General features: G+C 37.7%; 1 protein-coding gene across 1 annotated transcript; it reads right to left on the bottom strand.

The window, feature by feature from the left end:
* Nucleotides 1-32,175: 32,175 nt before the first annotated feature.
* Lrrc63 (leucine rich repeat containing 63) lies at nt 32,176-71,433 on the bottom strand. The gene is made up of 9 exons (XM_076872218.1): nt 71,319-71,433; nt 67,008-67,577; nt 63,322-63,476; nt 61,670-61,768; nt 57,176-57,312; nt 39,831-39,914; nt 36,744-36,983; nt 32,334-32,494; nt 32,176-32,216 (listed from the first exon to the last, which is right to left on the bottom strand). The coding sequence occupies exons 1-9, from the start codon at nt 71,431-71,433 to the stop codon at nt 32,176-32,178; spliced, it is 1,602 nt and encodes a 533-aa protein (XP_076728333.1).
* Between the last annotated feature and the right edge of the window lie 656 nt (nt 71,434-72,089).

Below are 72,089 nucleotides of genomic sequence, written 5' to 3'. Positions count from 1 at the left end.
CAGAGCACAGCACACATATTTTTTTTACAGCCTATAGCCCAGTTTTAGAGCCACCGCTGCCCTCTGCTCATATCTAATAGCAGAAAACATTGGCTCTTAGAGAGAAAGATGCAATACATTTAAAATGGAAAGATGAAGCCCTTAGCTGCTGGGCACAACAGAAGCCTGGCTGGGGCACAAAGCCTGGAAACTAGACTGGCTGGTCTGTTCCAGAGGAAGCTGGCATCTCATTCACTTAGAGTTGCTTTTCTTTCTCAAACTGCTTTGTTTCAGTGGTTTCATTTTCACTTTATTTCAGCCATGTTTGTGTACCCATGAAATAACTGTGATATTAAAAAAGTGAATTACTATTGATACTCAGCATATGAATAAACTTCTAACTACAATCTCAATGAAAATTCTATACTAGGGAATAGCCTTCCAGCAGTCCCAAGCCGTAATTAATGCCTATGCATCCAGTATGCTCACATGGGCTAGGAGTGTCGCTCAGGAGTAGGGCACTTGCCTAGCACACATAAGGCCCTGGATTTAGTCCAGCACAAAAAAAAATCAAAAAAAATAAAGAACAACAATATTTACATTTATTTGTAATCACAAATACATTTTTTGGTGGATAAGTTTTCCTGTCATGTCTTCATATTTTTTAATCTATGGCTTTATCTTTAGAATCTCAGTTCTTTTTTTTATTAATTTGTTTTTAAAAAAATAAATGACAGTGGAATGCATAACAATTCTTATTACATGTATACAGTACAATTTTTCATATCTCTAGTTGTATATAAAGTAGGTTGACACCACTTCGTGTCTTCATACATGTACTTTGGATGATGATGTCTATCACATTCCACCATTCTTGCTAACCCCCTGCCCCCTGCCTTTCCCTCCTACCCCTCTGCCCTATCTAGAATCTCAGTTCTTTAAAATTCTCTTGGTTCCCCTGCCCCAGTATTTCTAGTTTATCTATAACTATAACAACAGTGTTTATAATCTAGGCCTGGCTCCAGTAAAGTTAATGAACCACAATTTCCTACGAAGATGATGGTGATCCAAGCTGTGTCATTGGCAAGTTGTCATCTGTTGAATTCAAGAGGTTCTGGACAAACAGTAGATATTTGAGTCCTTTCAAAATCATTAGCCAGCTTGTTCTGGTGCAGCACTTACTGTGGACCTGCCAAGGTAGGCCCTACAGGGAAATATCAGAATACCCATCATGGTTTTTATTCTTGGGGAGCTTAGACTATATACTTGGGGAGACAAAACTGAAAATTGTAAAGTAGCAGCAAGTGCCAAACAATGTGTAGTTCAATGTGAAATGAGGGGATTTGGGCCCTTTTACTGTAGTGTTTCACAGGAGAGGTGTCTGTGCTGATGAATTTTATAAGCCAAGGAGTTGAAGCTTAGGCTGTGATTTTTAAATGGATGTACTTAGATAGTTAAAAGATGAGGGAAAGGCATTCCAGCATTGCATTCCAAAAAACACGACTACAAACATACCTAAAAGAATGAGCATGGTTTGTCTTCCTAATAAGAGAAAGACTTGTACCACAGCTTGGGTCACCACAAATACAGTGATGACCTGGGAGCAGTTGCCACAGGAGCAGTGAGTACATCCAGCTAAGCACAAAGCCCCAAGGGCAAATCCAAGCTCAACACCAACCATCCCAAGGAGGTAGCTGAGCTCATGCTAGAGCAGAGGTGGGGGTGAGTTCTGGGTCTGAGCACTAGAAACAAAGGCTGGGAGATTCAAGAAAATTGGGTATCACTTAGCTTCAGCACAGAATTGCTGACACAGGGCATTTATAAAAGCAGAGGAAGGTCCCCTTCCAGGCAACCCTGGCCTGTCCTCAGTGCATCCTTTAGCCTGTTGTAAGAGGAACCCGACCAAAGCAAAGGTCTCTTTTGGCAGTAGCTCAATAAGGAGCCTCAGGCAGAGGAGAAAACAGACTGTGTGAAAGCCCAGTGAGGTCTTCACGTTCCCTAAGACTGGGAGTTGCTGAAGCTCATTGCATAGGAAAGGTTTGATGCTGAGGCTGTATTAGGAAGGTGGACTTAAGAGAGGTGGATAGTGGAGGAAAGACCCCCCAGTGAAGTAGGGCAACTGTGAAGCTGAGGTAATGACTGAGTGTGAGCTGATGGAGACTGGCTGAGTGTGGGTCACGGAGGCAGATGTTATGGACATTTCTAGTTTGGGTGTTTGGCAAATAACAGAATATGGAAGGAATCGGGAAAGCTGGAGAGGAAACAGGGCTCAGGCATTTTGAATACACTGAGTTTGAGATAATAGTGGATAGTCTAATGACAGAGTTCAGCTGGTAATTGAAATAAGGAACTAGAGCTGCAAGCAAGTGAGAGAGTTGTGAAGATCCTTACCACAGAGAAAATGATCAGATGCCAAGGAGAAGAGAGAGTAGGCAAAATGCTCAGCACTAGAGAAAATATGCTGTTTTTAGAAATACATAGAGCCTGGTATGTTCTCAGTCGCATTCTTCATAAGAATCCATGTTTATGCTGTTAGGAAACACTGTTAAACTTAGTAGCCTCTTAGAGATGTAATTATGACTGGTAAATATCTGATTTTTAGAATGCTCACTGTAAAGAAGTCTCTTTAATTTTGTTTAACCCAATAGGCCCTGAATTTATTTTGACTTAAAAAATACTTCTGAAAGTTGCCAGTTCCTAGTCCTGTTTTCTTTGCATCTGTTCACCATGGACTCTGTTTAGTAGGAGATCTCTTAGAACAAGACATTTGTGCTGATTGTCATCCTGACTCATGATGCAGCCAGGTTGTGTGTCATTTATGACTTCAGAGAATAAATATGGAATTTGAGGGCTAGGCTACTAGTTAAAATAATGAGTTTCTCCAATAGTTAATATGTTGTAATTCCAGATTTATTATGAAGTCAATAGGTATGTAAAGTGATGTTTATCAGGAGCATTGGAAGTGACAAAAATTCAGCTCACAGTAATTTAAGTTACAAAAGGGAGTACAGTGGCTCACAGAACCAAGAAGTCCCAGGGCCTAAGGCACAGACCAAACCAAGGGCTGAACACATGTCATGATACCTATTCTCTTTCCTCTCTGCTCTGCTTTTTTTCTGGGGTGGCTTCCTGCTCACAATAAAATTCTCCATCAAATGACATAGTGTCTCTGGCAGCTATGGGCAGTACATAGTGCTTACAACTGGCAATCCCAACAGAAGGGCTTGTCTCTCCCTGTAAGTTCAGTAGAGTGCTCTAGTAGGTTGGCCAGGTTGCATGCCTACCTCTGAGCCAATCACCGTGGCTTAATTTCCCTTTTTATAGCCCAAAATTATTTATAAGTTTAAAAACAAGTTTTATATCTCTACACCTCTGGCTTTATGGTGGAAATAAGGCTCAGATTGCTCTCTAGGTAAAACGGGAACCTGCCTCATGATTCTGAACATAGCTTTCTACTCACCCAGGCCCAGCTCAAGGATGGATGGATGGAGAGAATATAAAAATGTTTATATATGTGTAAATGTATTCATGAACATTTTTGAAGAGTCTAGGCCAGTTGTTGTCTAAAACATCCTTCAATTTGGGATCAGATGATGTTTGCTCACTTTAGATTCAGTTTATGCATCTTTGGCAAGAATATCACAGAAGCGCTGTGTTCTTCTCAGTGTGTTCTACTAAGTGACACATTATGTCAATTTGTCCCATTATTGGCAGTGTTAACTTTGAAAATTTGGTTGTTTTCTACTCTGTATTTCTCCACTGTAAAATTATTATTATTTCCCTTTATAACTTATGCATGTATTACAAAACTATATAAATATCTTGTTTCATTTTATCCATTAGTTTTATTATTCATTGATGATTCTTGCTTGAATCACTTATTACTACTATGGTTGCCACTGATGATTTCTCTGTTCCCAACACTCGCCTTCTGTATCTGTTTATTTTTGGCATTCTAAGGTAAGGAATCTCCCTTCCTTCTTATTTTTATTAATATCACCTCATGTGTTTCTGTATCATTTAATAGGCTCTTGTATATGGCCAAACTTATTTGTTTTGATGCTCCAATTATTTAAGATTTAGCCAATGGGAGTCTTTTTAGGCCAATTCCCTTGTCTTTTTGACAGACCTCCAACATTTCTAAATATTTTCTTGATTTGTGGCACAAAAAGAAAATTCAATTACTTTCATCCTAATATTCTGTAGTGCTATCTATACCATTTCTTTGGGGCAGTTTAGCATTGACTATTACCTAGGACAACCTGGTAATACAAAAGAAGCATTCTAACTCCCATTTATCCAACTCACTAAGTGGGTGGACTAAGTTAGTCCACCTACATGAATGGATGTGTACAGCCCTGACCATGCATATGCCACTCATCAGCTTCTCTCTACTGTGTCTTCACACTTGCACTCCCATCAGTGGGGTTATGAGCCTATCAAGGGGTAGAGGACATCTTGGAAGAAGATGCAGGTTAGCCATCCCCTGGGAGAACTCTTATCCCTACATACTCTAGAGGCACACAGAGTCCGTGAATGCCCTATTGTTCAAACTCATATATATTGAAAAAAAACATAAAGATCTAAGATAATATAGCTACCACTTGAGTATTTTTCTACACTTAACACATAGTTGTATTATGAAAGAAGCCTAAGGAAAGCATCCATTATAATCTAGTAGTCTCATTAAAGATTTGGTCAGAGAGAGACAAATATTTTTCTATAAGCATTGGCCGTGGATTAAAATAATATAATGACTTTTATTATGTTATTTGGCACTTATTTATCCCATTATATTTAAGTATTAAATTGCTGCAGTCTTTTCGTGTTCATTTGACTGGAGTTGTTATTTCTGCTAACCACAGGAGGGTGTCATTGAGTTTAGAACAGAAATAGTCTGACAAATCAGTCTGAGAACTTAAACAGCTACTGACAAATTCTTGTCATTTTACTGTATTTAGAAGTTATAATTAAAAATACAGTCAGTAGGCTGGCCAGAAGTCATGGGTCAATGTTCTTTCTATTAGAAGACATTTTCATGATCAAAAGAAAGGTTTTTATGAACAGAATTCAGAATTTTCAGTGAGGTAGCAGAGCCCAGAGAAATCTCCCCAGGCCAATAATTAAAAGAACCACATTCCAGTCCTGGTACCACCACTCATATATGTCTTTGAGCTGTCACTTCAGCTCTTTGGGTCTTCATTTCTTTTTCTGTGATACAAAGTAGATGATAAACTGATCCTCAGGCCCTTCCACGGAAAGTAACAATGAAGACCAGGTAAGAATATTAAAAATACACCAGGAAGAACTTCTCCATCCTAGGAGCCTGTTTCTTTTATCGACTGCTTAGTAGGCATTAGCTGCTTCTCATATGATCATTAAGGCCACCACTTCAGGTATATGTATTACTGTTCCCATTCTGAGGTTAGAATTAAGTCATGTACCCAAGGCTGATCTGTCTTTCTAGGTCTCTCAGAGGCTCATGTTTGTGTTCCTTTTCATCAGATGGCTTCTCTAGGACCAAAAGACTAGTTTTACTGTAGGTTGTACCTTAGAGAAGAATACAGATAATTCTCTGCCTGGTAAAGCTCAGACCAAATACTCACCAGTGTGTGTAGACAATTAAATGGGGGACCCATTCCAGGAGGGTCTCAGATGAACAAGAGGTTGGGCCTCACCCAGGAGCAGACTCCACTGACCCAGTTTAGCCTTAGCCTCTAATTTTCAACAGAGGACTGAAATCTTATGAATATGAAATTTTGACAGCAATAGTGGAATTTTCCAGGCTGGGGGGATGGCAAAGTACTCTAGAATCCACAGATCTCTTTCCTTTGCCCAGGGTGGGAGCAGAATCAAGAAATGAAGCCCCACTCTCTTCTAAACTTTTTCAAAATTGTTCTGTTGCTGAATTTGCATCCTTGCTTTGCAAACTCTCATAGGTTTTCCTAAACATGGTAAATATTTAAAACAGAAACTGGCAAATACTGCCACCTGTTTTTGTAGGTTCCACAAACCATTAAAAACATTTTTTTCAAACCTCCAACAGTTGAAAATAATAAAAAAAGAACTGTATTAAGAGACACATGAAAATGATATGAAATTCAATGTTAATGAATGAAGTTTTTTGAAAGACAGTCACACTCCTAATATTTTCTCTGGTTGCTTCTGCATGACAGTGGTGATGCTGAGTTCATTTCAACAAAGATCCATATGGCCCACAAAGTCTAAATAAAATATTTACTATCTGGTCCTGTACAGAAAAAGTTTGCTAACTCTGGTTTAGAATACGAAACCCAAAAAGATGAGCAGGCCACCTCTGCTTTCTACCTAATATAATTTTTAAAATAGAGTCTGCTGAAGTCGAAGGGAAGTAAAAGTAGGAAATAAAGGAAGAGTAAGAAACATAAATATTTCAAATTATTTTGCAGGTATAAGGGATGAAAATTATGTTTCTCTCCCCAGATTATATCAAATACACGTATTTATATACTGCTCAAGTCACCATAATCAGCAACAGAACTGTATTAACTACTGGAGAAAAAAAAATCTAATTTGGCTCAGAGTGTTTTTATTTCTTCTGCATTTTATGAGCAAGAAAGCAAAATTCTATGGTTCTAAGAATGACACAGCCCTTAAGCGTGAACTCTTGGGCCTAGCACACCTTCACTCACAGCACGTTGTCCTCTGTGGGACAGCCTGCACCCAGTCTGTGTCTCCTCCTACACTGCTGAGGGCTGGTGTCTCTCTAGGTCCTTTGAGGCTCCGGCCTGTCCCAGCAGAGCAACTCCCTCCCTGCTTGGCATCTCTGATCACACTGTGATCTCTCATTTTGATGCATGCCAGAAGGGCAGGCTTCCCAAGAGCAGAATTAATGTCCTCCTGTGTTTTGTACCCCAGCCACTGACTGATGCCCAGTTGGTTGGTGCTCAATGAAGTCTTAGTGCATCTGTGAATCAATAAATGAATGCATGATTAATTTGGTTCCCTAAAGCTTTTCAGAGGTCCCACAGAGAGATGGTAAAAGCTGGGACATTCTTTGGTGTTTTCTAGAAGGCTGAATCTTTTTGTTTCTATAAATAGCTTATTACTCTAACTATTGCCTCACTTAGCAAAGAACCCAGAGATTAATCTGGCTTACCCTCTTTATTTTTCTACACTGGTTAGTTTGTGGCTATGGAATGAACAGGTGTGAACCAGTGTTCAGAACTGAGTTTGGTTCATAGTTCTGTCTTGTGGCCTCAGTGAATGGTTTAACCCCTGAGAAGCTCCATTTCCCCATTTTAAAATGAAAGTAACCATAGCACAACCCCTCAGGATAGTTATGAAGCAAATGAGATAACACATGTTTAAGTGTTTCATGAATTATAAAGTAGTAAGTACATCAATGTGTGGTTTTATTTATGAAAATAAATCTGTGCAAAAAGTGGGAGATAGATTATAGAGTATAGGAAACTAATCTTAAAATGCATAAAAGTGCCATTGATCTAAATTTTAAAATTTAGGAACTTGTTAAGTATGTGTAATAATCCTCCTGGGGTAAACTAATATTTTATTCATAACTTGCGTAGATTAGAATGAATATCAGGACTCAGATGAAGACTTAATTAGGACTTAGATTCCTTCCTCTCCCAGCTAATTTTTATAATGGAATGAATGACACTTGTTGTGATGATAATTTTCATTTGTCTCTAATGTGTGAGCTCCCACCAGTGGTAAGATGTTATCCTTCTGAGATATGGAAACAAATGTGGGCATAAGACTTTTGGTATATTTTCTTCCAGTTCTAAAATTCTGTGGTTTAGGTCTGGGGATTTTGTGTTTTATTTAGAGACAGGGTCTCACTGAGTTGCTTAGCACCTTGCTTTTGCTGAGGCTGGCTTTGAACTTGCAATCCTCCTGCCTCAATCTCAGGAGCCTTTGGGATTACAGGTGTGCACCACTGTGCCCAGCTTCTATATCTTCTTTTAGAGCACTCTTAGAAAACACAGCATGTGCTCTGTAAGATTGTCATCTGACCTCCTGCCATCTATATCCCTGAGCCTGTGTTCAAATTCAAATCAGCCTCAGTAGAAATCTGTCTCCATTCCAGGAGCTCTTCAGGGAAGAGATGTGAGAGGTCAATCTTAGTTCCAAGTGCTAGTGTTGTTGGAAAAATCCACAAGAAAAAGAGCTCTTTCTAAATTTAGCCTCTTCCTTGCTTTGATTTGAAAACAGAAATTCATTACAGTTGGACCTGATCAAGTGTCAGCTATAAGTATCAACAGGAGAGAGGAGAGGAGAAGAAAGAGAAAAAGAAAAAGAAGAAAAAGTGTTTGAATATTTGTGAAGAGCAAATGACAGAGACATGGCTTCATGGAGCTAAATGAGGGCTGTCTCCAGATTTCCCCCCCACACACACACACACTGCCACAAAAAGCTAGGATACAATTGTAGGCCAAAGGGTAGAGTTTATCTGGACAACATGACTCTTACATACATCATTCAAGTTATATGCCTGAAGTAAGCAAGTCACTTAACCTCCCTGTGCTTTCATTTCCTCACCTATAAGTCAAATAAACCAAATTAGTGAATCCAGAAGTAAGTTCTCTGGTGAGCTACTCCCTAAAGAGAAGAGTTCTATGGTCAGAGCAGGGTTTTCCAACCAGAGGCTGGTGTTAGCATGTATGGGTAGAGGCTGGGGGTGCTGGGGGTGCATGCTCAATGCTCAGGACAGTCCCCGCAACAGAGAATTGTCTGGCTCACAGTGTTGCAGTGCTGAGAACTAAGGTCTAGTGAAAAAACTTTACCTACCTAATGAGTTTGGGTTAAACAGGACTGTTAAAACTTCAAAGAAATAGCATTTAACAGACTTTATTTGAACAAAGAGCAAGTCATGAGTCAGGTAGCAGTCAGAACCAAAAGAGGTTTAGAGAACTGCATAAGGCAGCATAGCAGCAAGCTTTTTATAGGCTAAACATAAAAACAAAGTACAGAAGTCCCTGATTGGTTTCAGCTCCATGTTTGCCTTATTTAGTTGTTGATTGCCTGTGATTGACCTAAACTCCTTAGGTTTTGGGTTGTACCTTAGGGTGCAGATTGTTATGTAGGAACTCAAGGCATGAAGACAGCCTCAGGCCAATGGCCTCTCGAATATTTGTATTCTTCATCTCTTTCTCAATTCATACTAGCATTATGAAGACATGGAGAAGTGTCACAGTGAATTTTCTTTAACCCAGTGTTTCTCTAATTTATTTGGTCATGGAGTTCCTTCCCTGCCCTCCACCAACACATACTTCTTAATCTTGGTATCACCATGTAGACCTGCCTCTGATAGCTATTGGGAAGCAATGGTGAGATAATCTCCAAAGTTGTTTCCATTTTAACAATTTTTTTTAAATGTGTTTTTTCCAATGAGGCAAATACTGCCCAGGACTGACAGAATTCCAAATCTCATGACTGAGTTCGGTCTCTTTCTGGGATCCATTAACTGTGTGTCTCCACAGTCAGCCTCTGATTCCTCAGTGACCTCAGTTATAAAGTGTAATAACATCACCACCTATCACATATTGATATTGTTTAGATTAAATGAGCTAATACGTGTGACTTCTGTAGATCAGCAGTGGACCCTTAACCCTCAGTGAAATTAGTATGTAAGGGTGGTTGTGATTGTAATTTCAAGGTGCTGGGGTTGCTGCAGGTGTCAGATCTTCCCACCAGGGGGCACTGGTGACATAGCTTTGCCTCAGAACATTTCCAAAGGTATTTGAAGGAACAGGCAGCTTTGCCTGTATCTGTCCCTAGTCTGATTTCTCACAAGTTCCTGAAATACCATGATTTTGAGAGTTGGAAGAGCCCCGGAAAATGATCAAATCCAACTACTACTGACCCCAGAATAAACAATCCTTAACACTGGCCGGCGAACTGTGGCTCATCTCCTAGGGAGAAAGATGAGCCAACCTATGCCTCTTCTCTGAGACCTCAGTGACCAAAAGACCAAAAGTGACCAGTGAATAATAGGAGTACAGACCAAAATATCTTGAAGCATAGAGGGGCTGGGGCAGGCCAGGGGTGGGGACTGGGGGATTCACACATGGACCAGTACAGAAGGCAGCAGGACTTATGGTCAATAAAGGTATAAACTGCCCAAGAAGCAGGAGGTCCATAAGACAGGACCAGAATGCATACCCAGTGGAAGAGCTAAAGCAGTAGTATCACTCATCCCCCTTCCTTGAAGCAACTGAAGGGTGGGGACAGTCATGTAGACTTTTTTTTTTTTTTTTTAATATGAAAGCACTAGAAACTCACTCTTTCCTCTGGAGACTAAAATACTCAAGATGAGCCAGTGTGTATATTTGTGAGTAAGTTACAGCAATGAAACTTCCAAATATTTTGGTGGGAATTTCTGAAAAACAAAGACGTTCTTTATAAATCAGAGTTCAGTGATCAAAATCAACAAAATAACACGGATACAATGGTATAATCTTTAGGAAAAAAATCTATAGACCGTATACAAAATTTGTCATTCATGTTCTAATTCAGAATCAAACACTTCATTCATCATGTCCCATTAGACTCCTTTAACCCAGGTCAATCCCTCAGTTTTCCTTTCTTTCATGACCTTGACAGATTAGTTACACGACAGCAGGACCCTCCATCTGGGTGTTCCTGGTGTTTCCTCCCAATGGCAGGACTTCCTGGGAGAATTGACTTGAAATATATTTTGAAGAATAAGGAGAATTATTGAGATGAAGACTGACAGGAAGGAATGCTGGATGGAAGAAAGCTCACTTGCTTGGAGGGGAGAAAGTGTTCTGTGGAATCCACTAGCCACCCTGAGTGGCCTTTGCTGCTGCCTGGACACATCAGGCTCTCTCACCCTCTCAGCTCTGCTCTCTCTGTGCTCCCTCTGCCTAGTACACTGACTCCACTTCCTCCCTTCTCTCCTTCCTGAATAATTTCCACTTAGCCTCCAGAACCCAATGGAAGTGTTTCCCTGCTCTGGTTGCCAGAGTTCAGTAAAGAGCACATGTTTAGAGTCCAATAGGTCCAAGTTCAAATCTTGGCCTTGCCACTTCAGCAAATGAACCATCTTAGGCAAATTCTTCAACTTCTCTGAGACCCACTTCCTTTCTTGTTCAAATAAGAGGTTATATCAGATGCCCTCCACTCTCCACAATCCATATGATTTTAGTAGATGGAGCCACTGGGATGTGATTATGTGATTAATAATCATTAATTGTTAGTTCATCTGTTATTCACTAATGTTATACTCGTAAAGTGCATGTCATGCTTAAAGAACAACAATTACCTTCCCTCATGGACCTGGCTTTTGAAAATGCTCCCAAAGACCTGCCTTGCTCCTTTTCTTCCTCCACATATAAACAGAGCTATAGGGTGCCATGTATGAATTAGGAAACATGTCCTCATCAGACTCCAAATCTATGGGTACCTTGATCTTGGACTTCCCAGCATCCAGAACCATGAGAAATGAAGGTTATTTATAAGCTACCCTGTCTACAATATTTTCTTATAGCAGCCTGAATGGATACCCTAACTGTCCGTCATGGGCATAGTTTGGACAGATACCTTTTGTAAGACCCATGATCCCTCAGGTGGTCCTCATGAGTCCTAAGAGTTTCCAGCCAACTTCTCCTGCTTTCTCTTCTAGGTTTCCATACTTATGTGTGTCAATAAAATAAAGGCAGAAGTCTCATATCTTTCACCATTTTCAAAAGAGGAATTCAAACACACTCATTGTTTTTGAGTTTAGGGAACCCACTGTGGGTTTGAGGGCCTGCCCCTGACCTGGTGTTCTGCCCACCTGGGGTCAGTCCAATGGTCTCTTTGTACAGTGCTGCCTCTCAAGGCCCACGTGTGCTGCCACCAGGCTTCATCCATCCCCATGCCCACCTTCCCATGCGCTGAGTCAGCCATTAGAGCTGGATGAGAGGGTGGCATTTGTGGAGAGTAGTGTGAAGGGGCTCTGGGGTCATCGAAGTGGCTTCTGTGCAAGCAGTTTGTCCTCCCAGACCTGAGTCCATGTGGACGACCAACCCCAGCCTGCCTTCTGTCTCTCATCCCCTTTGTCTCTGGCCTTTTGTTCCCCTCCCATACCCTATCTACACACTTCTGAAATCACACATGTGACACTGTCGCCACCAATAATTGCACCTCCTGTTAGATCTCATCTCAGGCATCCAGGTGTCTGAGCACTGCCCCATGACCTCCACCTCACTCTCCTCTCCTCACCCCAGCAATTCTCTCATGCTATCGAGCACCAATGCTTTCTCATCATCAGTCACCCTCCATGTTCCTGCCCCCTGTCCTCACTGTTCTCTGTCCTGCCACTGACCACTGTGCTCGAGCCACACTGGTGTCTCTTACATCCTGGAGAACATGTAGCTTTTCCCACTTTAAGGCCTTTGTCCTCAATGTCTCCTCTGCTGGGAATGTTCTCCCAGTTTGTTTTATCCTTGGTAAAAACAATTTTGAATTATGAATCACTAATTAATCAGTAATCGACTAACGAATTAATAATCATGAATTGTTAGTTCATCTGTTATTCACTAATGTTATACTCGTACAGTGCATGTCATGCTTAAAGAACAACAATCACCTTCCCTCATGGACCTGGCTGTTGTTTCAGTCATTGACCATGACCTGCATGAATTCCTTGCTCATCCCAGCCTCTCTACTTCCCCATCTGAGATAACAAGTGGCCAAAAAAGCCCAAGAGAAAGAGTCCCAGGTGTCCCTAACTTTCATTTTAGGTGACCAGCTCTATAAGCAACAGGACATTTTGTCTGGAGCTCATTTCAACATATCCTTCCCTCACGTTTCCTGTCAAATTTCACAATTCTTGATATTGCAATCTCAGCGGAAGATAGAACCACCTTTTATTCAACGAAGTTTTAAAGACCAAAAAGGAAAAAAAAAGTTACTTCTCTTGTGAAGTAGAATTAATCTTAATCTTTTTGTGTGATACTTTTTTCTAAAATATGGTTCTATGTTACCCCTATATTAAAAAAATTGCACAAGGCAAAAATCCTGTTCAAATGTTAAGAAAGGATGGTGTGAACTGCATTAAACATGGCAGATCAGCTATAGGTTCTTTCCCCCTCTCTTCTAGGACTCTGTTAAAATTACTGCAAAGGAGGTTTTAAAAAAATGTCTACATCTAAATTGAATAGGCGAGAACATCAAGTGAGAAAGATTTTCACACTATTTTGGTTGATGGAGGGTCTGTCGCTCCTATTGGTGTCACAGAGGAAAGCTCAACAGAGGAGGAGTTCCATGGGAACCAGCGAATCCTTCTCACACCGCAGGCAGGCTGAGTCAGGTGTGCTATGCCCTGGGCAAAGGGTGCAAATGGGACATCTCTGACCACTGTGCTCCAGCCACATTGGTGTCTGGATGTCCATGTATGGAGTGGCCAGGCATTCCCCTCTGTCCTCATGAAGTTAAGCAACTACCCTCCTACCTCTCTGAGACCAGAGGTTTATTCTCAGAATCACAGGGAACAGGAGTGAGAAGGGTGGATATAAGTTGAAATCAAGGGAATCCAGTGAAAATCTGCACATCAGAGCCTCCCAGTCCTCTTTCTTAACACTCTGCTTTAGGAGGCAGGTTGCCAGCCAGGCTTACTATCCTCCCCACTCTGCAGAAGGTGGTTCTCTTGAGGAGAGCCCACAGTTGAGAAATATAATAGAATGTGAATAAAAAATGTCTCTATTCTCTAAGAAGTAACAAAAGTCCTAGAAGATGAAACTCAAATGATGCAAAAGGGGAAATCAACCTGGATTCTGTGTGTGGTATTCCCTGTGATCAGAAATGAAGACGACAGATATTATGAAGTCAATGACAGTAGCATTATTAACTCCTGAATGAAGAGATTCTGAGGTGAAGCAGATCTTGGTGGAGCAAGAGGTTAACATCTGAGATTGTGTGGGGGTTCTCAACTGTTATTCTTGCATGAGAAAATTTCAGGCAAGACATAGGACCAAGTAAAAGTATAACAAAGTTTATTAGAAGGGAAAAGAGAAGGGAGGAAAGATGCTCTCAAGGGAGAGCGTGGATTCTCTCAGAGAGGAGAGTGCCAATGGGCTCTTTGTTTCATTTTTTTTTTGGGGGGGGAGGTGTTTTGGAGAAGTTTCTCAAGATTCCTGCCTGGGTATTGCTTCTCAACTTTTGACTGACAGTAGGATCACATCATATTTTTTAAGTACCTACTGTGCATGGTCTTACTCAGGGTATCCAAGTGAAACCCATGGGGGAAAAGTTATTATTGTAATTGCTTAATATAAATGCAACCCTCAGTCACGTTGGCCAGTGCTGACAACTTCTAATTGGAAAACGCTTTTTTACAGATTTTATGGCTTTGAGAAAAGTTATAAAAGTTTCCTTTCCAAAAACAAAACAAAACAGAAAAGTCCCATTTCATGGTAACTTGTGTTCTTATCAGCAGGGAGGAGTCTTAAATTCCTCTGTCCTTGCAAACATAATCCAAAAGATAATGGGTTGTTTGTAAAGAACTGTAATATCCTATTAACTTAAGCCAGAGCAGGCCTAACTGGCCTTAGGTAAATAGCTTTTTAAAAGAAAACACATGGATTAGCCAAATTATATTGTTATATCCTGTACATGTAGGAATATATAACAATAATCCAACCATTATGTACAACTATAATGTACCAATTTAAAAAAATAAATAAATAAAAAAGCATATGGATGGGAGGGGGACCGCACAGTTGACCAAGTCTACAGAATTGTCTCCTTGTTATGGAAAGTTTGGTCCTTGTCCCTGATGCCAATCCAAATGATGACATGGTTTGAGAAAAAGGCAAAAAGAAGTTTTATTGCTTTTCTAGCAAAGGAGAAACACAGGGGACTCCTATCCTGGATGCTGTAATTCTGCCTATCAATTGGATTTTTAAAAAGATGATCCAAAGGAATCCTCTACCACCACCCTCTGCTGAGATGAGAAGATTAGAGAGGAGAGATCAGGAAAGAGAGATAAGGGAGGAGAGAAAAAAAATAGATGTCTGTTTAGAACAGTAAGGGCTGTATTCAAAGCATAAAGTGAACCACTGCTACCTCCTTACTTTCATGTTCCTGTTACAGTGGTCCACTTCATGATCTGAACATAGCCCTTAGAATTGAATGGGTTGACTGGATGATACCAACTCTGGAGGGAAACTTCCTGAGATAATAACTTTTGAAGCCTCAGAGTTGAATCTGAATTTTAATTTAAGACAATAAAAATGCAGAAAAAGCCAATACTACTTTGAAAAATTGTGTCCACTGGCTTGAGGAAGATGTGAAGAAAGTTACCATATGTGTGGGCACATGGGAGAAAAATCACTCATGAAAAATAAAAACCTTGCTGATGATGTCTAAGTGTGTCCTGTTTGCACAGACTGGGAGACTTTAACCAAGAAATGAAGATATACACTGAGCAGAGCCATTGAAACCACTGGAGTTTTTACCAAAATAGTGAAAGGTTTTCATAACCTAATGCTTATGGGATTCATGGGGGCAGTGGAGGTAGAAGATGATACCCACCCAAAATAATTTCAATAAAAATTTTTTAGCCAAAAGAGGAAATCATTCCCCAAGAAAGAGACTCAGCAAATACCACAAATAGAAGAATAGCATGTTGAGAATTAGAAAACCAGGATAATCTGAAAGAAACTATAAAATAAACACAGTTATAGTGACTTGTGCATTTTCATAGGATTGTAAATCATAGAATAGATTCTATGAAAAAGAATTGAAAAGAATCAAATAGAATTTCTAGAAATAAAGTCATTTCAAACAAAATCAGCATGTGAATTAAACAGCATATTAGAAACAACTGAAAAAATATAAGATTAATATGGAAAAATCATCTTGAACATAGAACACCAGAATAAAACAGGTGAAAAGGTAAAAGAAACAGAGAACTAAAAAGGAGTTCACAAATCACAGCTATAAATGCTTAGAGAAAATGGAGAAGAGCCATTGGCTATGAATTTTTTTAAAAAAGAAACAGTACGTGGGCTGGGCTAGTGGCTTAGTGGTAGAATGCTTACCTAGCACGTGTGAAGCACTGGGTTTAGTCCCCAGTACCACATAAAAATGAACAAATAAAGGTATTGTGTCCACTTATGACTAAAAGTTTTTAAAAAAAAGAAAAAAAGAAAACAAATAGTATGTAGCCTCGTTTGAGAATGCATACTAAATTCTCAAGTACAATGAAACCGAATCCACACAAAACACATCATGGTGAAACTTCAGAACATCAAAGACAAAAATGAAATAATAAATGCAGTGAGAAGATACACAGGTTATAAAGGAATGCTAATCACATAGAGAACAGACCCATGTTAACACAGCGGATCCAGAATAGTAATGTTAAAGTGCTGAATTGAACATAGATATCAGCCTAGGAGCCAGGCATGGTGGCACACATCTGTAATTCCACCAACTTGAGGGCTGAGGCAGGAGGATTGCAAGTTCAAGACCAACTCAGCAACTTAGTAATACCTTATTTCAAAATAAAAAATAAAAATGGCTGGAGACTTAGTTTGATGGTAAAGTATCCCTGGGTTCAATCCCCAGTACCAAAATAAATAAATAAAGTTGCTAATCAGCTGACCTTGAGATAGTGACTCTATCATTGACCTTAACACAGTGACACGCATTTCAGACTTCAGACCTCCTGAAGCTGCACAATGATAGTTGCATTATTTTAAGTCACTGATTTGTAGTACTTTGTTAGCAGTCAAAGGCAACAATATTTGAACATTATTATTGCTTCCCTAGAATGGTGCTCCGTCCTGTTGGAAGATACAGCTTTTTAAGGACACATCTTCTCATGATATTCTTGCTGCCTTAACACATGCTGGCCAAAGCAAAAAGTCTGCTTCTTTCTGAGGTGTAGTTTCTCTCCTGCTGTATCTATTCTTTTCAGCTGTTTTGGATACAGCCAGATCTGAGATAGGAATTAGGAGGTACAGAAAAAGAAAGAGAAACAGTCTCAAAAGAGAAGCATCAGTCTGGGGTTGTGGCTCAGTAGAGCACTTGCCTAGCATGTGTGAACCACTTGGTTCAATTCTTAGTGCTGCATATAAATAAACAAATAGAGCCATCAACAACTAATAAATTTTTTTTTTTAAAGAGAGAAACACCCATGTGCCCTTAGAATGCAGCTTTGAAATGGGACACTAGCCTAGGGAGCAACCCAGTCTATGTCCTTATTCCACATCCTGGATCCATGCCCTTGTCTGCAAACAGTAACAGGAGGGCAGTGGGTGAGTTCTAGAGAAACTGGCAAGAAATTGTGTAACATCATCCAACTCCTCCTTTAGTCCAGCCCCTAGCTACTCTCCCTCTATAAATATCAACTCCCCAAACCAACCAGTTGCTGTCTCTCCCTCTGGAAATGGACCTCATTCTCCTTTGAATATATATTCTTTGCTTTACCCCCGAAGCTTCTCATTCAAGGGAGAATGCCCTGCATTCTCCCTTGAATGTGTATTTGCTTTCCTAAATAAATCTATGGCTCTGGCACATGCTGAAATTCTCTTCAGACAGTTAGGCCAGGGACCCCAGCTTGATTCAAGCTCCCTGTCTCTGGGAACTCCTCCAGTAATGAGACCAAAACGATGGTTTGCATTTGGTGCCATCGCACATGGGAATTTAAATATTCTCTAAAATAGCTGGTAATCTGATTTTTTTCCTTTTGCTTGATTGCCAGTTTTAGTTAAGCTGTATTCTTTTCAGAGAGCATAGCCCTTCTGCACTGTGCCAGGAAAGGGTTGAGGGGGGAATGACAATGAGGTGCCCTGGTACCTGGAGGTAGAGGCTGACGGTTTGTGGTCTCTGCTCTTTGCCACTCCCACCATCCGGTCTGATGCAACTCTGATGCGGTGTGAAAGGAGACCTGCTTCTTCATTCTGGGTTTGGGGATTGGAACCTAGATGTTTCTTAAGCACATATACTCTAAGTACATAAAAGGCTCAGCGTGCGGTGACAATGCCATGGCAATCACAGGCCATGAGTTTGTGGTAAGAGGAGATAAAGCACAATGAGGCTGAAACCAATTCTGACACTTGTGCTTCCTGTCTCGGCTTCTCTGGATGACACTCTTGAGACTGAAGCTTGGGCTGAAAAGAAGAGGAAGGAACCGGCCAAACTTTTTTCAGGTTCCTCCAAGTAAAGAAGCTGTTCCTTTTTCTGGAACAAGCCATGAAAGTGTGGGAAAGCTGATACTTTTAGCTTTCCCTTTTTGAATGAGTTTCTTTCCTTCCTCCCTCGTCCCTCCCTCCCTTCCCCCCCCCTTTATCTCTCTCTCTCTTTCTCTCTCTGCCTCTCTTTCTCTCTCTTTTTCTTTTTGTTCATTTTTAAAAGTAAAACAGCCCAAGGCCAGTTTCAGGTAAAATAGTAAAGCACTTATTCTATTTATTTAGAATGTATGCCACATTTGCTCCCTTCAAAATTCAAGAGGATTAAAAAATTAAACCATCAAAAAAATAAGTAATTCAAAATTAAGAATTAAAATTACCACAGTAAGACAATCTTTCCATATCTCAAGTGAGTAAATGTTGTGAAAGATGATCTTCAACGTTTTTGTGAGGGTGGGGCAGGAAGAATGATGATGTCACTTGTTATTGGGAACACCAAGTTTTCTCAGAATTTTCTTTTTTTGGGGATACTGGGGATTGAACCCAGAGGGGCTTAACCACTGAGTCAAATCCCCATCCCCTTTTTTATTTTTATTTTGAAACAGGGTCTTTCTAATTTGCTTGGGATCTCAGTTGCTTAGGGCCTTGCTTAGTTGCTGAAGCTGGCCTGGAACATGCCAAACTCCTGCAGGAACTATTTCATAGAGTGATGTGAGAAATAGGTGATGGACAGCTGGCATACTATGTGTTTGCTCTACAATTGTTAGGAACAATTTTGAGGAAAAAATCAAAACTTTTCCAGACAAACTTATTACAGTAATGTGGCATAGAAATTTAGTGCCGTGGTAACTCTCTGTGCGGAACCTAATACCTAGTTGGGGAAAGAAGTGAACCAAAAACCCATTTTGGGAATTGAGCTTTGACCATGTTTGAGACTTCCACCTACTCACTTCCCATTCAGTTCTTGAACAGACCTCGTAGGATGTCTGAAAGTTATGTAAATTGGAGGTGATGATTTATTTCAGAGATAATGTCATAAAAAAATTTAGAACTTCTTTGACGTAAGAGAAACACATTATTTTTATGGATTGCTTTTGGGATACAATTAGTGTGTATGTGTGGAATATTCTCAGGAACATTCAGTTACCTGGAATTTTGAGTGAAGTGTGGGATTATCAGCCTTCTGGTGGGTACTATCGTGGAACTAAGATCTGGATCTCTAAAGAATTTGAAGGGCTTTGAAGGTGGAACCTTGCTGAGGTGTGTGTGTGTTGTGCATGTGTTGTTGTTGCTGTTTGTACCAGGGATTATTGAATTCAGAGGCACTCAACCACATCCCCAGCCCATATATATATATATATATATATATATATATATATAAATTTATATATACACATATATATATAAATTTTGAGATAGGGTCTTGCTAAGTGACTCAAGACCTCAGGTTGCTGAGGCTGGGTTTGAACTTGCAAGCCTCCCAGCCTCAACCTCCCAAGCCACAGGGATTAAGCATATACCACCATGCCTATTGACCTCACCAGTTCTTGAGGGGAGAGGATCCAGATGGCTGCTGGCTGGGCAATGATTGGACTGTGGTTTAGATGAGCTAGTGCTGCTGTGAGTGGAGAGAATACAGCTCTTGGGGAAGGTTGTAAAGAGGGTGTGCAATAGGGGCCTATGGAGAATAGAGAAGAAGGAAACCCAGTTACCTGGGATGTGACAGGAAAGAAACTGTCAGAATTGGAAGGGAGGCTGTCAGTACAGACGGGGATCTGAACTGGGAGGAAACTGACAGTTAATTTATGCAGGTTCCTTTTTCTGTGCCCAGAAGCTTCCTTGAATGGCCTGTCCATTTCTGACCACCCAGCATTCACACATGTGGGAATCTGTCTCCCTTCCTTCTGCAAGCTCTAGACACGACCCACCTGGGCTCCACCTGACCCTGTGCTTCACCATCTGTGTGACCAGCTGGGGCAACCCCTTGCAGTACCAGGATGCTTGCTTCTGTACAGGTACCCTATATGAATAACTTGTCAGAACTCTCCAGGATACCTATAAATCTCAAAGTGGGTGCATATTCTGGGGGAGCCTTAGCATTCTTGGAGGAACTCCTGGTGCTGTGCCTGGGACAAGGGTCTTGACAAATTGAGCAAAATCTAGACCCTTGGAGAGACATGCTTAACAGCATCCCATTATGTTTAAGTCATATTCTTTCCCTGCTTCTTTTACATGTATTTGTCTTTAACTCAGTGTCCACTGAGAACTACAAATATCTGTAATTCCATTTGCTCTGTATTAAGTGGGAGGCAAGGATTTAGAGCTAATGGTGATGACAACAGGCACCTCTGTCATGATAATGGAATGAATTCAGGTGGAATCTAAATACAGGGACACTTTGAAATTTAACAGAAGAAATACCGTTTATCATTTTGGGTCTTTTTCTTGGTGCATTGCCAAACAGAAAAGGAAAATTAAAGTGGAAAGTCCCAATTAGGCAATTCTTTCTATGATGCTTGATGTTACAGAGAAATGCCCTTGTCTGAAGCTATTTCAAGGACTATCTATTTTTGCACTTTCTGGGTGAAGAGAATGTTCAGTTGAGGTCAGTTGGAGATCTGGTGCCCTGGCAGAGATTTCCAATTAGATAATGACTTTTTGCAACTCTCTCTGTATCTGGTCTAGGCCTTATGGAGACTATCGATCGGCTTCTTGAGCCAAATTTTACATTACTATAAATTACTTGGGTACTACTTGCATTTTAGTACCTCACTCAAATTAAAAGTGTATGACAAAAGCAAGAGTGACCTAGGGATCACAAAGAACAGTTAGTGTGCATTTCTTTTTAGTAGAAAAAAATTTATATCCCCATAAGCTATATGAAATTGAGCTACACAAAAGTAAAAGAAGGAAATAAAACTATTATCTATTATTTTTATAGTTTTGCATAAACCTGTGGTTCTTATTAAACCTTTTGCAATTATGGTAAGTGGTTTGTCTGAGTCCTGAGGAATATGCCAGTTGGCTCCATAAAGTTTCAACTTAAGGGAAATGTCATCACAATAGTATTCTGGAGGCACCTCTAGCTTCTGCAGAATGTTCTACTATCAGCTTTTTTGTTTGAAACACAGTAAAAATTTAACAGGCTTAGGTTTTTCCAGTGATCAGAAAAAGTCAGTGAGTTGCTTCCCAAATGGCATTGGGGGGAGGGGGAAACATTTCAAAGTTGATGTGGCATAATGAGTAGATCCTGATTCTTCTTGTGCTGCAGGTGTGAGGAAACATCCTTTTCAATTTTCATGTATAAATGGGAGGAATTCTCTCAAGAGGGCCAGGTGATTCCAGTGCCCTGGGCTTGCATATTGTCTATAGGTCAGAAGAGGTCCACGGGTGAGGGGATTTGTGGCTGCTTCTTTTGAGCAAGAAGGACCAGGAGGGGAGGGAGCCATGGAGAGCATGAAATAATGTGGTTCTTTCTCTGCTGGCCTTCAATACTGCTTTCAATATTTTGTGATCTGGCATTGTGCCATTTGGGCTAGGCTGATGTTCTGGGCAATTTTGTGGGTTTCTTGGAAAGTTTCCCACTCCACAAACAATCTTCTACTGCAGCTTCCATGATCATGTAATGCTTTCCTGCATTCAGTGGAATCTCTGATAGATCTTTTGGGGCTCAGAGAACAATACCCCTCAAATATGCTATTTTGTTGTTTTTCTTGCTGTTGTTCTTATTTGCATGCTGAATAATTCGATGGGTAGGGAAAGGCTCCCTAGGATTTTCTTACCTGCATTATAACCAGACTGTAAAAATGGAAAACAACTGTCTCCTCTCTCTTTGTTTGGCCATCTTAAGCCAATAGCCTGTCTCTTCCATTATCGTTTCTCTGAAAGTGTCCAGCATCAGTGCTTTGTTCTGGACCCTTCTCAGCACATAGTTTTCTTCCTCTGCTTCTCCTTTCCCTCCCTATAAAAGTCCTTTGTGCCCCCCAAGTTCCCCAAGATGGAGCTTTGAGAGGAATAACCCTTCCATCTTCTCAGAGCCAGCCCTTGAATAAGACTGACTTCCTTCCCACCAACTCTTGTCTACTGAGGATTGGCTTTCAAGCAGCGAGCAGCCTGGACCTGGGTTTAGCAACAGCTGTGATCAGCTATACCTATCATTCCCCACTTTTTTACTCCTGGTTCTTCTTTACTCATCCAATGACTGGATGCAGTTCCTAAGCCTTTCAGAGTGATGCCCCAGAGGCAAAGGAGATTAGAGATAACTGGCACAGCCTTGTGTCACTGGCACTGTCATGATCTGGCATTATGCCACTGGGGCTTAATAGATGCTCTAGGCAATTTTGTGGGTTTCTTGGAGAGTCATATTACCCACTAGGAATATGCCACTTCAGTTCCCACCATCTGGGTGATGCTTACTTTAATTGCTACTTTCTACCCCCTCTCTTAAGCCCTGCTCCCTCAGCAGTAGATCCTATAGCAGTCATTTGACCCCACTCCCAAGTACGGAGTAGAGCTCACCAAATAGAACCCTTTCACCAGACCCCCAGTCCCAATCCTCCCTTTGTCCACCTGCCTCAAAGGAAAACTCACACATCTTTTCCCCTGTCCATGGTCCTGTAATGAGCACCTAAACTGTTCTGCCTCCTTTCTCTACCTTTGATCGATAGCCAGTCTCTTCCCTTCCAGTTTTGAGAATCCCGTTTCAGTATTTTGCTACAGATGCTAGCCAGTACCAATAAATAGCATTGTAATCTGAAAAGAGGTGATATCAAATACATTTGTAAGGTGCTAATATGTAAATGTTATATTGACCAAGATTCATAGGCAGGTCAGGGTCTAGAAGGCAAGAGTGTTAGGACTGATTTAGTAATGTCTGCAGTGAGCTGAGCAATATGCTCATGTGAGGCTAGAAATCTGACATCCTGGTGGATGTTGGAAGTATCAGTAACAAGCTGGATTTAACATGGTGTTCCCAGGCTTTCCTGGCTTGCTGATTTAGGATTTTTTCTTTTTTTTAATTTTAGTGTATACAGAGGTACAAAAAAGGAAGCTAATCTGACTAGAAGCCACTGATTTTCCTGCCAGTATGTCATATAAAGCAGTGTTGGTGAGGTCAGAGGACCTGGCTGCCTGTCCCCCTCACGGTATGAATCATAGGCAAATCAGTTTGCTTAGCCTTTTTCCCAGTGCTGTGTACAAGCCTGACCGAATTTAAAAAGTAATTAAGAAAATATTCTGTATTAGAGGGAATCTGACTCTTCCCTGGTGTAGCTGATTAACATCTACATCAAACTATGTTTATTAGAAGATTTGAATGGATATAATTTTAAAAAACCAAAAGTGGCTAAGGCAAGCTCAGAATTTGATTTATTTCTCACGTAGAAGGTAGGCAGTTCCAGGTCCTGTTGTGGTTTCATGGTGTCATTGGGACCCAGGCTCCTACTTTCTCTTTTCAAGATGAGCACATGACCCCAAAAGACTGCTGAAACTCTGGTCACCCTGTCTACATACTAGGCTGAAAGAAAGATCAAAGATCACAAAGGTCTTCTCTCAAATCAGTCATCCCTTCAACAGCCTTCCTGGAGTCTGACCTAACACTTTCATTCATATCTTACTGACCAGATCTGCAGCTTCAATGGAGCTTGGGAAAAGTAGGAACTCATACAAGGGGGGAAATTGTGCCTCCAAGTATTAACAAAATCAGGATTCTTCTCTTAAGGAGGAAAGAGAGAAAGAAAATGCTGTGGGTAAGAGCTCTGTGCCACACAGGTAATTTTAGACAAGCAATGACTTTAAAAGTCCTCCTTTCCGTTGGTAGAAGAAAGTGCTTTGCAAAATTATAAAATAGGTAGGCAATGTAACCTGGATGATATTGATATGTTGAACTGATGCAGCAATATACTATTTGATGACAGATTAAGTGAACAGAAGAAAAAATATTCAAATCCTCATGTCTTTTCCTTCTAATAAAAACTTAAACATTGTGATCATGTATCTGAATGTATTTCACAAAATGAGAATAAATAGTCTGGCATCTCATCGGAGTCTGACTAGATCAGAATATTTGAAATTGGGAAGTCATTCATGCAATATATTATTGGAGTCATTTTCTGTTGTTTTTGAGAATTTATTCAATCAAATATACAAAAGGTGCTTGCTACATGCAAACCCTGCAGTAGAACATACCATATACATTAGAAGGATGGAAAATACCATAACCTATCGTTAAAAAAGGACCATCCATTAAAATGGAAATTCCATGAAGATAGGATTTTTTGTTGATTTAGTTTACTGCAGTTACTAAAGCATATAAGACAGTCTAGCATAGAATAGGAACTCAGTAAATATTTACTAACTGAATAAATTAATGAATTCTAGAAAATACTGACCTTCCTCTAGAATTTTTTTGGGGAAAAATAAATCAATTTGAAAGATGTATATGTCTTATTTTAGAAAATAGATACGTTTCTATTGGGCAGTATATTAATTCATATCCGACAACTTGAAGATGTCATATGAAGGTTTATTTTGTAAAACAGAACCCTTTTTTATAAAGAAAATATCTTATTTTCTCTTTTTGTTTGTTTGGCAAATTTTGATTTTTTTAATATATCACATTTGCATAAAGTAGCCTCAACCCCACCTCAGTACCCATTTGAGAATGGAATATGAATTAAAACCAACATACAGTTTTGCAGTAGGAGTCCTATGAACTACCTTTTATTATGGCAATGTTATAGGCTTTGTGAACTGATGCACCAAACTTTTTTCATATTTCTTTCTCACATAAAATTCCCATCAGGGGAATTATTCTAGAGGACCCCCTTCCCTCATGCTCAGCACCCAATCTGCCAATTTTATATTCCAATAATTTCTCCTTACCACTATCATTGTGCCTTGTTAGAAACTTTAGCATCCTCTCTAAATTTCTTCTGGACATATCAGATTCAACTATTTAGAGTATATGTTTTAGTCAGCTTTTTTGCTGTTTGACCAAAAGACTTGAAAAGAACAATTAGAGGAGGAAAAGTTTATATGGGGCCTTATGATTTCAGAGGTCTCAGTTCATAAGAAGTCAGCTCCATTTAATGGGGCTCTAGGTGTGGCAGAACATCATGGCAGAGAGTGGGGCTGAGGGAAGCAGCTGCAGACATGGCACCAGGAAGGGGCGGGAGGGGGAGAGAGAGAGAGAGACAGAGAGAGAGAGAGAGAGAGAGAGAGAGAGAGAGAGAGAGAGAGAGAACACCAGCACTCCTCCCCACTACAAAAAATATACCCCTAAGACAGGCCCCCATGACCCACCTCTTCCAGCTACAACCTACCTGCCTACAGTTACCACTCAGTTAATCCCTATCAAGGGATTAATTCACTGATTAGGTTAAAGCTTTACTAACCTAATCAATTTATCTCTAAACCTTGTATGATCTCACACAGGAGCTTTTTAACAACATGTCCATCATATTATTCTTCTCTTAATAACCTTTTTCTGACTCCTTAACAGCTGATGAACTCCTCATCATGTTGTATGAGAATCTTATGTCCCTGGCCATAGTTGTGTCCCTCTTTCTGTAGTTTTATCTTCTGTTAATTCTCTGCTGTACATTTACAACAGAAACACTTTTATCTGGTGGGAATAATATACTCTAGGAAGACTTCCTTGAGTGCCCAGAATTGGCTCTGTGTTGTGTATATGTGTGTTTATGGCATGATGGGCACACTTCTGTCATAGGACATTCCCCATTGTAACTTTTCCAAAGGACCTAGCATGGTGCCAGGCATCTAGTAGATGTTCAGTGATCACTGGTGAACTGAACTAAGCCAACAAAATGTGATCTCTGGGGAACGCTAGTTGGAAAGTTTTATTCAATATAGTTATTTTTATGTTCTTTCTTCCACTACAAATTAACTAATCTCCAGGTTTCTCCAGAGGTATGTCGCAAAAGGTCATTCTGAATGAACCCTTTGGATACTGGTCTTGGAGACCAAGAACGGTCCTCAGTGCCCTTTTGTGGAAGATTGAACACCTGAGAAATGCCAACACAGCTGTAAAAACAAGTTTTATTTAAGAAAGGGACAAAGACAGACTTCTCCAGAGAGAAGTGGGCCCAGAACTAGGTGCCTGTGAGGAAGAGAGTATCTTGCTATTTTCTAGGCTCCCAGACTCCTACACCTTCTTTTTCTTCTCTGGATGTCTGGGGACCGAAAGGAGCAGCACAGCGGGTAATTGCCTGTACTGGGAAGTACAGGAGGTTGAGCTGGGAAGTGTGAACCAGAGCTTAGCCCTTAGCAACCCATTGTCTTTTCTTTGACAACCAGCCCTCATCTTCTCAACCCCTCATCATTCATTACCTTCTGCCTGCTGCCTCAGTTTGTTGTGGAATGTGACATTTCCTCTCCAGCTCAGGCCAGGCGGGGCGGCAGCAGGTTGCTTTTTGGCAAAGAAAGCATGTGGAGAGTCAGTACAGTGGACTCGTTATGTAGAATTATTCTCTTAACCTTGTGTTCCCACCATCCTCATCTATTTGTCTCCTTACACTTTGATCCCACTACCCATATGTCACCAGCAACCATCTTCTGATCAGACGCATAGCATTTATTATTAGTGGAAAATAGAACTTGCTAATATGTTAGAAAAGAGTGGTGAGGTAGTCAAGATGAGTTGGCACTCTTGTGGATATATGAATTTCTGAGATTAATAGCATTCACAACATTTGCATTGCTCAGTAGCCAAAGTAATCCTATTGAAAATTTTGAAGTGCTTAACTAAGCACAACTCAGAGAGAATAGAAAGAAGAATCAATTCTGTCAATGCTCACTACATCCTTCCCCTTCCCCTCAAATGAAATGAAAACAATAAATGAAAAAGTCAGAGATCCTCAAAGACATTCAGTCATTTGGAAAGGTCATTGTGTTTATAATTTAAATAGAAAAAAATGGAGGAGTTTATATCTAAAAATCTATTTAAAGAAACAAACCATAATGCCCTGAAAGGCAACCATCACAGTGTAGGAAAAGGGAAAATTGGGATGGTACTGAGCAGACTCCAGTCCTGATATTTAAAAAAAGAGAAACCATTCTGAGTCCCTGCTCTGTGACAAGTCTTGTACCAGGTGCTTTATCAGTCCTATAATGCTCTGAGGTACTTTGTGCAAATCATCTGGCCATTCTTTTTCTTTATTGAACGTGAGGACCTTGATTCTGGGTTCTGGGAGGAGAAAGAATCAATTCCTATCCCCTTTCCTCTGTACCCTGTGGCAACTGCCCCGGTTGAATTGTCCAGTTGCTCAAAGAACTCCATGTGTATAAACGTGACCTTGGTTGAGGCTTTCCAACAGGGGGTCAACCCACAATACTGAGAAGTTTGGGAGAGATGGGGTACTAGTGGAGAAGAGGCAGGGGCCTAGAAAGATCATAGTCAGTACTACAGAATGGGCAATTCCTGTGGACCCTTCTCCAGAGGCATCTCTTCTCTTGTGACAACACCACCCTGCCCCTCCATGCCTACCCACTGCTTGCCACCACAGTCAGCTGAGAATGCAGATTCCACAGAGAACCTGATGCTGACTGGGAGAACAAATCAGGGAGACGGCAGAGTTGGCACCCAGTCTTCCAGAGCAAGTTCCATGGAGCTGTATGGAGCAAAACTTTGATCTTGAAATTATACTTTTTGAGAGAGTGCCAAAGCAATTATATCCATAATTATAACTCCCAAATAAGATGCAGACCATTGTTTTCACTGTAAACAGTCTGGATCCTACAGAAGTGAATCCCCTGATGGCTGGATTATCATTATCTTTTTAATTACACAAATGACACTACACAGAGTGTTCCTGAATGGGGAGACTCTATATTGTGTGAATGTCAACTCTCTTCAAACTAATGTAGTTCTGACCAAAATCTAAAGCAGTGTGCTTGTGGGGGAAAGAGAAAATAATTTCAAAAAGTATAATAATTATTATAGGAAGAGAAAGGCATAAGAATAGAAAAAATTTTTGCCCAAAAAAGTGATGAATTTGAACTGATAATCCAGATATTTTGAGATGTAGTTTTTTAAAAAAACAGTGCAGTATTGGCATTAAATAGACAAGTTAATGGAACAGAATAGAAGGTAGAAAAAAAAAAGACCTAACCATGCAAGAATTTAATGTATTATAAATGTAGATATCTCAAGTTGATGGTGTAAAGATTGAGTAGATAATGACTGAGGGCACAACTTCCCAGAATGCTAGAAAGACTAAAATGCATCACTATACTAAAAATTCAATGTTTAAATTGCAAAGTAAGTGAAATCCAGGTAAATATTTATGTAATCTAGGGAGTAAAGATGGAATTACTAAGTTTAGTAATAAAAACAAAAAACATAAAAAACAACAATACATTTTATAGTTTAAAGTTTAAAATCTTTACATAAAAAAAAAATCCCACATCATGGTGGCACATGCCTGTGATCCCAGCAACTCAGGAAGCTGAGACGAGAGGACTGCAAGTTCAAGACCAGACTCAGCAACTAAGAAATAAAAAAATAAAAAGGACTGGGGATGTAGCCCAGTGGTAAAGTGCCACTGGATTAAATCCCCAGAATCAAAAAAGTAAAGTTAATATTCCATTAGTTGTAAGCTGTAGAAATAAATTGCATATGTTGCTTAATGGGATAATATGTAACTATAAAAATATAAGTAAAACTGGGTGCAGTGATGCATGCCTGTAATCCCAGCAGCTTGGGAGCCTGAGACAGGAGGATCTTGAGTTCAAAGCCAGCCACAACAATGAGGAGGCACTAGACAACACAGTGAGACCCTGTCTCTAAATAAAAATACAATAGAGGGCTGGGGATGTGGCTCAGTGGTTGAGTGCCCCTGAGTTCAACCCTCAGTACCCATCCCCCACAAAATATAAGCTAATAATGTACTGATAAGGAACTACTTCAATGACATAATGTTGAATGGAAAGGTGCAGAGAGAAATATATGTTAGGATAACATTATATAAAGAGTAAATAAATACATTTATATATTAGCTTATAAGTGCATAAGCTATCCTGAAAGAATACAAAAGAATTGATCTCAGTGGTTACCTCTGAGAGAGAAATAAAGGAAGACTTTGGGTTAAAGAAAGAATTTTTATGTTATACTCTTTGACACATTTTGAATTATGTGATTATATTACCTAGTACATAATTTTCAATACATTTGATAGACATCTTTTCATGTCAGGAAAAACAGCTATTTCTTTAGATGACTGAAAGATATTGCTGTATGTGGATTTATCATATTTAACCAATTTTCTATTGATGAATTGTTTTCAATTTTTCACCACATAAATAATCTTATGGTGAATATCCTTGCCTATAATGTTCAAGTATTTTTGAGAAGAAAATTCTTAGAATTGTTGTGATAAAAATACATTTAATTTTAGTTCCTAAAGCTATTCAAGTATCTAATCTTTAAAGAGATCCTTTTCATTATTTGTAACAGCTTAGTGCATATTACGAAGGTTAGAAGTTTTTGGCAATTCTGGATTTTAGGAGCCCCAAACACTTTTCCTTTCCCCAATTTTCAGTTTCAGGAATCTTCTATCTAATGAAGTATCTATTTCTTTTGTTTTGGGAGGGGCTAATTCTGCCTTTCCCAGTTCCTGAGATATGCTTGTGACTCATGCCCAGCCAATCAGAGGGCTCGGTCTATGAAGCTATAAGGTTTTGTTTATATGTGGTTATGTGTCCCATACTGAAGCAATAAAAATTATCCCTAATATATTTTATGGTGACAGGTGGAATCGATGATGTGCTTTTCTCTGAGGTTCCTGAGATGCTAAGTACATGAACCTGGGATTATCAGCAGCAATCCTTTTAACCTGGTTATGAGGCAAACTTGGAAATGTTATAGGCTGATAGATGGATGAATGGAGCTAGATGATAGAAAAATAGATCATGCCTTGATTACGCAGTTTGAGCTCCTGAATCAGCTGTACCTGCAGACACATGCACAAATGAATATATATATATATATATATTTTTTTTAATTTCAACTGTTCAAATGGGTTTCAGTAATTTACAACCAAGATTCCTTGGTTAATAGCCTACCTCTTTTTGGTCATATACATTATAGTTATATTCCCCAGTGTGTGGCTTGTAATTTTATTTATGGTGGTTTTGGCCATATACTTAATTTTATTTTTTATTTTTATTTTTTAGATAGTAAATCTTATCATTGCAGTTTCAATTCCTGGTTAGAAAGATGCTTTTCATTCTGATTTTTTGAAGTCCCTATTTATTTCTTTATATTTTCAATATGGACCTTTAGGTCTAAAATTGGAAATTAATTTTTGATGTGGTATAAAGCAAGGCAATGTTTCTCTCACTCTGTCCCTCCTCCTCTCCCCCTGCCTCCCTCTCCTCCCCTCTTCCCCACCTTCTCTTTCTCTCTCTGGTACTGGGAATTGAACCCAGGGGAACTCTATCACTAAGCCACATTCCCAGCTCTTTCTATTTTTAATTCTGAGACAGGATCTTGCTAAGATGCCAAAGCTAGCCTCAAACCTCAAACCTGTGATCTCCTGCTCAGCCTTCTGATTTGCTGGGATTACAGGTTTAGGCTACCAGGTTTGGCTAGGCAATCTCATTTTAAAACAGTAATGCATGATATAAATTTGAGAACACATACCAACACATGTCAAAATTACTCTCTCTAACTTTCACTTGGTGGTGGCATTACAAGGGGGAATCTATATTGAAATACACACTAGAAGTACTTCTGCAGAGGACTCTGGGGATTGAACCCAGTGGCACTTTACCACTTAGCTACATCCTCAGCCTTCTTTATTTTCAATCTTGAGACAGGGTCTTGGTAAGTTTCTTAGGCCGTTTCTTAAGACAGGGCCTCACTAAGCTGATGAGGCTGGCCTGGAAATTGTAATCCTCCTGCCTCAGCCTCCTGAGTATCTAAGAATACAGGCATACACTAACATGCCTGGTTGTATATTATGATTTAATGAATTAATTTGTTATCAAGCTAATATTTCCTTCTGGATTACATATGTGATATGGTATATATTTCTATTATAAGTAATATATATTGCTGGAGAATGCAGTTTGTACTTCTCAGGCAAAGTTTGCCTATTTCTACTTAAAATCAACTGAATTTCAAGGAATAGTGTATAGGTATTTTGATTTATTTAGTTCAATTGCCAAAAAAATATTTTGCCTCATTATATTGCCTTTAATTTAAATATTATTCAATGATACACATAAACCTAACATACTGTGGATTTTCTGACATTCTCTAATGATAAGATAGCTGTATAAATTTAGATCATTTTATGTCATAAAATTCAATGAACCATATTTTGTATTTAAGTTAACTGCACATAAAACACACGGTATAATGAAACAATTCAATGCTATATAAAATTGTTATATCAAAACACTTTCTGAACTTTCTCTTACCAAAAATTAATTCTTAAAGCTTCAAGCTCTACCCTAGGTTTATGTTACTTTGCAATACAATTTTGTGAGTTCTATTCTTTTTTTCTTGTCAGATTATCACTTAAGACCTTGGTAAATGTAGCGCTGACCTAGGGAATTGGGCTAATCAGTATCTCAGCTTTCTGCAGTGAAGTTCAAGGTAACCACTGGAGATTGTACCCATTTTCTAAGAGCTTAGGAAATGAATTCAAACAACTAAAAACCAGTCTAGAATTCATCTTTTATTCCAAAAAGCAAACCACAATTGAGATGATCAGCACTGGACTGATTTCCAAAGAAATGCACACAAACATTGAGAATTTGGGTTACACAACATTGAAGCCATCTGTAGCATAATCTTTAGTGATGCCTTCGAAATGCTACCTTTTCATTTACTGAGGATGCATGAAAAGACCAAATGCACCAAATATTTTTGCAAAGCATAGGAGCATTTTTCTTTTTATGGTAAACAGGCTATGGAAAGAGATTTTCTAAATCTCTGTTGAAATTCAGAGGCCTTTACTAATCTTTTTTGAGTAAAATTATTCTGCAACGAGTTCCTACCAATCACAAACTTTCACAAGAAGTTAGATTACACAGAGAATTCATCTGAGAAGACACTTCTGTCAGAACCTGTACGCAAAGAGAGGAATGACTAAACATAAACTTTACCCTCCTTTATAGAGGGAATGATAAATCACTGTATTATCTTTCTTGCTCAATTTTAATATGTATTGTCATAAAGATCACCTTCACAAGCAAAACCGCTCTCCTTTATTTTCCTATAGCAGGAAAGAGAACACACATGAAACATGACAGGAAGCTCTGTTGCTCCAAAGATATTGTAGGATTGGATGATACGAAAACCTTCACCAAACTTGGGACCAAGACACCATTCACACCTGGATGTGCTGAAATGGAGAAACATCAAGTGAACATGTAATAAATTTCTACCAAAGTAAAAACACTGTCGCTTGGCAAGATCCAAAGTACTATAACATACAACCTTTCTCTTCATTGAGCTTATCCTCTAGAAGTGGCACTTACAATCAAGTGAAAAATTATATGCTCAGGGTGCTGTGGCCCATGCCTGTAGTCCCAGTAGCTTTGGAAACTGAGGCAGGAGGATCACACATTTGAAGCCAGCCTCAGCAACTTAGTGAGACCTTAGGGAATTTAGCAAAACCCTGTCTCAAAATTAAATAAATAAATAGGAGTGGGGATGTGGCTCAATGGTTAAGCACCTCTGGTAAGGACAAAAAACTTAAATGTTAAAAGTGCCAAATAATGAAGTATACACATGTGTAACACAATATTACTTTTCTTAAACAAAAGTATTATGTATAGTTTCTTAGACAACTCTCCATATTGATATATTTTGTTTTACTTCATTCTTACTAATAGCACATTTGATAATTTGGGTAGACCACAGTTTATTTTACCACTCTCTTTCTGATGCACATTTAAGCTGCAGTTACTATCCTTGTAACAGACTTGTGTTCACAGGTAACTACTTCCATAAGGCCGAATCCTAAGATTTTTAAACTGCTGTTTTAAGGGGTAAGTAACAAACTGTCAAATTGCTGTCCATGAAGCTTCCAGCTGTTTACAGTTACCACCAACAGTAGCCAATAGTTCTGTCTTCAGGCAGGGAAAGTCAACACTGTATCAATCTTTTAAAAGTTGATAAGACAGGTAAGTAAAAAAAAAAATCCATTGTTGCTATTTCACATTTTGGTTCCTTGATTACTGTGAGGTTAACATTCCTCTTAGTTATCTGCTATCTGTATCATTCATGAATTAACTGCATATTCCTATTACTTACTTTTCTCTGGGTTATATATCTTTACTAATTGATCTGTGGAAAATATACATGTTTCAACTTTTTATAAGCATTGACATATTTTATTTCAGTCAATGACTTGTTTTTTTAATTTCATTGATGGTATTTTATATTTGTGAAAATCTCTCTCTTGGATCCAATTCATAAACTTTGCTTTACTGTTTGCATTTCTGTGGTTTATTCAAGGTGTCTTTTCCTGTATGCCATGAAGATAAGTCTCCTGTACTTGCTTCTAAAAGCTTCAAGGTTTTGGTTTTCATACTTAAATTTTTAACACTATTGGAAATGATCTTCATAAATGATCTTTGTGAATGGTGGTGACATATGCCTAGCAGAAATCTAATTTTAAATATTTTTTTCTCTGAAAATGAGCAAATGTCTCAGCAACATTTATTGAAAAGCCTTTCCCTCTGGATCCACAGTGCCATTTTGTCAAATATTGAGTTTTCACATATGCATGAAAACAAAATGACTGGGCTATGTTTTCTTCTTCCATTACTTCCATCCTTCCCTCTACCTAATACCAACCTGTTTTACTTTCTTTAACTTTTAATATAAAGTCTTGCAAGCCCCGTATGTTAGACTTCTTTTCCAGGTTTGCTCTGGCTATTTTGGAGCCTTTGCTTTTCCATGTACATTTTAGAATCAGATCGTCAAGTTCCTGAAAAAATTCTATTAGGATTTTGACCAAAAATGTATTGGATTTATAACTGTATTTGGGAATATCTGCAGTATTTTTAGTATTGAATATGTATCCCTCCCCTTATATTCAGACTTCTTTACTTTTTCATTGTTTAAATTGTTTGTCATAAATATCTTGCACATATTTCATTTGATATATTCCTAGATACATTGTTTTTACTATCATAAAAATATCTTTTAAAGATTTTCTTTCTATTTAATGTCTGCTTTTAGCCATATCTCCTTTTAAACCTATGCTACAGACATTGCTATTATTATCATTTCAGAGAGATTATGTTTGCTTACTTGTTTTTAAATTTCTGTTTTCACTATTCCTTCTTACATTTTGGACTTTGTTTTTGTAGTTGTTTTCCTTCTTTCTGATGCATATCCTTAAGGAAAATCTATTGAGAGTAAATTCTCTGTTTTGTTTTCCTCCAAAAACACCATTCTTTGTCTTTCTTTTTTGAAAGGTAGTTTTGCCAGGCAGAATATAATATTTTTTCAGACACTGTTGTGCTGTTGCTGACAGTTCCTCAACTGTTACTTGTGGTTTTCTTCCAGCTGATTTTGGTTTCTTGTCTTTGTCTTTAGTGTTCTTCATTTTCACTATGAGGTACCTTTCTGAGCCAGTGCAGAGCTGTCTGTGAATTCACACCTTTCATTACTTCTGAGACTTTGCAGCCATCATCTCATCCAGTGAGGACTCTGCTATTCTGTTCTCACTTTCTGGCTCTCAAAGTCTATGTTAACTCTTTTCCTTCTTTACTTCCTGTCTCTGTCTTAACTGTGATTTTTCTGCCTCTTTCTTCATGTAGATATGACCTATTGTTTAACTCATGCACCAAGTTGATTTGAAGTATTACATTTTTAGTTTCTAGAATTTAGTTTCGTTTAAAGTTTCTTTTCTGTATTTTCCTGGCCACATTTGATAACCTCTTACTTATTAACTATGTTTAAAATTATATTTTATTTCTTGAAACATTTACATATTCTATAAATAATACTAATATCTTAGATTCTTGAAGATTGGTACATGTTAGTTGCTTCTTCTGGTTTTTATTTTTGATGGTTTGTAAATTTCTTTAAATTATGAGATAATATTCATTGAACTTAAATTCTTGGAATCTTTGCTGTATAAATCGAGAATGTCCAATACATTGGTGGTTTTTTGCTCTGGAACCATGTAGGACTTCTTTGGGTCTAGCTTTAATTCAGGAATCTCAGGTTCATGTTCCCAACCTTGTGGTGAATCTAAATCTTTACAAGTTGGGTTTTGCTTCTTTAAAACATTTTTCCCTTGGAGAATTTAAAAATTTTTTCTCGTTTGCAATAAAATTTCATGTGCTTTGAAATTTCAATATATTAAAATTGAAAACTTCTTGGCTTGGCCCTTTTTTTATAGATAGATCTTTAACTTTTTTTTTTTTTTTTTTTACTTTTCTTTAATGGTTGCTGTGTTAGCTTTGCATCACTCTAACAAAATGCCTGAGTTATTCAACTTGTAAAAAGAGAAAAGGTTTGTTTTGGCTCACAGTTTTGGAGGTGCCTATTCATAATCAATTGGTCCCATTGCTTTGAATCTGTGGTGAGGCAACACATCGTGATGGGAGCAAGTGGTGGAGTAAAATCACTCACCTCATGGCCAGGAAGCAAAGAGAAAGAAGACAGAACTGGACTCCTGAATCCCGTCCAAAGGCATGTCTCCAGTTACCTAGTCATCTCTTGGTGGGCCCCACCCTTTTAAGGTTCCACTACCTCTCAATGGAGGTACTATCTTCAGGACCACACCATTAACCCATGGTCCTCTAGAACATTCAGGATCCAAACTATAGCATCTGCCTTTTGTTGAGTCAATACTGGTAATTTAGACATTCCAGGGAAACTTGGGCATACAATAGTATTTATTAAATCAATAGTTGATTTACTTAATACTTAAGTAAAAATGGTTTCATGCTATCTGAAGGAAATAAGAAACAAGCTTAAGTGAGCTATAAGTATGTAGGGGTTTAAGAATTCTAGTCCTGAGATCAGGTAATGACTCTACAATTGGTCATGGATACTGGAGGAGAGCAGTTGCTTTGTCCAGGTCTCTATCACAGTAGAGCAAACATTTTCCCTGGGTGGAGGAATTTTTTTTTTTTTAAAGAAACCACTTCTATGTACTTAGTAACTCATAGAAAGGATTTATGTAACAGCTGTGTAGATACTGTCAATATACTTCAGCAATCCACTCTTTATATTGGATTTATATAATAACTTGAGAAAAATGGCACTAAATTCAGACTGTATTATTATCCCTGAAAAGTTGAAAGGGGCAATTTGAAGAATTGTGTGTATGCTTTTGTAGATGATGTGCTGGTGTGTGTGTGTGTGTGTGTGTGTGTGTGTGTGTGTGTGTGTGATTTAGTAAAACTGTTATTTGGCCCCTAATGAAGAAATTAAATTTTTTTTGTATTTGTAGATGGACAGAATGCCTTTATTTTATTTGTTTATTTTTATGTAGTGCTAAGGATCAAACCCAGTGCCTCACACATGCTAGACTCTGCCACTGAGCTATAGCCCCAGCCCTTAATGAAGACATTTCAGATACTAAAAGGTGTACTTTGGTCTGAAGTACTTCAGAATTTACTCACCATATCAGTAACTTTTGAACTTTTAGTGGGATCTTATCATAAGAACCAAGTAGATCATTTTTGACAATGAACAAAGCACACATGTGAGTAAGTTGTTGAGGACTATTGAAACAATTCTCGACCCATAAACTACGATGAGTGAAAGTATTCTCAAGCTGGATTTTTGTCAGGTTAAGCTTCAAAATTCCAGGTGGAAGAAAAAACAAGTAATTCCCATCAATAATCAATTTGTCAAGTGATCTGTAAATAAAGATAATCTCATTTTAAAGATATTTATGCAATTCTGTCCCAGCGTTCTTAAAAACTGGCAACAAATTTAGTGGCAAGGAAAAAACACATGTGTATTTAAGTATTTCCTTAAAATCAAGAGAATTTACATATGAAACAACTGAACTAATATATTGTTACACAAATAAGTACACTTTGTGTGCTCAATTGGTGCCTGTGTTTGGAAGGTCTTTGAATGGGATCATCAGTATGGAAAAAGAAATAATGTCCACAATCACAGGAAGACTAACAAACATTATATAATACGGTATAAAAAAACATACAGAAAAAAAATGCTTTTATAGAAAATTGAACATCAACATGTATTTTGTCATTCAATGGTAATAAAACCAGTGAAATTTATGCCATCAAAATGTACCACGTGCTATGTTATGCTTTGACTTTTTCAACACCCAAGCCCTTAAGTCTTCACGGTGTCAATTGCTTTCAATAATCCTTGGTCCTTTATTCAGAAAACCAGCATGACTGATTTTCTTATTTATCTCCTTTCTAATTAGTGCTGGAAGCAGACAGAAAAGTATCTGTTCATGAGGGACACATAAAAATCGAAGTCAAAGGCCAACAAAATTTCATATGCATTAAAGGTGAACCAGCTGGAAAATGGAAGTTAGGCAGTGAGCAAGGGGCTTCTAGGTTCTCATTGACAGTCTAGTCTCATATTGTGACCCTTACTAAGAGTATTAAAATGTGTTTGAAGGTGGTATGTATTTAAAACAGAAAGAGGCTAAGAAGATAACAGAATTCTTCCAGTTTGACCTTGTGCCTCCCATGGTCTGGTACAGGTGAGCAAGACTCCAGGCTGTTTTGGTCCCGAAGGAGAGAACTAGCATGCTCACTTTTTCCTCTGCATCAAACACAAGCCAACATGCCAGAAGCAGAGAGTCTGGCTATGGGCTGAATATTTATGTCCCTCTTAATTCCTATGTTGAAATCATTGTCCTCAAGGTGATGACATTTGGAGGTAGACCTTTTAGGAAGTGATTAGGTTGGGGTGGACAGCCCTCATAAGCAGGATAAAACAGGCTTCAGTTGGCTCTTTCTATAATGGGAGGCAAGAGGGAGAAGGTGGCTGTGTACGTGACAGTACACCCTAGCCAGACACCAAATTCACTTGCATATTCATATTGGTTTCTGGGCTTCCAGAACATGAAAAATGAGTTTCTGTTATACACAAGGTACCAAGCCTACAGGACATTGCTGTAGCAGCCCCCGCTGACAAGGACAAGTCCTGTGTGGACAACCAGAAGGAGTGTGGTACATGCAAGGGAAAGGCCAGCAAATGTTCCCAGGACATCCATGGTGAGGACCCAGAAGTTTGGGTGCCCTCTTCCTATTTATGGGTTTGGGGGAGTTAAGCTGGCCAAACAATATTTGAAGCTGGAAGACCCCCACATCCAGTTTCGAAGTTGAGCACTCTGGGGGCAGAGGAGTCTCCTTGAGACATCACTGACATTCTGAGTGGTGACATTCTCAACTGCCATTGGGCAAGCAGAAATGCTACCAGACGAGAAAAACAGACACATTGCACAGGACAGTGGCCCTGAAGCAAGCACTCTCTGTGCAGAGACAGATAAGAAGTTGGGGTGGGAACAGGAAAAACAATGAGAGTCAAATGTGTGCACACTCAAACATCCAAATGCTTTCTTGAACCCAAATGCATGATTTGTGAAATAAAAGATTTAAGTGGATAAACAGAAGAACATGATCTTTGTGGAGATCCAAATCAGAAGCCAAGTAGAAGGCATGATTCAGAACAAAACAAAAGTGTAAAGAAAAATCATGAGGAAAAACGTAGGTGACACTGAAGATAGATCCAGTAGACCTAATATATAAATAATAGTCATTTCAGGAAGAGAAGTAGAAAAAGATGGAAGAGGCAATCACTTAACGTATTGTCTTAAAGAAGTGTGAGCTGGCTGATAAAGAGTTCCCTGAATCCAAGGAAAGACAGATTTACAAAAGAAAAATGATCCACTCTTAAGCATAACCTTATGGAATTGCTGAAGATCAGAGATGATGAGAGAACCTTAAGGCTTCTCAGATGAGAATGAGAGCCGCTTACAAAGTAAGAGTAAACTGGCGTCAGGCACCTGGCCTGCCATGCTGGAAGATGGGGAGGAAATGCTGATGGAGAGGGAGGGCTGCAGAGCCAGATCTTTCACCATTGATGACATCCTTTGTCTGTTATTTTCAAGATTCAGAGAAAAAAGCTACTAACTGGAGAAAAGATCTTCAGGAACACTCTAACCCATCAACGACTTAAAACAGACATCTTTCCAGATTCAAGATGAGATGAAAGAGGAGACAAAGCAGCAGCAAGCAATGGATCTTGAGATAGACATCATTACCTTAGGTACGTGTATGACTGCACATATAGTGCGATGCTATATTGTGTACAACCAGAGAAATGAAAAGTTGTAGTGCAATTGTGGACAATGAATCAAAATGCATTCTATAGTCATATATATGTAGTTAGAATAAATAAATTAATTAAAATAAAAAATAAATTTAAAAAAGTATGATACTGACCTAGAAAGACACAAAAACTTCGACTTTCTTTTTTATTAATGTGAGAACCAGAGTTTAATATTAAAACTACATTAAGTATTATGAGCATTTTATAATGTGTATTTCCTTATAAAGATGCAAAGATAAGAGCCGCTCTATGAATTTTGTAGCTCACATTTTTCATTGCTTGCTACTAAATAAATGAGAGGACTCAAGTTTCTCTATCACAATCGTTACCAAATATCTTTAAGGGAAACATGACTTTCTTTGTACTTACTAATCCCCAAATACCTGAGTTTCTGGATATCATTTGGAATAGAAGTAATTTCATTGTAGGAAATATCAAGTTCCTCAAGATGGGCCAAGGAAAATAACCTAAAACAGAGAAAACTAATTGTAAATATGACTATCTATTTGTCATAGTTGGGAATAAAAGAATCAGATATTTAAGTTAATAGGTGATAGTACAGAAGTTGTACCTTGCTAATATCTTGACATTTATGTAGACATCTTTTCATTAGATATGAGGTAATTACTTTCTAAAAATTATTTATCTATCCAGTGAGACTTGTTTGAGATATTTGGAGTGGGTGAAGCCCCATTTAGAAAAAGGCACCTGAGACATTTTTAAAAGCATTTAAAAAACACACTCACACACACACACACACACACACACACACACACTCACTCCATTTTTCGTGATTGCTGTATTAGTGTCCTCAGGCTGATATAACAAAGAACCACAATCCAGGTGGCTCAAAATAACAGAAATTTATTCTTTTGCAGTTCTGGAGGCAAGAAGGCCAAACTTCAGATGTCAGCAGGCTGATTCCTCCTAGAGGTTCTGAGGGAGAAACCGTCCCTTGCATATCTCCCAGCTTCTAGAGGCTGCCTGCAGTCCTTGGGGTCCCTTAGCTTCTGACATCAGAACTCCCACCTTGGACTTTGTCTTCCTATAAAGATACCAGTTTTTGGACTTAAGGCCTATCCTAATTCAGTATGACCTCATGGTAATTTAACTAACTGCATCTATGAACTGCATCTATTTGGAAATAAGGTCACATTCTGAGTTTCCATATGGACACAGATTGTTCAGTGACACTACTCAACCCAGTTGCATTACGACTTCCATGGTGAAATACCTTCAATCATTCTTTCCATTGAGATAAGTTCCTATAAGTAAAAACCAAAGAATGCCAAGACTTTATAACAAGTTATGCAGTTATAAGAACTGAAGAATACTGTTATTCTGCCACAAGCCCTGTCTCCTGGGGCATGGGAGTGGGAATAACTTCTTGAAGATTGGAATTGAAGGGCTCAATATATAATATTTATCAAAACCTCTTGTGAAAATCCCCCTTTCTGTGTGTGCTATCCTCAAATGTCTTTCTGATTCCCTATAAATAAAAGATATAAATTTATTTGCATGATTATTAACTAAGGCATCATTAACACAGTATTTCACTAACTTTTTACTATTTTAGCATGACATACAAAGGTCCTTAGGACCTGGCTCCAGATTACTTGTCTATCTCACCTTTCACACTCTTCTCCATTGTCCCTGTAGTCCAGGGACAAATTTTATTTGCCAAAATTATTTTATTTGTTAAAATTTATTTGCTAAAATTCTCTGCATTAACTAGTTCTCACGTATTTCCAAATACCACATGTATTTTCCCCAACACTTGACTTGTCTTTCAAGTTTTAAGTCTTGGTTCAGATATTAGCTCTTTCAAAGAACTACTTCTGACTCTTTCAGAGTGGGAAGATTTCTCTTCTGTACTTCTCTGCTTGCCTCTATCATGGGACCTGTAGCATTGGGCAATAAATGCTTGCAATTCAAATATATTTTGCAATTCAAAATATATTTTATTTTCTTGTCTCATCCTGTCCTCCCCCTTATTCTAGTTCCAGGCTTTCAGGTGGATGATATGTCCTAATGACTGGGAAGTTGAATAAGGCTGGTGGGCAGCATCAAGGAAGCAGCTTAGATTCCGGAGTGGGACTGACCTCATCTGTATGTGATTTTAGAAAGCAAATATGTCTAGACAGCCTCAGTTTGTTCTGATACTCTATACACCATTAGCACCAACTCTGTCCCTTTTTTTTTTCTTTAGGATGTATAGAGTTCTTAACACTTATTTCATTGCTTTATTTACCAGCACGTTATTGTGCAATAGGTGCTTAGAGCCCTGCTGCTATCTTGGAGGAATAGGCTATCATTAATAATTACATGTTTTAATGGTTATGATCAAATAATAAATATCATTTATTTGTAGCATACTGAATGTTCATGCCAATTTAGAATGTTCTTTCACCATACCATTGCAAGATTGTTATCCTTTTTTTTCAAGTATCAGATATGTGGAGACAAAGAAACTTAATCCCCCTTTTTAATCTATAACAATATGGGAAAACAAAGTATGCAACATCAGTTGTTAATACAGAAAAACCAGCTGTTAGTATAAGTTCTCAAGATCAGTTGCCGGGTATTGTTCTGAATAGATTCTCTTTCCCAAAGAAACTGCCTACTCATTAAAGCAAACTGAATCAGACAAGGAAAGCAAACATTTGATTCTGATAGTTAAAAGTTACAATTTTCTATGTCATTTTTATTCTGCTAGCCACTGAGAAAAAGATAAGGACCTTTTTTTCTTTCTTGAACTTTTGTGATAGTTATTTCTGCATAACCTCAGGGTTTGATTCCCAAAAGTTGTTTTGGTAGCAAATAGTATTTGTTTATGAAATATGTGTTTTTCTCTGTTCAGGAAAGGTTGTAATGACATCACCAAAACAAGCTTCTTTCCTTTTTTGGTTTCCTTTTCTCTCTTATCTTCTCTATCTAAAAGTTTTGGGGAAAGAAAAAAAACTTTGGATTTTAAAGTTATTTATTATCGTTGATTTAAAATCAAAGAACTTCTCATGATTGCAAAATTCCAAACATGACATGGGACAATTGACTATACATTGATAGTCTCTAAGGGGCATGGCTGGGATGATAGTTCTTTCTGCCTCTAAAACATGGGCCTTCCTGCATCCATGTTGCTGCATACCAGATGCCCCACCAGGTCAGAGCAAACCATCAGAAACAAAAATGCGGCCTCTGTGAATTGGTGCTCTTACCAAATAGACTTTTTTCCTCATTAACTTTTAGTTCACCTACATTGAAACAGTCAGCTGTTATATAATTTTTTAAATGTTGGATATTTCATTTTGATTTTGAATCTTAGATCAAGGGAAAAAGAAAAATCTGTAGAAATCATTAAGAGAATGTAAAAAATAATTTACAAGGTTTTCTTATTTTCTAACTTCCAGATAGAAACTGAAGTTAAGGTTAAGGGTGCTGAAGTTAAGCTTATAGCATCTAAGGGGCAAAGCTCCCCTCTGACAGCCCCTAGCCTTTTCAAAGATGCCATGTTGAGTCTCATGAAATCAGAAAGATCTAGTGAGGAATAGGAAGATAATAGTGAAAGAACTTCATCAGAGTTTTAGAAAAAGTTTAAGAAGTCACCTAAATAATATATCTTAGAAAAATGTTTTTTATAATATGGAAGTGATAAGAAAATTTAGATAATAAGACTAGAAAAAGGTGATCTTCTAAACATGTTTTTTTGAGGTATTTTTTTTTTGTTTGTGGTACTGGAGGTTTAACCCAGGGGTACTTAATCACTAAGTCACATTCCCAGCCCTTTTTATTTTTTATTATGAGACAGGGTCAGGCTAAGTTACCTAGGGCCTTGCTAAATTGCAGAGGCTGGCTTTGAACTTGCCATCCCCCTGTCTCAACCTCCCAAATTGCTGGGATTATAGGCATGTGCTGTAAACCTGGCTCTTAACTTTTTGTTTTGGTACTGGGAATGGAACAAAGGGCACTTTACCACAGCCTTTTAAATTTTTTTTTATTCTTTGACAGGGTCTCACTAAGTTGCTGAGGGCCTTACTAAGTTGCTGAGCCTTTTCTCAAACTGGAAATTCTCCTGCCTTAGCCTCCCACATCATTGGAATTATTGACATGAGTCACCTGGCCCAGCAAAAAAGTATACATCTTAATTTAAATTCTAATATTAGTTGTTTATTTAATAAGTACTGCTAAATTTTATTTGAACTGCTAAATGTATACTACTAACTGCATGCTTTCTTCAAATGTCCTTTTTAAATAAGGCCCACCTGAATATCCCATTTAAAATTCCACTCTCACTTCCTTATACCATTCTATTTTCTTCTTTTTCATAACACTACCTTTTAAGTTACTCCATTTATTACCTACTAGGTACTTTATTTACTGTGTATATTACTTATTCTGTGAATATGTGGGATTCAGAAGTGATTTTATATTAGCTTTCTATTGGTGCCATTTAAATTGCAACATTAACTTTGTGCCTTAACGTCACACAGATTGATTGTTTTACAGTTACATAGGTCAGAAGTTTGGTACGGTCTCACCATACTAAAATTAAGTCTTCAGCCAGCTGCATCCCTCTCTAGACAATCTGTGTCTTGCTGGAATTTGGTTCCTTCTGGCTGCAGCACTCAGGTCTCTGAGCTCCTGTTGGCAGCAAGCTAATGACCCTTCCCAGGTTTTACAAACTGCCGCATTGCATTCCTTGACTCATGGCCGCCTTCCACCTTCGAAGCAGCAAGAGCAAGTCCGAAGTTTGCCTCCTTGTTTAAATCCTGCCACTTCCCTTCCATTTTTAAGAGCTCATGGAATTAGACTGGGTCCATTTGGATAATCCACAATAATCTCCCTACTTTTTTAAATCAGTGATTAGAAACCTTTTGGTCTCTAGTCTAAATTCCTCTTCCATGCCATGTAACATATCCATGTTTTGTGGAGATTAGGATGCAGACATCTCTAGGAACAATTATTCTGCTGATCATAGTCCATCCTAGAGATTTACCTCTACCCCACCTGCAAAATACCTTTAGAGATCCCAAACTCCCCTAGGTCTCATCCTGTTACACTGTCAACTCAAAGTCCAACATCTCATCTAAACTCAAACCCAAACTTCATGCTTTAAAGCAGGTGGAGGTGAGTTTCCAAACTTAATCTCTCTGGGGACACAATATCTTCTCTATTGGTAGTCTATGAAACTAACGCAATGTTATCATCCTCTAAGACACAATGGTGGGCAGGCACAGAATAACAGTTACAGACATTCTGGTTCAAAAGGGAGAAAATGAAAAACTGAAAAGCAGTTACCAATCCTAAGAAATTTTAGGAATCCACCTGGGTAAAGTCCACTTGCTTTCAAGGCAGGGAATCATCATCTGCATCTCACAGTTCAACCCACTGGCTTCGAGGTCCTTCCCTCCTGGCTCCTGGCTCTGCCTCAGGCATCAGCTTTGCTCTCTTAGCTCAATAGCAATACTAAATCATTACAAGTGTCTTCAAACCTCCTTTTTAAGCATCATTCTTCATACAATCAAAGATGACCGTAATTCAAGTCATTTCAGAGTCATCTCCCTCAACTGACACATAATAGGAGTTAAATTTTTTTTTGTTAATAAGTGGGTTTCCGGTTTACCCACCCACAGGACTGCATGTTTTCCATATTCATTCTCAGAGCCTGCTTCTGGTTTTAGGAGATAGGGTTATTCCTCCTGTTCAAGACCAGGATCTCCACCTGTGCCCATGACTCCTTTCCCTTCCACCTCCTGTAAGATTGTGAAGTTCTGTCCCATCAGGCATCCTTCCATACAGCCGGCCAGTCTATTTTCTACTGATTCCTTTCCATCATTCTGTGAATATGCCTGAGTCTTTTTTTTACGGGGGGTGGGGGGTACCAGGGATTGAACTCAGGGGCACTCAACCACTGAACCACATCCCCAGCCCTATTTTGTATTTTATTTAGAGACAAGGTCTCACTGAGATGCTTGGTCCCTCACCCGTTGCTGAGGCTGGCTTTGAACTCTCAATCCTCCTGCCTAAATGTTAGAGTCTGTAAACAAGTCTGCATGGTGCCTGGCAAAATGCCAGGTGCCAATCTGACTTGTTTACAGACCTTAACACCAAGCCTCTGGGATTATAAGCAAGCACCAGTGCACCAAGCTTCCCAAGTCTTTTTTTTTTAAACTTATTTTTTTAATTATATATGACAGTGGAATGCATTACAATTCTTATTACACATACAGATCACAATTTGTCTTATCTCTGGTTGTATACAAAGTATATTCACACCAATTTGTGTCTTCATACCTGTACTTTGGATAATAATTATCATCACATTCCACCATCATTTCTAATCCATGCCCCCTCCCTTCCCCTCCCACCCCTCTGCCCTATCTAGAGTTCATCTATTCCTCTCATGCACCCCTCCCTATCCCACTATGAATAAAAAAAAAAAAAAAAACTAACAAAAATGTTTCTAAGATCCCATGTTCTTTCTATCTTTTATTGAATCTCTCTCCTCCTGGTACATCCAGATTTCTCCAAAAGGTGGTCTCTATACTCATCATTACCAATTTCTCTCCTCCCCTTCTCTCTCAACCCACTACAAACTGGCTTTTATTCCTACCATTCCACTGAAACTGTTCTCAGTTTTTCTGTTGTACTTGGTACTGTTAGTCATCCTTTTCTGAAGTAATCTGGCTTCCACAGTACCACTGGTTCTCTTTGTGCAATGTGACAGTTTTTCCCCCTCCATCTCTAGAATTTCCTCCTCATCTGTCTTTAGCTGAAATGCTGATGTTTCTCCAGCAACTCCTTCAGATAATTCCTCTACATATTCTCACTGCCTTCAGTTAGTATATATTGTTAATTCAAAAACTATTTCCAGGGGTTGGGATTGTGGCTCAGTGGTAGAGCGCTCCCCTAGCATGGGTGGGATCCGGGTTCGATTCTAAGAACCACATAAAAATAAAGGCATTGTGTTGTGTCCATCTACACCTAAAAAATAAATATTAAAAAAATTTTATTTCCAGCACAAAACTCTTCTGTGGTTCACTATGTCTAAGTCCAATGGTGGGATAGAAAATAACCCCTGACTAACATCTTGATCTAGTGTTAAACACATTATTTCCCTCCCTTCAAGACTCCTTAACTTTAATCTGGTCTTTGTTTTGCTTAAAACTAATTGGGCTTCTCATGGCACTTAAAATATACATTTCTTCATGTGACCTCCAAAACTTGATGGGATGTAGCCATTTTCAAACACTTGGCCCTCACCTGGGGCCACATGCTCATCATTCCCCAAACCAGGCTGGCTTCCTGGAAGCCTTTGAAGGGCCAGGCTCTCACCCACCTTATTTCCACTGCATAATATATTCTTTTCTCTATTCTTGGCCTAGACTCATATATGTCTGCTAAATGTCATTTCCTCAAATAATGTTTTCTTAGCAAATCAATTTAATTCATATTCCTTCTTCCCTTCTTTTCATTCATAATCCTTAGAATACGTATTTATTTATTTATTATTAGTTGTTCAAAACATTACATAGCTCTTGACATATCATATTTCATACATTCGATTCAAGTGGGTTATGAACTCCCATTTTTCCCCCGTATACAGATTGCAGAATCACATCGGTTACACATCCACGATTTTACATACTGCCATACTGTTGTCTGTTGTATTCTGCTGTCTTTCGTATCCTCTACTATCCCCCCTCCCCTCCCCTCCCGTCCCCTCCCCTCCCATCTTCTCTCTCTACCCCATCTACTGTACTTCATTTCTCCCCCTTGTTTTTTTCCCTTTCCCCTAACTTCCTCTTATATGTAATTTTGTATAACAATGAGGGTCTCCTTCCATTTACATGCAATTTCTCTTCTCTCTCCCTTTCCCTCCCACCTCTCATCCCTGTTAATGTTAATCTTCTTCTCATGCTCTTCCTCCCTGCTCTGTTCTTAGTTGCTCTCCTTATATCAAAGATGACATTTGGCATTTATTTTTTAGGGATTGGCTAGCTTCATTTAGCATAATCTGCTCTAGTGCCATCCATTTCCCTGCAAATTCCATGATTTTGTCAATTTTTAGTGCTGAATAGTACTCCATTGTGTATAAATGCCACATTTTTTTATTCATTCATCTATTGAAGGGCATCTAGGTTGGTTCCACAGTCTAGCTATTGTGAATTGTGCTGCCATGAACATTGATGTAGCAGTATCCCTATAGTATGCTCTTTTAAGGTCTTTAGGGAATAGTCCAAGAAGGGCAATAGCTGGGTCAAATGGTGGTTCCATTCCCAGCTTTCCCAGGATTCTCCATACTGCTTTCCACATTGGCTGCACCAATTTGCAGTCCCACCGCAATGAACAAGTGTACCCTTTTCCCCACATCCTCGCCAGCACTTGTTATTGTTTGACTTCCTAATGGCTGCCAGTCTTACTGGAGTGAGATGGTATCTTAGGGTGGTTTTGATTTGCATTTCTCTGACTGCTAGAGATGGTGTGCATTTTTTCATGTACTTGTTGATTGATTGTATGTCCTCCTCTGAGAAGTGTCTGTTCAGGTCTTTGGCCCATTTGTTGATTGGGTTATTTGTTATCTTATTGTTTAATTTTTTGAGTTCTTTGTATATTCTGGATATTAGGGCTCTATCTAAAGTGTGAGGAGTACAAATTTGTTCCCATGATGTAGGCTCCCTATTTACCTCTCTTATTGTTTCTCTTGCTGAGAAAAAACTTTTTAGTTTAAGTAAGTCCCATTTGTTGATTCTTGTTATTAACTCTTGTGCTATGGGTGTCCTATTAAGGAATTTGGAGCCTGACCCCACAATATGTAGATCAGAGCCAACTTTTTCTTCTATGAGACGCAGAGTCTCTGATTTGATATCAAGCTCCTTGATCCATTTTGAGTTAACTTTTGTGCATGGCGAGAGAAGGGGATTCAGTTTCATTTTGTTGCATATGGATTTCCAGTTTTCCCAGCACCATTTGTTGAAGATGCTATCCTTCCTCCATTGCATGCTTTAGTCCCTTTATCAAATATAAGAAAGTTGTAATTTTGAGGATGGTGTTTGTGTCCTCTATTCTGTACCATTGGTCCACCCACCTGTTTTGGTACCAGTACCATGCTGTTTTTGTTACTATTGCTCTGTAGTATAGTTTGAAATCTGGTATCGTTATACCGCCTGATTCACACTTGCTTAGAATTGCTTTTGCTATTCTGGGTCTTTTATTTTTCCATATGAATTTCATGATTGCTTTATCTATTTCTATAAGAAATGCCATTGGGATTTTCATTGGCATTGCATTAAACCTATAGAGAACTTTGGGTAATATCGCCATTTTGATGATGTTAGTTCTGCCTATCCATGAACAGGGTATATTTTTCCATCTTCTAAGATCTTCTATTTATCTATTTAGGGTTCTGTAGTTTTCATTGTACAAATCTTTCACCTCTTTTGTTAGGTTGACTCCCAAGTATTTTATTTTTTTTGAGGATATTGTGATTGGGGTGGTTGTCCTCATTTCCATTTCAGAAGATTTGTCACTGATATACAGGAACACCTTTGATGTATGCGTGTTGATTTTATATCCTGCCACTTTGCTGAATTCATTTATTAGCTCTAGTAGTTTCTTTGTATACTCTTTTGGGTCTGTCAGTTATAGAATCATATCATCCGCAAATAGTGATAATTTAAGTTCTTCTTTTCCTTTTTTTATGCCTTTAATTTCTTTTGTCTGTCTAATTGCTCTGGCTAGTATTTCAAGAACTAAATTGAATAGAAGTGGTGAGAGAGGGCATCCCTGTCTTGTTCCAGATTTTAGAGGGAATGCCTTCAGTTTTTCTCCATTTAGAATGATGCTAGCCTGAGGCTTAGCACAGATAGCTTTTCCAATGTTGAGGTAAGTTCCTGTTATCCCTAGTTTTTCTAATGTTTTGAACATAAAGGGATGCTGTACTTTGTGGAATGCTTTTTCTGCATCTATCAAGATGATCATGTGGTTCTTATCGTTAAGTCTATTGATGTGGTGAATAACATTTATTGATTTCTGTATATTGAACCAGCCTTGCATCCCAGGGATGAATCCTACTTGATCATGGTGCACAATTTTTTTGATATGCTTTTGTATTTGATTCGCCAGAATTTTATTGAGGATTTTTGCATCTAAGTTCATTAGAGATATTGGTCTGTAGTTTTCTTTCTTTGAAGTGTCTTTATCTGGTTTTGGGATCAGGGTGATGTTGGCCTCATAGAATGAATTTGGAAGAGCTCCTTCTTTTTCTATTTCTTGAAATAACTTGAAAAGTATTGGTATTAATTCTTCTTTGAAGGTTTTGTAAAACTCCGCTGTATACCCATCTGGTCCAGAGCTTTTCTTAGTTGGTAGTCTTTTGATGGCTTCTTCTATTTCCTCTTTTGTTACTGGTCTGTTTAAATTGTGTGTATCTTCCTGACTCAATCTGGGCAAATCATATGACTTAAGAAATTTATCGAGATCTTCACTATCTTCTATTTTATTGGAATATAAGGTTTCAAAATAATTTCTAATTATCTTCTGTATTTCTGTAGTGTCCATTGTGATATTGCCTTTTTCATCCTGTATGTTAGTAATTTGATTTCTCTCTCTTCTTCTCTTCATTAGCATGGCTAAGGATCTGTTGATCTTTATTTTTTCGAAGAACCAACTTTTAGTTTTATCAATTTTTTCAATTTTTTTTGTTTCAATTTCATTGATTTCCAATGAAAATCAATTTTCATTGATTTTAATTATTTCTTGCCTTCTACTACATTTGTTGTTGTTTTGCTCTTCCTTTTCTAGGGTTTTGAGATGAAGTGTGAGCTCATTATTTGTTGTTTTTTTTCTTTTTTTGAGGAATGAACTCCAGGCAATGAATTTCCCTCTTAAAACTGCTTTCATTGTGTCCCATCGATTCCGATATGTGTGTCTGTATTTTCATTTATCTCTAAGAATTTTTTTGATTTCCTCCTTTATGTCTTCTGTAACCCATTGATCATTCAGTAACATATTGTTCATTTTCCAGGTGATGCAGGATTTTTCCTTCCTTCTTTTATCATTGATTTCCAGTTTCATTCCATTATGGTCAGATAAGATATATGGTATTATCTCCACACCTTTATATTTACTAAGGGTTGCCCTATGGCATAATATATGGTCTATCTTTGAGAAGGATCCATGTGCTGCTGAGAAGAACGTGTATCCACTTGATGATGGTTGATATATTCTATATATGTCAGTTAAGTCTAGGTTATTGATTGTGTTGTTGAGTTCTATAGTTTCTTTATTCAACTTTTGTCTGGAGGATCTGTCCAATGGAGAGAGCAGTGTGTTGAAGTCACCCATAATTATTGTGTTGTGGTCTATTTGACTCTTGAACTTGAGGAGAGTTTGTTTTATGAATGTTGCAGCACCATTATTTGGTGCATACATGTTGATAATTGTTATGTCTTGTTGGTGAATGGTTCCTTTTAACAGTATATAGTGTCCTTCTTTATCCCTTTTGATTAACTTAGGTTTGAAGTTGATTTTATTCTATATGAGTATGGCCACTCCTGCTTGCCTCCGAGGACCATATGAGTGGTATGATTTTTCCCAACCTTTTACCTTCAGCCTTTGTATGTCTTTTCCTATCATATGACTCTCCTGAGGCAGCATATTGTTGGATCTGTTTTTTTAATCCAGGTTACTAGAATATGTCTCTTGATTGGTGAGTTTAAGCCATTAACATTTAGGGTTACTATTAATATATGGCTTGTACTTCCAGTCTTGCTTATTTATTTATTTATTTTAATTTGGCTAAATTTTCCTCTTTGGTTATTTTTCCCCCCTTTACTGAGTTACCTCCCACTGTTAGTTTTGGGTGCTGTTTATCAATTCCTCTTCTTGTAATGTTTTGCTCAAAATGCCTTGCAGTGCTGGTTTTCTGGCTGCGAATTCTTTTAACTTTTGTTTATCGTGAAATATTTTAATTTCATTGTCAAACCTGAAGCTTAATTTTGCTGGATACAGTATTCTTGGTTTGAATCCATTATTTTTCAATGTTTGAAATACGTTGTTCCAGGATCTTCTCGCTTTCAACATCTGTGATGAAAAATCAGCCATTAACCTAACTGGTTTACCCCTGAATGTAATCTGCCTCCTTTCTTTCATAGCTTTTAATATTCTCTCCTTGTTCTGTATGTTGGATATCTTCATAATTATGTGTCTTGGAGTTGGTCTATTACAGCTTTGTATGTTGGGGTCCTGTAGGCTTCCAGGATTTGGCAATCCATTCCATCTTTCATATATGGAAAGTTTTCTAAGATTATTTCATTCAACAGATTGTTCATTCCTTTGGTTTGAACCTCTATACCTTCTTCTATCCCAGTGACTCTCAAGTTTGTTTTTTTTATGACATCCCATATTTCTTGGATGCCTTGCTCGTGATTTCTTACCATCTTTTCTGCGTTGACTATATTCTTTTTGAGTTGATAAACTTTGTCTTCATTATCTGATGTTCTGACTTCTATTTGATCTAGTCTATTTGCAATATTCTCGTTTGAGTTTTTAATTTGGTTATGGTTTCCTGCATTTCTAGGATTACTGTTTGATTTTTTTTCTAAATCTCTATCTCCTGGTAGAGTTTTTTGCTATTTGAATTTGCTTATGCAATTCATTTTCAAAGTATTCTTTCATTGTTTGGACTTGCTGTCTAATGACTTCTCTAAGATTCCATTCCATCTGAGTCAGGTATGCCTTGAGTTCTTTCTCTGTCCATTTTTCTGATGCCTCTAGGTTCTCCTGTAAATTTAAGTTGTCCTGCATTGTTTGTAATCCTTTTTTCCCTTGTTTTTTCATGGTGTTCACGTTACTTTCCAACTCCGTTTAACTTCTGTGTTTCTGTTTTCTCCTATAAATTTGTTTTGGTTTTGTATATCTTTGTGGTCTCTCCTTTATGGTGGAAGACTATGCCTTGAAATGTTGGGCTTTATTGTAATTTAAAGCTGATTCATTCAATTCATAAAAGGCTTATGGATTCTGTATGCATATAGTGATTTGTTGTTTGGTCTTAGGACTTTATGCTTAGGTTAGGTGCTATGATGGTATGAAGGTTAGTATGTCTTGGCTACTTTGGAAGATTGCTTTACTGAAGGGGGATATTAACAGGCAATTGGATCAGGGTATTTGGTAATAGCTAGGTATTTAGGAGCCCTATAGACAGCCTCGAAACAATCACCTATTTGCATTTAGACAATTACATGTAATGGAAGATGTAATGCTTGGGATGAAAGTTAGGGGGAAGGGGAAGGAAGGAGTTCTTAAAGAGAAAGAGGGAGAGAGAGATAGGTAGAATAGAGGAGAATGGAAAGAACAATAAAACTTGAAGAAGGAAAAGAAAGAAGGAAGAAAAAAACTAATAAAATAGAAAATAAATAAATAAATAAAAAATGAAGTCTTAGAGATCCATTTTCTTCTCTTCCAGTAGGCAGAGCTGTGCCCTCTGAGCCGAGCTTCTGCCCTCTATGTGCCGGCAGCAATCCCTGTAAGGCGGCTCCTGGGCGTCTCTCAATCCTGTTAGTCCAGAACCATTTCTCTTCTCCAGCCCCTCCCCGCCTTCCTCCTGCCAGCTAGCTAGACCCCCCGCACACCAGAGATGCTCTCCAAGGATCTGGTTACACTTGCAGCCCCACTGTGTGCCCTATTTCCCGAAGGACTGAGCACTCTCTCTGTTATTCATTGAAACCCCAGGGCTGTGGAGCGGTGATCTGGGAACCGACAGTTTAATTCGTCCGGACCCCTTTGGTGGGCATGCGCCCGGGAACTGGCAGCTAAGACCTTGGGTGTCACTGTTGGTGGCAGGGGGAAGTTGGGGATCGAGAATCCCCTCTGCTTCCCTCGGCCCCTACAGTCACGCCCATGGAGCTCTGGGTGGAAATTTTTGAGTTTTCCCGGCTGTATGTATCTGGTGGGGGTGGGAGTCACACACCTGCTAAAGCCAATTCCACTGGGAAGGGATCCTGTTCGCTGAACTCTGGTGACGTCACCTCTCTGCTATGGCGGGCCCCAGACTTCTTGCCGGAGTGTCAGATGGGAGGGGTGGGTCTGGCCTGTCTCTGGTCTGACCCAGTCTCGGTTGGTTTCAGTTCTAGTTCGCTGTTTCATGAAGGCTTGGTTAGCGACCTCTTCATAGGGTCTCTACGCCGCACCTTGCTGAACCGCCTCCTACTGTGCTGGTTGCTACACCGCAGCGGCGGGTCTGGATCTCCGTGCTGCGTGGTAGAGATTCACTCGTCTGGGGCAAACTGTCACCTCCAATAATCCTACAAATTCCCCAGCAAGTCTCACTTCAGCGGAATTTTGCTAGGAGTTTCTCAACAGGTAGAATCTGAACGTATTAATGCGTCTCTCTGTCCCCGTGATTGAGGAGGTACTGAAAGCGCTGCCTCCCTGCCTGCCACCATGTTGGGTCCTAAAATACGTATTTATTTATTACAGTATCTATTAGAATTTTAATATCCTTCTCTGGATTCTAAACCCCATAAGAGAAGGGATCATTCCCCTTCCAGTCTACCAATCTAAATCCAATTCTTAAGAAAAAACCCACTATTTAGTAAATAATTAATAAATAAATTTTACATGATTAAATTATTCTACTGTAGGTATCTGGGAGTGGCAATGCATTTTTTTTTAGCCTTGACTTCTATGTTTCTTAACTGCTGATCAGTACCAAATCTTGCAGATTATGCTTTATTTCTCAACAATATGTTCCTTCTCTGTGCATATGACCATTTCCCTGGTTCAAGGTTTCTTTATTTCTTGCTGAGCTATTTTAATAGCCCTACAACTGGTCCCCTTGAATTCTGCTTGGTCCCTCATATCCATCGTCTGTACTGCCACCAGTGTGACCTAAAATAGATTCCATATTCCCCTGTGGAAAACCCTGTAATGTATTCTCATTGCATATAGCATATACATAAAGTATAACTTTTTAAAAATCTTGACTCACAAGGATCCTGGCACCAGGCTCATTTCTCACCACTTGACTTTGCTTCAAAAATAACAAACTCCTTATATTTCCCATACCATATTTTATATGTTGCTTCCTTGCTATCTTCTTTTTGAGCAAATATCTACCCTATTATGGGACCAACTCTCTCTTGCTCTCTCCAGATCCTGAAACCCAGCTAACTCATAGTCATACTTGGATCAAACATCATCTCTTCCAGGGAGTCATCTCTTATCCTCCAAAATGAGTTGCATGCCAGTCTATGGAATTCACACATCTTACAATTTACATCACTATTGTTTTACTTTACTAATTGTATCCAACTGTCTGCCTTCTTTGTAGGCAGTGAGCTCTTGGAAGAACATAGTAGATGCTTCATCAACATCTGCTGAATTAAATACAAAAACAAAAACATAGCATTCGAAGTGCATCAGGGTAATTACTTTTGACAGTAATAACATCCAAAATTCAAAATTTATATGGAACTGGAACTATCTCTAATATGTTGCATAACTGTTTGATTCACTGCATTTCACTCCATTTTACTCAGTTAATGCTCCCTAAATCCTGCCACTGTACATTAGGTCATTTGTGCTCAGCAAACTGGAATTCTGACAACAGTTCCTAAGTATACAGAGTTCAGCCTTTCCCTCGCTGTATAAGCACTCTCTTGGTGAGTTTTTACTTAACAAACTCTGCAAATAAACATTTTAACTTATGTCAGATGTTGCTCTAAATCTTCTCTGAGGTCAATAAAGTTTTCCCATTATGTTTTTCATTCTTGGCTTCATTATGCCATCAATCTTTTCTGGTTATGTATATTCAATGCTATTTTATAAAAATTATAGTACTTTCTTTAAGAAACACTTATATTTTGAAAACTAGCTCCTTAAAACCAAGAGTTCATACTAATTTGCCCAATCTCTTAACAATGAACAATATGTTGTCCCTTTAGTTGTGATCAAATTTTTGTTGCTTTAGGGATTTCTACATTTTTAAATGATGGTTATGATTATTTATAATTTTGTAATTATGATTACAGGTTATCCAGCACAAATTCATGTCTAGGTGCTGCATATGTAACTGTATATGTACATAAATATTTATATATTTCTGTGTATATATACAAATATATGCAATTTATGTGTATGCATATATATATATATATATATATATATATATATATATATATATATATATGTAACATGGATATTATATATAATGTCTTTAACTTACATTCAGTTTGTTAAACTATAGTTCAAAGAAGTATCTTGTTTAGGCATTTGGTTAAGATATGGGTTTACTGCTTTCATTAAAAGTTAAATAAGTTCAGCCACGCACTGTGGCCCACACCTCTAATCCCAGCAACTTGGAAGGCTAAGGCAGGAAGATCACAAGTTCAAAGCCAGCCTTAGAAAGGCTGTTTCAAAATTAAAAAGTAAAATTGGTTGGGGACGTAGGGTTAAGCACCCTGGGTTAAATCCCCAGTAACAACAACAACAAATTAATGGTTCTTACGTAAGAAGTCCATCTCTATATACCCAAATATCAGCCTTTCTATTAGAGTTGAAAAGATCTTAGATAGCACTTAGGCCAATTTCCTTAGTTTATATATTAGGAAATTGCGGCCAAGAATTGTCAAATTACTTCCTGCAGGTAAAATATCAACTTTATTATTAGAGGTGTACATTCCAAATCCAAGTTCAGTGCTCTTCCCATATCCCCCAAAAGGCCATGAAAGGCAGGTACAAGGTTCTCTCTTTTTTTTTTTTTTTTTTTGGTGTCTTTGCCTTGTATCACATGACTGTACCTGTGTGGGTTTGCTCTCTCACTTCTCTTCTATTCATTGGTCTATGGGTCTTTCTTTACACCAGGACCATGGTTTTTATTACTAAGGCTCTGTTTTAAATTTTGAAATTTGGCATTGTGTTTTATCCATTGTTTCTCTTATATCAGTATCACTTTGTCTAAGTATTTTTTTGTTTGTTTTTTCTTCTTCCATACAAATTTATTTATCTATCTATCTATTTAATTATTTATTTATTATTATTATTTTTTAATCATCACCTGGCTCCACCATGGCCTTTGCATATTTGTTTACAGTGTTTACACATTATGAGGTCAAGCTTCCTGCTGCCATTCTGTCTGGACACTATACATTTTGCAAGGACTTGCCCAGTCTAACCTCTTGATTTCTCCACCTTACTGAAGACACCAGGGTTTAATAATTTTCTTTAAATCCCTAGTGTAACCCATGTGATTATGCAATCTGTATTTGGGGTAAAATTGGGAGTTCATAACCCACTTGAATCTAATGTATGAAATATGATATGTCAAGAGCTTTGTAATGTTTTGAACAACCAATAAAAAATTAAAAAATAAAAAATAATTTAAAAATAAAGCATATGCTTTTAATCAATAAAATTCTGCCCTTCTTATAGTGGAATAAATACACTAGGGTACAAGGTTCTCATCTGAACTGTACAGGACTCTGGTTCATTTACTCCACAATCAGTAGCAGATCTTTAGAAGAGTATTCACTAGACTCATATTAATTGCCATTTATGCAGCTGATAGGATTATTTTTAGTACCAGAATAAGAATCAAATCAGTTAATTATAAGAGAAGATTACTAAATAGCCAAAGAGCTTCTAGCTGTTTCCAAAGGGTAGCTTATTCTTTACTAAATTAAATAGTTTAATTTTATTTCCTATGTTGATAATCTCAGATAATCAAGCTTACCCATAAGGAAGAACATGAATATAATTAAAAGCAATGCTGAAAATTCGAAGGAACTTAAGGTATTGGATTTCAGAAGGAATTTCTTTGATGGGATTATTTCTCATTTTCAGTATTTGTAGATTTTTAAGACAAAGTATCTGGAGAATAGAAAAGAGAAACAAATATGAACAGAATAATAACTCCTATTTGCTACCTTAACTCTTTGAACTATCACAAAATCAGTAGGACAACATAACTTGGCTTATAACCTATATCTCAACAATATTTTTTAAAAATTTATTATTTTATTTATTCTAACTTGTTATATATGACAGCAGAATGTAACTCAATTCATATTACACAAATATTAGCACAAATTTTCATGTCTGTGGTTGAACACAAAGTAGAGTCATACCATTCTTGTCTTCATACATGTACTTAGGTAATGATGTCTGTCTCATTCCACCGTCTTTCTTACCCCCATGCCTCCTCCCTTACCCTCCCTCCCCTTTGCCCTATCTAAAGTTCGTCTATTCCTCCCATACTGGCCCCCATCCCCATCATGAATCACCATCTTTATCAGAGAAGATATTTGGCATTTCAACAAATACTTCTAATAAACCTTTAAAACAAGTGACCAGCATTAATATGTATGATCAAGAGAGATAGAGCAACTAGTATATTCATATGTCCTTGACTCAAGAAGAGCTCTTTTCAAAATGGGAAAGGTCAGCCTTTTTGATCAAGCTCAGAGTTTCATGTGAAGCAATCATGGAAAGATAAGGGAGGAAGGAGACAGCTGCAGAGCTGGGAAGGTAAATGGACCCAACCTCTTGGAGGAGAGTGATTAAACAATACTTGGCTATCTAACAATAACAGAGTATCTAACATAGTATCTAACAATACTCAGTGAAACAGTCTTACAGTAGACTGTTTCATGAGCTATCACAGTAATTTAATTTTCATATCAAAGTTAAAGATATACCATTTATACCCATGATCTTTGCTTAATACAAATTTTGCTTTCTGCTCTCTGATGAATCTTGGTTTTGTTTGTTTGTTTCATTTTTTTTTTGGTTCTGAGGATTGATTCCAGGGATGCTCTATTGCTGAGAGACATTCCCAGTCCTTGTTTTATTTTTTATTTCAAAAGACAGTGTCTCACTAAGTTGCAAAGGCTGGCGTTGAACTTTGCAATCCTCTTGCCTCAGCCTCCCAGTTGCTGGGATTATTATTATTATTGAGCCTTTAATAATAATAAAATAACAAATTGATGGAGTGGAGGATAGTAAATTTTGTAGCCTATTTATTTATAGTATTCTCTTAAAATCTCTTTTTATAAAAAATTGGTAAGGTCAGGAGCGACCTTTCATTCTTGGTTTTAGTATCAGTGCCTTCTGCCTTTTTATTCCCCAATCAGTCTATGTAGGTTTGTAAACTGTTGTGGATCACTTCAGCATAATAACATTTGGGCTTGTTGGTTTTATTTCTCTTTTTTCTACTCTCTATTTCACCAGTTATGGTACTAGTTTTTATCATTTCCTTTTTTCATTTTCATTCTTCTCATTTTTTAAAAATTTCTTTTCTGATTTCTTCTTTGACTCATTGGTTACCAATGAGTTGCTTAATTTTCACATGAGTGAATTTTCAAATCTTGGACTTTGATTTCTAATGTCATTCCACTGTAGTAAAAAAAATAAACCTTTATGATTTTTAATCCTTTTAAGTTTGTTGAGGCTTGTTTGAGACCTTACACATAGTCTACCCTGGAAAATGAAAATTTGGGAATGTTTTTTTCCTATGGCTATTGGTTGGACTGTTTCATAGATGTCTTTGAAGTCTAATTGGTTTACAGTGTTGTCTAATTCTTCTATTTCCCTGTTGATATTCTTCTCAGTGGTTCTATGCATTATTGAAAGTGATGAACGTATCCGATAATAATAGTCGAATTTCTTATTTCTTCCTTTCTTTCAGTTTTTGCTTCATAAACTTTGGGGCTCTGTTGTAAAAATACATGTATGTTCACATCATCCTAATATATTGACAAAATGTCCTTCTTTGTCTCTTGTAACATTTTTTGTTGTAAAGTCTGTTTTGTATGATACTATTACAGTCACTCCAGCTTGCATGATATATCTTTTCTCATGCTTTTACTTTCAATCACTTTGTCGTTTTCAAACTTAAGTGTGTCTCCTACAGATAGTATATCACTGGACCCTGTGTATTTTTTAAGCCCAGCCTGACAATCTGTGAGTTTTGCTTAATGTATTCACAGTTAATGTTATGACAAACACAACTGGATTTACACCTGCCATTTTACTTTTAACTTTCTATATGCCTTATGATTTTTTGGTTCCTTATTTACTGCTTTCTTTTGCATTGAGTAAATATTTTCTAGTGCAAACATTTCAACTAATGATTTTTCACTATATTCTCTTGAGTTCGTATTAGAACCTGCTTCGTATTTACATAAGCTTAATTCCAGTTAGATATAGAAATGTTCTTCTCTGTAGTCTACACTGTCTTCCCTTTATTCTTCTGTAATTGTTAAATATATTGCATCCATAGGTTATAAGACTAATGATATATTATTATAATTATTACCAAATATAATTTTCCATCTTTTTAAAGAAGCTTAGAGAAGAAAGGAGACCAAATATGTTTACATAGAATATTATATTCACCTTCTTATTTAACATTTCTGCTTCTACCTTCTCCTGTCCTCAACTATTGCAGCAGACTCTGTGCTCTGCCTGATTCCCCCATCTTAAATCCTGTCATAAATCCAGTCACCCCACTCACCCAAGTCCCCAGGTTTCCATCCATTGCCTGTGTCCCATGCTAGTAACTGGGTATAATTAGCTCACCTCAATGTAGCCCTTCTATGCCTGGATGTTACCACCCTCACTAGAATATTTTATCTACAGCTGTATAGCACAGATGTACATAGTAAAGAAAAGTTTTACTAATTTCTATCACTTTAAAGATAAGCACTCTGTATCTCATATCTTAACAGCTCCCCTGCATTTAAATGTCATTTTTTTAATGGATGGAGAATTTTTGGCAGATACACACTGCTAAAATTAAATTAGCACAAAAAACTAAGATCCTAAGTAGAGGATAGGAAAGGTAGCAGAATACAACATTTACTAATAGGGCATTATGTAAAAATGTGGATGTGTAACCGATGTGATTCTGCAATCTGTATATGGGGTAAAAATGGGAGTTCATAATCGACTTGAATCTAATGTATGAAATATGATATGTTAAGAGATTTGTAATATTTTGAACAACCAATAAAAAAATTGTAAAAAAAAAGAAATTGGATAAGTTTTTGAAGAAAAAAAACCCAAAACTAAGATCCTTATTTTCCTTGGGAATCCGTCTCAATTTGTCTTAGTCAAATTAATAAAACTGGTTTCATTGTTTAGAAAAGTAAAAAGCAAGTCTTCCTATTAAAAATAAAAACTCCTTCTCCTTATACTTTATTTTCCTCAAAGCTCTTATTATCATAGGATAGATCACTCCCAAAGATGTATGATCTCCCCCCACTACAGCATATGCTCCATGAAATAGGTATTTTGTTTGTTTTGCTGGAAAATATGTGTTTTCACTACTACATGTTTGAATAGGAAGCAGGTCAATTTGGATTGAAAATTAAAAATGGCTTAACTTGGGGCTGGGGATGTGGCTCAAGCGGTAGCGCGCTCGCCTGGCATGTGTGCGGCCCAGGTTCGATCCTCAGCACCACATACAAAGAAAGATGTTGTGTTCACCAAAAACTAAAAAATAAATATTAAAAAAATGGCTTAACTAAATGTCAATATTCTGAAAGTCAATTCACAAAACAATTAATCACCCAGTGACTGGTGAGGCATTGACTACAGACACTAAAACAAACAAACAAAAACCAATTTGCCCTAATGTCTTGTTTATTTAAAATGGCATTAAATTATATCATTCCAGATATGTTATCCTTCATATATTTCATTGAGCAGTCTATGGTTAATTAAATTTGCTAAAGTATCACCTGATCACTAACTTTGTTTTCAGAGCTTTGGATTGGCATGGGGACATGTTTATTATTAAGAACTAGAAGAAATATTTTTTGTACATTGAACAAATTTTACACAGTAAACATATTGGAGAGTCTGACTATAGCATAGCCTTTGATGATTATGTCAAGGGACTTCCTAAGAAAAGTATACTACACTTTTGTTAATATGTATTTTTTTAAGTTGTAGGTGGACACAATATCTTCATTTTACTTTTATGTGGTGCTGAGGATTGAACCCACTGTCTCACACCTGCTAGGCAAGCACTCTACCACTGTGCCACAGCCCCAGCCTTTTTGTATTGTATGAATAAGTCTTTTCAGTTGCAATACAAAATGTTTGGACTTTATAGTAACTTCAGGGTCTATTTTTTGGTTACAGTTATTCACAAATAATAAATCATAGCAATATATGTATATACAATGATTTTATATATATACAAGAATTAAAATGGACTCACTTCTACGGGAAACTCACGGAGGTCATTAAATGATAAATTAAGATATATCAATTGGGAAGCCAAAGGTGAGAAGTCTGGACAATAAAGGAGAAAAAAACCCTAAAAGAAAGTGAAAAGAGATATTAATTCTTAACAATATATTCTCCCCATGAGAATGCTCCTTTTTAAATTTCTAATGGTAATACTACAAACTCATTAACACTGTCAAACTTTTCCTAATCTGTGAAGGGAGAAATTGTTTCTCTGTGTAGTTTTAAATTTCATTGTTTTTATTTTGAATGAGGTCAAGTACGTTTCATATTTATAAGGGTATTTTGTTTCAGTGAATTGTTTGTTCACTTATTTTGCCCCCCTCCCTCTTTTTTTCTGTTGGATGCTATTGTAAATGCAATTATTGTCTTAATTTCCTTTGCTGGTACACAGAAACACAGCTGATTTTGTGTGTGTGTGTGTGTGTGTGTGTGTGTGTGTGTGTTGATCTTATCCTCCGTAGCTTTGCTGAAATTGTTTATTAGCTCTAGCAGCTTTCTCATCAGTGCTGATCATAACTCCAGCAACCATATTCAGAAATGTTGTAATCCCCAAAGATCAAATTCCCTGAAATCCCAAATCTCTAAAGATCAAAATCCCTCAAATCACAATCCTGAAAAATTAAAATCCTAAATGTTGTAACCCTGAGAACTAAAATCTCCAAATTCCAAATTTCCTTTGAAGAAAAGCCTACATAGGAGGGACAGAAAACTGAATTCTTGGGAAGGCATTAGTGTGTTTTTTGTTGTATGCAAGTTAAAGATATACCATTTATACCCATGATCTTTGCCAATTTATTCCATTATGTAACACTTCCCATTCACACATAATGTCATGTTTGTCTTCAAGAAACTGTCAGAGCATGAGAAGGATTTGAGGAGTTCAGTGACCTTCTGACAGATGCTTGCTGATTCAGAAGTTTCTCCAGGGTTACAAAACACATTATATGGTAAGTTATTCTCGGTTAGGACTTCTTATATTTACCACTAAATCTGACAGAAAAACTAGTGCATGCTTTACTTTGGCTAATGAGCAACATTTTAAAATGGTCTTTAATAGTTCTTTGTTGTTGATGTTTTTATCAAATATATAGGTTTTTTAGGCCAAAGAGTTCTGGGTTCAAATCGAACTTTGCTTACTGTGTAGTCTTATACAAGTTACTTTCACTGAAACTTGGTGTTTTTATATGTCAGATAAAGATTATAATACCTACTTTGCAGAATGCTAAGTTTTAAGAGTAGCATAGGCTTGGAACATAGTGAGTGCTTAATAAATGGTACCAAGTATTTCTGTTATGCATCATATTGGGTTTGTGTTTGTTGAAAAGACAAAAATTGCTGCTAACTTAAAAATCTGATAAATCTGAGTTCTGTTTCTCTTATTATGCCATGTAATGCAAAAGACACCATTACTGTTAGGATCTGAGCATCTTTTTAAACTTAGCTGGGGGGGCTGAAGGCAAGCTAGAACAGATAGGTTTAGAGATACAATTTGACTCTGTTCCTGGGAAACCTTTATTGCAATAGGAAAGACTCCTTTAATACCATGGAAACTAACCTCCCTTAGAAGAGTGAAAGTAAAAATGATTGATAAGATATTGTCATTAGAAAGATCTAGAATACCTTAAGGTTAAGTGCATTTCTTCCATGCACTTGGCAAGTTACTACAGCCAGGTTGGCCATCGCTATTATTGTTTCAGAATGTGTTGTCTCAATAGTCTTAAAACCGTCACCGTGTAAAACGTAGTCTGATTCTGTTTTTTTATATTTAGAGCCACCTAAATTAACAAATCAAAATAAAAAATGAAATTTATTTGTTTTATGTAATTTTTAAAATTTATATATGACAGATTAATGCATTACAATTTTATTGTATATATACAGCACAATTTTTCATATCTCTGGTTGTATACATAGTATATTCACACCAATTTGTGTCTTCATACATGTACTTTGGATAGTAATGATCATCAAATTCAAGTGTTATTGTTTAAGAGTGAAAGCTGAAGGGTGTTTATGCTATAAGATTGAGTCACCATGGGGAAAGTTATACACCTCTTCTGGAAGAAATGCCCCCTATCCTTCTTCTACCCAATCTTAGCTGATTCCTATTTGTCACATGAGTACCGTTTTGTTCAAGGTCATTATAGTGTCATGTGTAACTAATTAAAACAAATAAAAAAAGTGAATAGCACAATTGTTTTTCAAACAAAATGATACGCTCACAGATTTTTACCTGGATAAGTTAGGTTCCATTAACCTCTGTATTTTTGTACTATATGTAAAATATTTGGAAAAATTTTACTACAAATCACAGGGAACAACCATTTGGTCCACAAAATTAAAAGACAACACAACTCAGATATCACCTTCCAAGCGGCATCTCACTTTCCCCCTAACATCACCTGGATGTATGATTCGAATGCTGTACATAACTTAACTCTTCTCTCAGATTGTAGACTTCACACAGGAAAGGAAAGAAGACAAAAAACAACCCAGGAGTAGCTGAGCAAAGACCACTTATATTTAAATTTACTTTATCATGAGCATTCTGGAGGTCACCTTCCATCAAAAACGGTCTACAAAAATATACACCAAAGTGCAGCCAAAAAATATTTTGAAATTTTAAAAAACTTATTTTAGGACTTGGGTTGTGGATTGGTGGTAGAGTGCTAGCCTAGTACGAGTGAGGCACTGGGTTCAATCCTCATCACCACATAAAACAAATAAATAAATAAATAAATGTCATTGTTTTATCTACAACTAAAGAAAAATATTTTTAAAGCCCATATTTTATATTCACAGACATTTCTTGCAGTATTATTTGCAGAAACATATTTTACAACCTCAATTATTCTATGCTATTGTTTCAGGGAGAGGAAATAAAGCATCCTAGAAGAACTACAAAAAAATTCTGTTTTTAACCTCTAAAATGAAAACTTTATGCCCATTTTAGATCAATAGATATGAAAGTTAACACCAGAATAAAGAAGGATGCATAATATGAAATAGTGATACCTTGTCTAGTGAGGGGAAATGGAGCAAGAAGAAAAGGATTGTGTATTAAGACCTAAGTCTGTGACCTGATCCCTAATCATACATCCTCAGTATCTAAACCCAAGCATCTGGTTTTTGAGTAGAAAAGAGAAAGGGGTTAGAAAGTCTCTAATAGATCTCTGAAGTACCTGAGGATCCTTAAACTTTCCAAGGAGGGAAAATCAGAGTGGAAGAAGCTCAATAATGCAGGAATGGCGGCATGACTTGCCTGGGCTCATGATGTGGAAGAGACCCACAGTTCCTTTACATCACAGTAATACACAAAGACTGGGAAGAAAGGGAGGGCTTGGGAAGTCCTGTGGTGGAGTATTCTACTGTGTATTTTCTCCTACTAAATGCAGCTATTGAAATATTAATTTGTTATATTATTTTGCCTACTTTAAAATTTCATTTGACTCTTACTTTTTTAAAACAAAAATTTCAGTCCTCTGGTGAAATTCTCCAACCTTTTTTCCCCCTCCTACATAGTAACCAATTGTTTTAAAATTCCAGTTTGAAACTGCAATATATGAATCAGCTATGCAGCTGCTTCTATTGCCTTGTTTCTTTCTATTGGTTTTTAGACATTTTATCTTTTTTTTAAAAGAATGTTTGGATTTTTTTAAGCAATGCTAGACTTTGTGGAGGAATGATTTTAAGGGGTCTGGATAATTCTGTCTCTAACAAGTATCAGGTTTTCTTCATTAGGCAGAAAGTATCACTTTGATTTATCAAGGATTGGTTTTGAATTTTTAAAAAAAAAACTCTATAGTGTATTTTTGTTTTGTCCTTTCTCCTAGAACTTCATCCTTAGTCCTGCGTCATAGGTCCTATGTCATAGATCTTCTGCATCTTCAATCAGAAGCCCAGTGAGTTATTAAAAGCCCTACACATGGCCAGAGCTTGAACTCCATTAATTGTTTCTTATGCAACTGCAAAAATCTCTTGGCTTTTCAGCTGATGTTCTCTGCTGTGTTTCTCAGTCCTGTCCTGCAGATTCACAGCTTCAAAATCAGCCAATGCCCCCAAGGGAATCTGTGTATAGAATTTTTTAAAAAATTCATTTCCCTTCACTTTTCTCTTTTCCAAGATTTCGCTTCTCAAGTCCCAGCGACACTGGCCACTCTGAAGTCTGACTTCTATCTCCTCAACCCATGAAAACTACCACTTTCTACCTATATGTATTCTCCCATACCACAAATGCCCATAGGTCCAGCTAACTCAAGGGCTGCCCTTCTAGAGATTGTAGTGGCTCAGGTTGAGTCTGCATTGGTTGCTTTCCAGTGCCTTTAATGACTATTTTAAGTATATTTGGCAGCTTTAATAGTTGATTTTGGCTGGAAAGTTTGTCCAATAGAAGCTACCCAATTATGACAGAACTGGAAGTCATCAGGTTATTTAAAATCTGTGCCTGAAAATTCTCATACTTAATACTTTTAGGAGTTTGTTTCTACTACTTTCTCTCCCTGCTAGTCCTTAACCATTTTGACTTTCTCCTTTTTTGCCTGATAATTCTAAATCATATGCCCTGTACTATTTTTGTGAGATTGTTGGTAGAGATAAATGCAAAGTCTAGAACGGTGTAATCTTTGTTTAAGGAGAATTTTCGATTTGTGTCTGCTAGACCAAAGCACTAGCAGAACTGCACACACACATACACAAACACACAAAATCACCAATACTTTTATAGAAAGATAATCTTATATACAGTTTCCAAAAGAATGATAATAGGCTTAGCATTTACCTTCAGGTAGCCTCAGAACACTTTCTCTCTTTTCATTTTCTGATGCAAGACTTTCTAGAAAAAAAAATGGGAGAGCTTTTGGATACTTGTGAAAATTCACTTGAGGATGTTTTGGCTTCATTATAATTGTTAATTTAATGAACTGGTATTATCCATTGGAATGCATCCATGAAGCTATCCAATGGCACTGGTGTCCTATCTTTGGAAAACTAGATCACCTTCTAAATCATTGTTCACTTGTCCTTTACATTATTTCTTTTCTTTTTTCTTTTTTTTTTTTTTAATCCTTTGAATTTCCTTACTGGTCTCCATCATTACCATTGGAGGAACTACCCCTTTTGGGCTTGGTAGATCTGCAAGGTAAAGATTTCTGTTCTTGCCCTCTGGCTCAGGTGTTAAATGTAAACACAAAAAGTGATTCAATTTGTTCACTCTGAACACCCAGGGGAGGGGCACCCTTTGTGTTTCCTTTCTCCTCTTTGCTCCAATTGGTCCCCATTACTTGATACCATGTTCTGATTATATTTACCTATTATAGACTGTGGATGAGGTTTTCTTGGTAAAATCGGTGTTGGTAGGACAATGTTTCTTGGAAACTGAGTAATCCCTAGTAGCACTTTACTAATGGTTACTACCTTGTGTGAGGCACTGACTAGATGACTTGGCAATACTGCACTTTTGGAAGAGTCACGCTTTCGTTTATTAACTAACGAAGAACCGTCTGATTGAGGGAACTTTGAAGAAACAACCAAAATGTCTTCTAATTTTTTATCAGTAATAATATTTTCTACTTTGGGTAGTTTAGTTGTGGACTTTTCTGAACTTCTTTTCATTTTTCTTATATTTTTCTTGAAAAATTGAGTTGAAACTAAAGCATAACTTGGAATAAACATGGATCTGACATTTCTAGATTTTGTGGATGTTGAAATTGCAGTCACTGCTTCTGTTACATTTTGATCCAAAGAGTCAGCTTGGATATTGATAGGACCTTGTGCTTGTTCTTCTGAAGATACATCAAGTAAAGCAGGTTTTTTTGGAACTGGAGTGGTTTCATCTTGAGTGAACTTTCCAGAGAGTGTCTCAATTTCACCAGTCTTGGCTATACAAGAGGGAAAAAAAAGAGCAAAGTTGAATGGCTTTTATCAAGATGTCAGAGAAAAAACTATAATGTCATAGCATTCACATTTTTTTCTTTACCACTCACCCTTCTCTCCCTAAAAACATTTCCTTTTATGTTTGCTTAGCTACCAAGACTTTTGTCAAGCTGATGGGGATAAAGTTTGAGAAATTTTAAACAACTAAAGAAGTTAATAGGCTAAATTGTATTAAATTTAGAAAGGGTAGGAAGATATGCTTGAAAGAACAGAACTGATGGGAAAAGACTAAGATAAAAGGCCAACTCCACTGCTCTGGGCCCATGGCTATAATTCCAAGCACATCATGGAGGAAGGGCACAGCAGAAGAAAACTGCTCAGCTCAGGAGGGCTCAGGAAGCAGAGAGAGGTAAGGGGCTGTAGGAAGAGGCATACCTGCAGTGACCCACCTCCTCTAGCCACGCCCAACCTGCTTACACTAACCAACCAGTGAGTCCCTTCAAACTAGGATAGACTGATTAGGTTACAGCTCTTGTAATCATTTGACTTCTGACCGCTCTCCCTGCATTAACAGGAGCTTTTGGGTGACTGCTCACATGCAGCCATAACACACAGCTCCCATCCCTCCTTCTTCACATTTAACACAGACAATCAGTCTGACCTCAGGGCTTTATTCAAATGATGTGTCAACTGTAGAGTTTCTAATTCCCAAATTCTAATGTTACCCCCCACCTTAAGGGGGCACACTCTCTTTCCATCTCCACCATAAGAATCACTTAAAAGGTGAGCTTTTGTTCTGACGGATTTCTATTCTATCCATATCTGGAATTAAAGTGAAAAAAAAAAATAAAAACTGAACATGAAATTAAGTTCTGCTGTTTCAGAATAGAAAGATAAGTTTTGTTGACCAAATTACTTACTAAAGCCATGCATTACTTTAGTTGGTATTGAGACCAGAATTCAAATCCCTAGACTCCCACTGTAGAGCAAAATTTTGCACTGTTCACTGTTGATGCAAACAGGAAATAATTATGGGCCAACTGAGAGTATTACAAATAACATCTTAAAATTAGGCAGTAATTTTATAAAGTGCTTTTATATAGGCATTTGAAACTTGATCTCTAAAAACTGATTTTTAAAAATCCCACGAATAGGTTTTTCCTTCTCATTTTCTCTGCCGCCCTCCTAGTCTACAATGGCTTAACTTTTCCCTTGGTTTCCTGATACTGCCTTACAACATTTTCACTAAGTTACCAGAATCTTCACTGTGATAACTGAGATATAAGAATCTATGTAGTTCTCATGGTGGTGCATGGCTATAATTCCAAGGATTCAGGAGGCAGGAGAATTGCAAGTTCAAAGCCAGACTTGGCAACTTAGGCCCAAGGCAACTTACTGAGCAAGAACCTGTCTCAAAATAAAAAATAAGAAAGGCTAAGGATGTGGCTAGAGGTTAAGTGCCCTGGGTTCAATCTGATGAAAGGAGGAGAGGAAGAGAAAGAGGGAAAGGGCAAAGAAGAAAGAAGAAGAAGGAGAAGGAGGCTGGGAGGATGAGGAGGAGGGGGAGAAGAAGAGGAAGGAGAAGGAGGAGGAGGAGGAGGGGAGTAGAGGAGGAGGGGGAGAAAGAGAAAGAGGGAAGGAGGAGAAGGAGGAGGAAGAGGAAAAAGAAGGAGGAGGAAAAGGAGGAGGGGGAGAAGGAAGAAGAAGGAGAGGGAGGAGGAAAAGGAGGAAGAAGGGGAGGAGGAAGAGAAAGAGAAGGAGGAGGAAAAGGAGGAGGAAGAGGAGGCGGGGAGAAGGAAGAGGAAAGAGGAATCCATGTGATCTGGATTCATAGATTCACTTCAAGCTTACTGTGTCATGACATTTTCCAATGAGAACCCTAGTTATGATAATTACTACTGATAACCACAAATGTCATGCTGCTCATTAATAACTTCATTCTTAGGTTAATCACACTGCAGGGAATACCTTCTCTTACTAACCAATTTACACAGTTTTCTTCTTTCAAAGTTGACCTTATATAATCATCTTTGATGATTACAGCTTGACTTATTGTTCTCATTAATTCATTGAGGACACATTAACACCTATGGTATGTGCCAGTTGTACACACTGTGCCAGGGGTACAACAGCACAAACCTTACTATCAGCAAAGATCTCACAAATTAGTATAGAAACCAAGCAGGTAAACAGTGGAAATGGAAAATGATAAATAGTTGGTAGGAATTAAGTAAAGGCTACTGTGAAGAAGAGGGGAAGGCAGTCTTACTGGATAAAAAAGAGAAGAGATGCTTCAAGAAATTTTTCCAAACAAGATGATGTCTGTCTTCTCAATTCCATACTTCCCTGTTTTTTTTTGACAAATCTCACCATGATCATTTCTGATTTTTTTCTAGTATATTAAATTTCTACTATTCAAGCACTTTTCTCTCATCAAAAATTGCCAAGGCCTCCTCTATAATTAAACATATTCCATACCAGTTTAATTCTTCAAGTCTTATTTCAAGCTGTGTACTAATCATAGTTCTCTCTCTCTCTCTCTCTCTCTCTCTCTCTCTCTCTCTCATTGAACTCAAGGGTATTTAGTACTGAGCAACATCCTCAGCCCTTTTTATTCTTTTGTTTTGAGACAAGGTCTTCTAAGCTGCTGAATCTGGGTTGGAACTTACAATCCTATTGCCTCAGCCTCTCACAAATAAAAGTATATTAAATATTGTTATGGTTTGGCTATGTGGTGTCCCCAAAAGCCTCAAGTGTGAGACAATGCAAAAATGTTAAATAGTGAAATGATTAGATTTTTAAAGTTGTAACCTAACCAGTGGACTATTCCACCGGTACGAATTAATTGGGTGGTAACTGTGGACAGGTAAAATGTAAGTGGAAAAGGTAGGTCCCTTGGGGCATGACTTTTGGTTTATTTTGTCCATGGTGAGATAAGCTCTCTGGTTCCTGGTTGTCATGTTCTGAGCTGCTTTCCTCTGCCGTGGCCTTCTGTAATAATTCTGCCTCACCTCAGGCCCATAGCTATGGAGTTCACCAACCATGGTCTGAACCTCTGAAACTGTGAACCAGAATAAACTTTTCTTCCTTCCCATTGTTCTTGTCAGGTCTGTTGGTCACAGGGATAAAAAAGCAGACTAAAACAAACATTTATTAATATATATCATTAATTCATTACCATTGAACATACAGCCAATGGTGCTGTACATGAAGGAAGAAGCTTACCTAACACGTGGATTGTTTTCTGTAAGGCACATCCCAGCTTCCTTGTGCTTAGGAACATTAGACTGCACTTACACACTATGCTTAGGGTCATTTTTAAACAATGAAATTACCAACAAAAAGCCCCAAAATTCAAGAAGTCTAGCACTAAATAGACTAGGAAAGGGGCACTTATTTACACAATGGGAGCAGAAACTAGAAGGCAGCGGTAGCCTCTTCCATTTCAGCAGGGAGCATTGTGTGAGGCACAGCTCATGTTTTCACCGATCCACAAATGACTGTGAAGGAGTTAGATTATACAAATAAATCTTACCAATGAGTAAATCCATATTTACCAAATTCACAAATAAGGAACAATGTCTACACCTGTAGAACTAATATCTGGTTGTTATCATCTTACAATGAATACCTGTAAGTTATGATTATTATTGTCCTTAACTATTATGATTCTGAGCTATGCAAGGCAGAGAAATTCTATGAAAAATACATAAAGTTTAATACACATATCTGATTCATACACGTACCTGTATGGGTTTTCTTTGCATATAAAGGCAGCTTAGGGTGTTTAGGAGGTAAAGGTCTTCGAAGAAGTTGTGGGTATTGTTGCATTTTAGTGGTTAATAAACTCTGTTTTTTCATAACTATTGGTTAAGGGAGAATTGAAAAGTTTTAAGCATGTTGCTGAAAAGCAATTTATTAGAATTTAAATTACATCTTAAGGAAACTCACTCTGTGATAATAGTATACTGAATCCAAGCAGAATTTCTTTATAAGAAAATGAGATTAAGAAAATAATTTTTAAAACTTCTACTTTAAAAATTTAGATTTATAATTAATTAATGCACAATTTAAAAATACACATACAATTGTTAATCGATATCAACCTGAAATTTCCCAAGTTAGGACAAAATTCAATCTACCAATACTCTTTCAGCCAGTAAATGATTTTTCGAAACTGTAGAAATGACTTTTATTTCACTACAAAATGTTATCACTATATGTGGAAGATCCTTTCAATGTACAAACCTCTGGAGACCCATCACATCTAACATTGACAAATTCATTGTTTTCTTTCTCTAACAATGGCTTGTTTAAATTCGATCACTACAGTTGGGTCATAACCATGTAGTCCAAAAATAACATGGGCTTTCCCAGGATTGCTGGTAAACCCGATTAGTACTCTTTGGAAATGATGGGAAAAGATTCACACCCCTCCTACCCCCGCAAACGTGTGTTTAGTTTGCAGGGCAATATCAAGAAGGCCTGGCACACCACTATTTCGTTGACAGCCTAGA

This window comes from Callospermophilus lateralis, chromosome 12 (assembly GCF_048772815.1).
Source record: "Callospermophilus lateralis isolate mCalLat2 chromosome 12, mCalLat2.hap1, whole genome shotgun sequence".
Taxonomy (NCBI): domain Eukaryota; kingdom Metazoa; phylum Chordata; class Mammalia; order Rodentia; family Sciuridae; genus Callospermophilus; species Callospermophilus lateralis.
This window is presented reverse-complemented; position numbering and strand designations above follow the sequence as displayed.

Excerpts from the sequence above, each read along its gene's own strand:
- Lrrc63 (XM_076872218.1), bottom strand. The coding sequence starts at position 71,433 with ATGAAAAAACAGAGTTTATTAACCACTAAAATGCAACAATACCCACAA. Across the intron at positions 67,578-71,318 it reads TGCAAAGAAAACCCATACAG|CCAAGACTGGTGAAATTGAG; the intron begins GTACGTGTATGA and ends CCTCTTGTATAG. Across the intron at positions 61,769-63,321 it reads GAAATGCACTTAACCTTAAG|GGTTTTTTTCTCCTTTATTG; the intron begins GTATTCTAGATC and ends ACTTTCTTTTAG.